This window comes from Nicotiana tabacum, chromosome 19 (genome assembly GCF_000715075.1).
Source record: "Nicotiana tabacum cultivar K326 chromosome 19, ASM71507v2, whole genome shotgun sequence".
NCBI lineage: Eukaryota > Viridiplantae > Streptophyta > Magnoliopsida > Solanales > Solanaceae > Nicotiana > Nicotiana tabacum.
The window spans coordinates 26,318,462-26,390,550 of NC_134098.1; the positions used below are offsets into that span (position 1 = coordinate 26,318,462).

General features: G+C 38.8%; 2 protein-coding genes across 2 annotated transcripts; both read right to left on the reverse strand.

Moving 5' to 3' along the window:
* Window positions 1-5,251: 5,251 nt before the first annotated feature.
* On the reverse strand, window positions 5,252-46,208 carry LOC107812463 (D-lactate dehydrogenase [cytochrome], mitochondrial). Its single transcript, XM_075239779.1, has 18 exons — window positions 45,661-46,208; window positions 44,947-45,046; window positions 44,357-44,457; window positions 43,453-43,501; window positions 41,785-41,877; window positions 40,652-40,766; window positions 38,110-38,170; window positions 28,110-28,146; window positions 27,980-28,041; window positions 26,225-26,321; window positions 15,352-15,426; window positions 14,709-14,817; window positions 12,891-13,000; window positions 8,797-8,859; window positions 7,526-7,605; window positions 7,291-7,421; window positions 6,122-6,165; window positions 5,252-5,579 (listed from the first exon to the last, which is right to left on the reverse strand). The coding sequence occupies exons 1-18, from the start codon at window positions 45,921-45,923 to the stop codon at window positions 5,460-5,462; spliced, it is 1,710 nt and encodes a 569-aa protein (XP_075095880.1). The 5' UTR covers window positions 45,924-46,208; the 3' UTR covers window positions 5,252-5,459.
* Window positions 20,612-23,691, reverse strand: LOC107787648 (uncharacterized). Its single transcript, XM_075239778.1, has 4 exons — window positions 22,562-23,691; window positions 21,777-22,481; window positions 21,571-21,689; window positions 20,612-21,485 (listed from the first exon to the last, which is right to left on the reverse strand). Exons 1-4 carry the CDS (start codon window positions 23,592-23,594, stop codon window positions 21,075-21,077), a joined length of 2,268 nt encoding a protein of 755 aa, XP_075095879.1. The 5' UTR covers window positions 23,595-23,691; the 3' UTR covers window positions 20,612-21,074.
* Window positions 46,209-72,089: the final 25,881 nt, after the last annotated feature.

Genomic DNA, 72,089 nt, shown 5'->3' on the forward strand with positions numbered 1-72,089 from the left:
CATGTTCTCACTGCTGGTTGCTGCTAATTTCTAGTGTTTCAAATCTCCTTCACAATTGCGAAGATTGGGTCGCGATCACATAGTGTTTTAGAGGAGTTGGTCTTTGCATCGCATTCGCTTCCTTATGTTTGCGTTCGCGTAGAGCAGAGATGAGAAACTGGGGATTGGGGAGAATGCCTTCGCGTTCGCAAAGTGGATGATGCGATCGCGTACGGTTGGAGTTGTTGTGAATCGCATTCGCGAGGGCTATGCCGCAAATGTGTAGAGTATTTTTGGTCGCAGATTATTTTGTTCATCACGAACGCGATGGATGTTCCGCGTTCGCGAAGGGGTCGCTTGGGCAGTGCTTATAAAGTCCTCTATTTCGGATGTTTCGGCCATTTTAGCATATTTGGAGCTATGGAGCGCGGATTGAGACGATATTTTAAGTGATTTCCACCATATGGATTGGGGTATGTGTTCTCTACTCGGTCTTGATTTTATTTCATGAATCTATCTTCGTTTTTGGCATTTGATTGAGGATTTCAAGAGAGAAATTGGGAGTTTTTGTCTAAAGTTGTATAAAGTGAATTTTTGAGTTTTGAACGTCGATTCGGAGTGGGATTTAAGTGAAACTAGTATGATTGGACTCGTAATTGAATGGGTTGTTGGATTTTGTGAGTTTTGTCAGGTTTCGAGGTGCAGGCCCGGGTTTGACCTTTTGGTTGACTTTGGCCTTTTGATTAAAGATTCAACCTTTTTCAATTGGGTTTGTTTCCTTTGGCATTATTTGATGTTCTTGAGTTGCTTTTGGCTAGTTTCGATTCGCTCAGAGGTTGATGCGTGCGAGATGGCATTTATAGAGTATTGTGTGTCTTGCTCGGTATTGGTTTGGCTTGTTCGAGGTAAGTAACACTTCTAATCTTGATGTTGAGGGTAAGAATCCCGGAATATACGTGTTATGTGTTTGGTGTTGAGCTGACGCACATGTTAGGTGATGGGCGTGTGGGTGTGCACCGTGTGAATTATGACTCGGTTTGAATTCTTTGATACATTGTAGTTACCTATTCTTATTTTATCCATTAAATCTCTACGTGCTAGAGTAATTGAGTTGTGATCCATGTTGGAAATCATGTTTAGGCTATATGCTTATTCTGTTGGGACCCATTGAGGTCATATCTGCTGTTGAGTTATTTGCTTAAATTGCAGTTACATACTCAGTCATACTCATTCATTTGCATATCATATCTCAGTCTCTGTTGTCATTTATTGATACATTATATCATTATTTTGGGCTGATTTTTATGACATTGTGAGCTTGAGAGACTGGAGAGATTGATGACTGAGTTGGGGCCTGAGGGCCGGATTGTGAGTGATATTGATGGGATCGGGCTGCAAGCCGCAGCAAGTGTTATTGATTCATGATGGAATCAGGCTGCACGCCGCATCAGGTATTATTGATTCATTATGGGATCGGGTTGCACGCCACAGCAGGCATTATTGATTCATGATGAGATCGGGATACACGCCGCAGCAGGATTTATTAGCGCTTGGGCTAATCTTCCCCTCCGGAGTCTGCACACCCACACTGAGCGCAGTTACTATTGATTCACGATGGGATCGGGTTGCGCGCCGTAGCAGAATTTATTAGCGTTTGGGCTTGATCTTCCCTCTACAGTGCTGAGTGACAGTGTGTTGAGTGATTGAGCGTGATGAGTGGGAGTGTGAGACTGTGAGATTGAGTACTCTGAGAGTGAGTACATGGGTTCTTCATTGTGATGCATTGCATTTGACATGCATACTTGACATACAAGCATAGAGATGCATTTTCTCATGCTATCGGTTTTTGTGACATTCATGATTTCACGTGCACATTGACATGTAGGCATAGAGAAGTACTTTCCTCATGCTATCTGATTATGAAACATCTTATTTATTATTGAAAGGTTTTGGGAAAAATCACAGTTTTTCTGACTTACTCATATTTTGGTAATTTCGGTGAAGGAATTGGGAACTGTTATTCTTGAAAAGCATGACTATTTTCCGTAACTGTGAACTAGTTGAGTATCACATCTCTAAGTTATTTCTTGTACCCATTTTATTATATTGTTATGAGCTATTATTGGCTATTGGTATTGGACTCCGACCTTTGTCCCAGCTCGTCAGTACTTTCAACCTAAAGTTAGGTTTGTTACTTATTGAGTACATAGGGTCGGTTGTACTCATACTACACTTCTGCACCTTGTGTGTAGATTTTTTGTGCTGATGTTGCTGTGTATGGCGGGAGCTGGCATTGAAGACGTACATACGTTCCGGTCATTCTTACCTTTTGTTCTTGGTAGCTTTAGAATTATTAATCTGTTCATGTATATTTCAAACAGATGATGTATTTATTTCATATCAGCTTTGTAAACTCTAAATCTTAGAAGCTCGTAATTTATACTACCAGTCCTTGGCAATTCTTTGTATAAAAGCACAATTGTATTATCATTACTTCTCTTAATGAATCTTATTGGAATTGGTTTATTGTTAATTGGCTTACCTAACGGGTTGGGGTTAGGTGTCATCACGACTAGTTGAATTTTGAGTCGTGACAATATAAAACATTTAACTTTTCTACTTTGAAATACTTAATATTTTCTTAAAAAGATTTGGGGCCTCACTAGAAGAGTTGTGGTGGGATAGATATGATTTATTTTCTTTAACCAGAGGTATTCGATTCGAGTATTTGGAATGAAAAAAAAAGGAGCGGTTCTACTTTAATGGACTTTACATGGTACAAATTCGAATTAATCAATGTCCCAAATTAAATACAAAATATCAAGTAGAAATTGAAAACAAAAAAATTGGAGCCCCAAAAGTCTGAGGCCTAAAGCCCCGCTTTGGTGGCTTCACCCTCTGGCCGCCTCTGCTAATTTCTAAAGGGGCATAAGCACTTCACTTGTTAGAGGACGGAAATCATACACTTTGCATCCGTGCTAACACTACAAAAAGCTTTATAGTTTGTTTGGTCCACCCGCAAAAATCAGCTTATTTTACAAGTGCTTTTTTTCAAAAGTACTTTTTGATGAGAAGCAGTTTATGTTTGACTAATTTACTTAAAAAGCACTTTTGAGTAACAATTAGTGTTTGGCCAAGCTTTTAAAAACTGCTTCTAAGTGTATTTTTCTCAAAAGTGTTTTTCAATAAAGTGTTTTTGGAGAGAAACTATTTATTTCTGCTTCTCCAAAACTGCTTCTACTTTTACTTAAAAGGCACTTTTTTTTCCTCTAAAAAATTAGCCAAACACTTCAACTTTGAAAAAAAATAAAATAAAAAAAGTACTTTTTAGCTTGGAGAAGCTTGGCCAGGCTATTAGTCTTGATCCCTACTGTTATTGTGCCGTCTTTCCGCAACAAAGAAGCCGATGCGTTAGGAGTCAAGTGATAGTTCGCTACTAGTTAGCTCCATGTACTCCTGTTAGTTGAATTAGTTAATTACTTACAGTTTAGTATTTTGAGAATCTGGAGTAAAAATAGCACGGGCTAGCCAGTTTTCGGACTGTTAATTGAAAAATAGTCAGCGTTTGTAAAATTATTGAAAAATAGCCACTATTTTGCTGCAACATGGACCGGTCCAGCATAATATACTGGAGATTGGTGCACCTGTGTATGAACTTACAGCATATTATGCTGGAACTCCAACACGCGAAAAGTTCCAGCATAATATATTGGAGATTGGAGCACCTGTGTATGAACTTCCAGCATATTATGCTGGACCGGTATATTATACTGAAACTCCAGTATATTATGCTAGAGTTGTAGTATAATATACTGGAACTTCAGTATATTATGCTGGAATATTTTCCGGATTTTGAACAGTGTTTTCGTTCAGATTTATCTTTACATGAAAAGTGACTAAATTTCGATTACTTTTAAAACTGTGGCTATTTGTCAATTCCCACTTGTAAATCTAGCTATTTTTGAATTTCTCCCAAATACAATGTAGATCAATTTCTCTTTCTACTCTACATCCTGCTCTTCTTTTGTACATAGTTTCTTTACAACTTGAGTTGAGTCTTTCGAACTCATCCTAGAGTTTCTATTAGTAATATTATGGCAAAAAAGGGACTGAGAAGCTCATTGTAGGTTGCAGCAAAACAATTATCATGTGATTCTTTAACTAGTTCAAGAAATTCTCTAAATCCTTTTACCTCCACCGTGAAAACATTACAAACAAAAGTAAAGAAAATCAATAAGGCTGATTAGCAACACCCGAGAAGTGACGAGATAAAAACTTCTCTCCACTATGCACCGAGCCAAGTTAATCGAAGTCGGGGAAAAAGCATTATTCACGAATCAAAGTGAGTTCGACCTTTTTGGCTTCTTTTGATCGTAAAGCTCCGTTATAAATAGTAATTATTTGTTCTATGTTTTCAAGTTAATCTTTTTACATTTTTAGAAGCGATATGTTAATCCAGAGTATAAAAATAAATGAATAAACATTTAGAATTTTTTGTTTTCTGTTATTTAATGTTGCGTGTAAAGTACAAATTGAAGTACAAAATTAACCTTTAAGGTCCACACTTAAATCATAAAAGTGCAAGAAAATAACACAGAGCATGCATTTATTAATGGGTACATAAGATACGAGTAAATCTTTTCCGAGTAACAAGTCATAGCTGCTGGATCAATGGTGGAAGGAGAGCATACGCCATTATACCAGAAGTCCTTATTTTCAAATAAAGTAGGTATAATGCTAACAATGGGGTGCGGGTACACCAAGCCGATGAAGGCAAGATATGCATTTTCCATACACACATTTGTCTCATTTTAATTTTTAACAGCTAAGGTTAAATTGCTTAGTTTAGCATTTACATAGAGTGCAGGAAAGACCATTAAATCTCAAAAGGTTGTCATGAGAAAGAGAAAAATGGTGGGCTGGTGTGACAGGTGGAGTCAGACAGAAGAAATGGTGGCTGAAGATCCCAGCCTGCATTTGGTGGTCAGTCTGGAACGAGAGGAACTCCAGATGTTTTGAGAATGTTAGCAACTCCATTCAGAAAATCAAAATGAACTGTTTAGTACTCTTTCTTTTTTGGCGTAAAGAATGCCCCGTAAATGATTGTGACTCCATACTTGATATCATAGAATCCTTGTAAGCTTTTTGTAGTGGGGGGATTAGGGATTATTTTACTTTTTTGGGATGTATTCTGTCACTTTTAGCAGCACAAACTTTGTGCTGTTTTATATTTATAAAATGTTATCATTCTCAAAAAAAGAGAGAAAAATGAACATAATCAAATGAACTGCTGCAATGTTTCCTGTGTAATTCAACTGCTTACAAAACTTATTTAATCTGCATATATTGTTAGCATCCTGCAGTAGCAACGTCTATGCTAGTACAGAGGAGACTCGAGCTGAAATAGGATACATTGTTACAACACATATTCAGGGAAAAGAAGGAAAAAATATATAAGTAGATCATTTCACACTGCTATCTTAGAAGCAAACATGAGGGGGAATAAGCTTCCCGGGATTCATGATATTGTTTGGATCTAAAGCACCCTTTATCTTTTTCATCGTCCTCAAGTTCTCGATCCCAAGTTCCTTTTCAAGATACTGAAAATATAATGCAATAGAAGTCAGTAAAATCCAGTTACTCACACGATTTAGAAAATTAGGACACTGGAAATTAGTTTGGGTTAACAGAAACAAGACGTAGAAAATTGAAAGCATCCTAATTTTTTAGTCAAGATGAAGTTGCATAAAACTTAAAATGTCCAATAGCAAAACCTTTTGTTCAACTAGTGAATGCTGAAAAAATATGAATTCTTCTAGTTTGCAAAAATGGTCTCCATTGCATAACATTATGGGTTCATATAAGCTTTCTCCCTTTTCCCCTTTTTGAGGTGCTGAGGTTTACAAAGACACGGTCATCAAATGTCAACAGAAATTGCTTATGTAATAAAACTCTTGCACACTGTTTCTCTGGTGTACCTTATGGACAGTGTAAGGTTATCCGATATTCATCACTAGGCAAGTGCTACAGTATTTTGTTACATTTCGGCTTATAGTAAAGTGATGATGTTAATGTGAACAATTGTGCCATCCTATTTGTAAGACATCAAAAAGCCAAAAGGACAAGTGTTTGAACATCATACCTTCATTTTCCCAGTACCGACACCATGTTCTCCAGTACAGGTGCCTGTTCAGCAAAAGAATGAAAGTGGTAAAACACCATCCACGTGCCTTTGATGAAATGGTACTTTTAAAAAACGTGGAAAGAGTCTATACTCAGTGAGCAACAGAAAGAGTTTCAGGTGAATCGCCAGAGCTGCAAAAGTTACTATAAACACAATGCAAGTTCAAAGTTCGCATACAAATTACATGCTTAAGATAATTCTGTTGAAAGGTTTTGAGACAAATTCAGGAAAACATATCAGAGGTTAAGACAAATCCAGGAATCAAATCCAGTTGACTGAATACAGGCAGAAGATTTTAATATTGAAAAGAGGGTGGAAAAAAGAGAGGTAGCTAAGCTTTCTTGCCCCATTGGAACAATGTCAGTCAAAAAACTTTTCTTGGCGATTCAGCTTATTGGACAAGCAGACCAAGTAAGAATAAAGATCAAGGGTCAGACTCTGCAGCTTCTGTATTAGCTATATCTTTTCAAACCCTGGTAGTGATGTACTGATCAGAGAATTAATCATGGCCCAAGGTAACTTTATCCTTATGATCTTGCTTTCACATGGATTGTAACTTCAAAGACTAAGAGGTCGTTTAGATGATAGTATTTGATAATTAATCTTAGCATAAAATCCCGCACAGAACAGTATATGGTTGGCCGCATTAAAATAAAATAATCGCTGCGTAACTAATGCATCGTTTGTTGGTGGGTATTAAATAATACTCGCATTAAGTTATGTGGGATCACCCGGACCCCACACATAGCGGGAGCTTAGTGCACCGGACTGTCCATTAGGTTGTGTGGGATCTTCGTATTATTTAATGCATGATAGAATGTGGAATAAGAATACATGTATTAGCAATACGGGGAATAAACTATTAAAGACAAAAATGCCCATCTAAAGTAATCATGTATTAGAATCTCTTCATTATTAATTACCACATAATATTCCCTTTATTATTAATCACCGTATAGCCAATCCTAACATTATAATCCCCGCACACCTAGTATGTGAACCAAAAGACCCTTATATGAAACTAGGCTTGTTGTTTCCTTTTCATATTTCCTTCTTCTTTGATGAGGTGTTGGATGGATATTGCAGAGGAAAGGAGAGGATCACTAAGCCCAAAATGCAACTTGTACCTTCCATTGATAAAGCGGTATGGACCATGAAGTGGTTTAGCCTCTCAGCTTCTCGTCGTTGTTCCTTTTTGGTAGGATCAAATAGAACTATTGTATGGAAATTTCCATCACCGGCATGAGCAATAACAGTGCTGTTAAAGAAAAACAATGAGCAATATAGATGGTAGAAACTTGCAACTTAATGTCCGTAAAGTTCAACATATCGAGTCCAATAATTTATACAAACAAGACATACCATATTAAAGGAGAAGCATCCAATTCCTGTTTTGATCTTGATATTAATTCAGCAAGGTGTGACAAGGGTACACAGACATCCTGCAACAAAAACGAGTGTGTATTTCAGATAATCACATTGAAAATAAAATAAAAATGTTAACAAGTTAATAAGAATGTCCTCACTTAAAATTAAAACATGTGCAGAAATGAGAAAATATCCAACATATCATCTCCTATTGGAATCACCTTATTAAAAGTGCTTCTGAGTTGGGATTTTAACTGATATAGAAAATAAGTATCTTTGCAGAAATGAGAAAATAATATATCATCTCCTATTGGAATTACCTATTATAGTGTCCCCAAGTTGGGGTTTAACTGAAAGACACAACAAAATCTGAAAGCTAGTCTTTATTTTTTATTTTTTAAATTATTTTTAATAACCGTGATGTCCAGGGTTAGCCTGCTGAAAGCTAGTCTTTATTATCTATTGCATAAATCAAATATCGATTGGCAACGCCCTAACGTGGTTCAAGGAGCTCATTTTTTAGTACAAATAAGTATGTGCATGAGCCAACTTCCATCACTACAATCCTGTATTTAGTTATGGGACCAGCACTCAAGGCGACAAAGATTTTCAATGCCACAAACATGGAGGCAGAATGACAAACAGACAATTTAGGTTCCAAGGGAATGGAGATTTAATTTTCCGCAGCAGAACGATAAATATACTTGAAAAGTAAGCTAAAGTCTAACCAACCCTCTGTGACACTATGAGCAGAATGCTTTCCGAATATTTATAGGCTCCAAGATGCTATCTAGTTCTATTAGGATTTTATTTTCAGTTCCGGGAACATCCATTTATAATATTTCATCTACATTTAGCGAAATTTACGACTTAAACAGTAAGTGTCAATTATGAATCTAAAGGTAGCATCACCATCAAGCTCCCAAATTACCATATATTCATCAATACTTGTCTTTTTTCCACTCATCTTTGGGTGGAGGTAGAGGGATGTGGCATGTGGGTGGGTTTTTTTTTTTTTTGGGTGTGTGTGTGTGTGTTTGGGGGGGGGGGGGGGACTAAAAAAGTTCAAATATATCCATATGAATCAGATAAACTTTGATAGATGAAAGTAAGAAGGAAAACGTGAACACAAAAGTAATGTGGTTGGAACATTTCAAATGAACCTGAGATCCAAATGAAAATTTCCAAACCTAAAACATTATAACTAAAAACATAGAGCATGTGTTTTCAACCCATTTCAGTGTAAATTAGCAGTAGAAACAAACCGTTATCATCGCCTCAGAATTAGGTTCCATTGCAAAGCAAGCCCAAAGTGCTTCCTTTCTTATCTACACGGAAGAAGCCATTCAACAATTAATAAACAACATTGTTAGACGGGCCAGTTACTAACTATTCAAAAGTTGGCTTGTATACAACATGGAATCACATTTTCGCTGAAGTCACTGAGTTACTATGATCCATCACATCCGCACCAAGCCAAGTGGAATTTGAAGAAAGAAAATTGTTCAACATAGACGAGATGAGGGTTGTATGGTTAAGAAGTTTTTTCTCACCTTTAGTGGTAAACATCTAATGGGAGTAAGATGTGGATCTCACTAAGCAACAGGATACCTTTTATAGTGGAATGGATAGTTCGAAAATTTATTTTGGTTCAGTTGTTTCAAAGCTTGATCATGTCTTGCGTCTACCTCCAGATGCACCGATCAATAGGTGTAAAACCATGGTGAGTGAAGGTGTTAAAAGGGGACGAGGTAGAGAAGGAAGTAGTCTTCAAAGACCTACAATTTCTTGGAACCTTAGCGAAAGATAGAGCACAATGGAAGAAAAAGATCTATATAGGAGATATCAATTAGTTGGGAATATGTTCAAGTCATGTTATGTTGCTCGGACTCTCCGAAAATGTATACTTATAAATAGGGCTCATTGTAACATAGTGAAGAATATCAATAATATATTTTTCTCCGGTGCTTTCTCACATGGTATCAGAGCATTAGTGAGAAACTTATCGCCGTGCATCATTTCAGCGACTTCGGAGAAGAAAGAACTCGTCGCCGTGCAATTTTCCGGCGACTTAAGAGGCTGTCCGAAACAAAATCACCTTCCATTGGTGTTGTGCAAAAACCAACACCACCACAAGACTCCTCAAGATCGGGTAACCAAACACCAGTCAACCCCACCGGAAAATATCTTCCCATGTGCCCTCACGCGCCGGAAGAAGAAGAAATTTTCCGACAAGATCTGACCCACGCGTCGGCGAGATCTGACCTCCAGCGGTGCCTTATGTGTGCTGATGTTACCTTCTTTGAAATTCGACCATACTTCATAGGCCTAGGTGGTCACTTAGACATTTCTGAGGTGCTACCAGTTCTATCTTTTGGAGATTCAGTCACTATTTCCCCTTCACCTTCTAGTGGCCTTGTATGTCGTTTGCGCCGGTCACTTTATGGTCTAAAGCAGTCTCCTCGAGCCTGGTTTGGTAAGTTCAATGCAGTTATCCAGGAGTTTAACATGACTCGTAGTGAAGCTGATTACTCTGCGTTTTATCGGCATTCTGCTTCAAATCTTCTGGTCGTTTATGTTGACGATATTGTTATTACCGGCAATGATCAGGATGGTGTTAGTAAGTTGAAGCAACATCTCTTTCAGCACTTTCATGACTAAGGATCTGGGCAGATTAAAGTATTTTCTGGGTATTGAGGTCGCTCAATCTAGCTCAGGTATTGTGATCTCACAACGTAAGTATGCCTTAGACATTCTTGAGGAGACAGGAATGACAGGTTGTAGACCTGTTGACTCCGATGGATCCGAATTCTAAACTTCTGCCAGAAAAGGGGGAGCCGTTCAGCGATCCCGCAAGATATAGGCGGTTGGTTGGTAAATTAAATTACCTCACAGTGACTAGACCTGACATTTTCTTTCTTGTGAGTGTTGTGAGTGCGTTTATGGATTCTCCCTATGATAGTCATTGGGATGCAGTTGTCCGCATTCTTCGGTATATAAAATCAGCTCCAGACAAAGGACTATTGTTTGAGGATCTAGGCCATGAGCAAATCGTTGGATACTCAGATACTGATTGGGCAAGATCACCTTCTGATACACGTTCTACGTCTGGATATTGTCTTAGTAGGAGGTAATTTGGTGTCTTGGAAGAGCAAGAAACAGAATGTGGTTGCTCGGTCTAGTGCAAAAGCAGAATATCGAGCAATGGCAATGGTCTAATTTGGATCAAACAATTGCTCAAGGAGTTAAAATTTGGTGAGATCAGCCAGATGGAACTTGTGTGTGATAATCAAGCTGCTATTCATATTACATCAAATCCAGTGTTCCATGAGAGAACTAAACACATTGAGATTGACTGTCACTTTGTAAGAGAAAAGATACTCTCGCGAGATATTGCTACAAAGTTTGTGAAGTCGAATAATCAGCTTGCAGACATTTTCACCAAGTCCCTCACTGGTCCTCGTATTAGTTACATATGTAACAAGCTCGGTACATATGATTTATATGCACCAGCTTGAGGGGGAGTGTTAGATAGCTATGTGAATATATATATATATATATAATTAGTCTTGGTCCCGTGTGTAATAGAAGTAGGTTATGTATTATGTATACTTATAAATAGGGCTCATTGTAACATAGTGAAGAATATCAACAATATATTTTTCTCCCGTGCTTTGTGACATAGCACAAATGGAAGAAAAAGATCTATATAGGAGTATCAATTAGTTAGGAATATGTTCAAGTCAATGTTGCTCGGACTCTCCGAAATGTAGATGGGCGCGTGTCGGATCCTCCAAAAGTAGTGCATTTTTGTAGGATCCGACACGGATGCGGCAGTTGTTTCGGAGAGTCCGCGCAACATATATGTTAGTACATTATAGGTCTTAATGTTTTCTAGGAAACTTTTAGCCCTATTAAAAAAATTTATGCGAATAGAAATTTAGAGAACTTCTACTACTTCGTTTTTGTTTTTATTTTGTATAACATTGGTCTGAGATTAACTTAAAAGAAAACAAATAGCCAATGAGGATTCATATAGCCAACCACAACTTGTTTGGGACTGACTACTGAGGCATAGTTGTTTTTGTTTCAAAGTTTCCAGTAACAACTTATGTTGGAATTGAAGACTCGATCATGCTGATGACAGCCAAATGAAGGAAGTAGTTAGGAGAGTAATACTAGGCTGAAAGAAGGTACTTCCTACAAATTTTCGAAAGATATGATCAAAATTTTCATAATTGTATCTATTAAGGATTGACAGAATTTGGAAGGCACCAGTCAAACCTTACTTTGAAGACTATGATGCAGTAAAAAATGTATAAATTGAAATTAAGCAATTGTCCCAATCACAGGTTTCAAAACCTCTTCCTTTGCAAAAAAACTTACATGACAATTTATTGCATAGAGAAGAACGTAAAACTACTACTCGAAGCACATCTTTTCAAAGTTTTGACAAAAGCATGCTCAAGCAAAAATATTGCTCCTCTATTTATTCTTTTTTTTTTTTTTTGGTTTAATCCTCTATTTATTCAAATTATCAAAGAGGTGAGATTACCATGTTACATGAAGCTATCATGGGGAACTCACAAAGACATAAATGGGCAGGACAGAGCAAAAGGGAGAATCACACAGACTCGACTTTTCACCTTCCAATCATAGTAAGAATGATGAGAACTAGAAAATTACAATTGTACAAAGAAACAAATTCAGGAATTCTATTTTTCCAAATTTACATCCATGGTTTTGTTCCCTTTTCATTTTTAGTAGGAAAGATATTTTTCTCAATTAATTGAATCTGTATTGAGTTGTCTGTATTTCTCCTCCTTTCGTGGTTCTTTTTGGTCAAAGGTAAGTTGGATCTAAAAAACATATAGGAATAAGATTACGAACTGCAATTATTGGGAGGTACTCAATACCTTGGGTGTTTAGCTACAAAACTTGCATGCTCCATAAGTCCATCCACGAGAAGCCTTATCATTTTTTTATTATGAGCAAATGATGCTAAAATCATTACTCTACAAATGTTAAAAGCTCTTATTGTGCTAGTCTATTTTCTTTTAAACAAGACAGCATAAGACCAGAAATCTGGAAAGGTTTTCATATTCTTTTCTTATTTTTTGAGACTATAGGAGGAGTAGGGCTTTCATAGAAGTTATCATTTGCTAGCTGTCATTTACTTGAAATATCATAAAACATATCCATGTTAATGCAAACACTAATATTAGCCCCTCATTTTCTAAGATCTAGTTTGACAGAACTAAAAACACAAGCATAGGTACTTTTATAATGAAAAATTGAATAGAAACAGAACGTAAAAAAATTATAATATTGAATAGACAGAACTAAGACAATGAAGTACCTTCCAGAGTTCCTTTTTCTCGTCAGGTTTTTCAGCGAAAACAAAATCAGAGCCATTGTGCTGAGAAGCTATCTTCTGAACAATCTGCGTTTGCTCACGCGAATACGCCTCTGATAGATCACAAAAATCAGTAGCTAGTTAAACAATAGGTAAGTGGCATCAGTATAGTTAGTATGTTCACTCACAACCCCACAATGAAAACAATAGTTAGGTTCAATCGCGAATATTCAGAGTGCATATCATAGTAATCTTCAGAGGCACCCTTGAAAAGGGCCAGCTGGAAGTTCAATGTGTTCTGCAACTGAGTTTTAATCCCTCTACCCCATCGAAAGACAAAAGAAAGGGTCAATCTTCCTAATCTACTGGAAGGAATAATTTGTTAAAACTCTGGTTAATCTATATTGTCTGCTGGAAACAGCCTCTCTATCTCCACAAGGTAGGGGTAAGGTCTGCATACACACAACCCTCCCCAGACCCCCCCCCTATGTGGGATTACACTGGGTATATTGTTGTTGTTATCTGGTTAATCTATATGCACTCCTATCACAGGTTATCTGTATTGACTCTTCTTGACTTACTATTCTCAGTAAGGTGCTTGAGTTAACACCTATACTGATCATCTATTGGAAAATTTGTGTCACGTTATAAAAGATTGAAAGCAACTTGTTTGGTCGGATTTATAAATCAACCACCTTCAAAGAATTCATAATTTAATTTCTAATAGCTTGTTTGGATAATGACTAGGGATCAGTAAGCATCTAGAAATAAACAAATCTGATTCCACCAAAATCAGATCTCTGTACTGTAAGGTTTCAATTAAAAATCTTTTTTCAAAAATACATGACAAAAGAAAAATAAAGACAGCGCAACAAGTTAAGGCTTTTTGTATCAACTATTAGTCTCATTAGCACATAAATCTGGCGTAAAGCAAACTCAAGATATACCAGACAGAAAGGGAAGTGGAATTTTGGAAGAGAGGGAGGAGGAAGAGCGGTGGAGGAGAGCGCGGAATGAAGATGAAAAAGAGAGTGCCAACAGGAAAGAGGGGATATACTGCTCGAGTTCAAGTGAACGAGATATCCTAAGGACTGCTGGAGAGAGAGAAAGGAGAGGAGTGGTTTGACAAGGAAGCTTCCATCATCTTGGCCGATAAGGGACTGAACAAGATAGGGCAACTAAATGGCGCCTCCTGGGACATCATTCCAGATGTGCTAAATACATAGCCATCATCAGTTGGACTTGGATTTGAAATAGAAAGTCAATGTTTTGGTTGTCCGGCCAAACAAGTAGGAAGACTTTGGGAAGGCCAAATCCTTCCACCCAAATGATACCTATTTTTATTATCAAAAATTGTCAATAGAATTATAGAAGCAGGCAAATTCTCATTTATGAACTATGAAGTATAAAAGGAAAATGAGATTGCCAGGAAGCCAACTGATGCAACTCTGAGGTTGTGGCATAATAGTCAATGAAATTGGAATGGACCATGAGAGACACTTGTTCAAATCCCAGCGGAGGCAAACAAGTTAGGTAATTTCTTTCCATCTATCTAAGTTTTGGTGGAAAAAGTTTCCTAATACATGTTCTAGTGGGAGATAGAACAGGTAACCGGTGGATTACTCAGGATACGTGAAAGCTGGCACGGACACATGTTGGTATGCTGTCTTCTACTACTGCTTATGAGATTAAAGATTATAACACAAGTTAAACTAGGCATTAAACAATTATATGGTGAGACGGAGATTAACAGAAGTTTTAGTATTCATACCATAAAAATAAAAAAGACAGGACTTTTTATATCAAACTTGCACACTTCACCTGTGCCTACAAATTCAAACATCAAAGTTGGAACCTCCGGAAATTTTTTGTCATTTGCGAGATTGATTGCTCTCACTTGAACTTCATCCAAGAGCTCCACTCTTGACACCTAATGTGCATTGGAACAAAGAATTACTTCTATCTCTAACAGAAAGTTATGGTTTCTATTTTGAATTGTCAAAAATGTAGAGTCAGAGGCCCTCATTTTCCCCATTGCTGAACTAAACAACAAAAATGAGCTCCCACACTAACTCTGCCGAGTACAATTACAGTGTTCAGCTTAAGCAAATGGAAGCATGAAAAGAAAATAAAGATTCAAAAACCGTTAACCTATTTGATATCCTCTGGAGATGTGACTGAATATAATTTCTTACACTAAGACAATAATTAGAGACGTTTAAGTCTATTAAACATTGGCTTAATCTTAAGTTAATCATAAACAAAAGGACTTTCTAAAATCTTTAATGGAAATGAGTCCCATATTTAATCAGGCATAATTTGATTTACATGAAACTAGTTGGAATCTGTCAATGCAGTTAGTGGAGCCATGCAGAGAACAGTACATTTATATTAGGAGACTGGTCCAACAAATTTCATTAGAATTTTATTATGATTATTCTAATGCATTTAGTTGAGTTCTGACCTGTATACCAGAATGCATAGTGGCTATAGCAACGTCTGCAGCATCTTTAATTGTTGGAAAGTTACACATTGCAACCTGTACCAATATCATGAAAAATGCAAGTTCAACATAAAGCTATTTACAGCACAATATGAGAAGACACAACTCTCTCTAAAGTGGGGGTACACAGACTGGCCTAATAGTAGGGACTAACATGAAAAGTATGATTAAGTTTCTAACTTAACTGAGATACAGGGTGTCCTAATACAGAACAAATTCATTGCATCAATCCTTAACGACATTTTATAGATCAAACCCAGCACATTCAAGAATTTATAATTGCACAGATAGCACCAATAAGGCCTAGTTTCACAGGTAAGCCTGAGGTCACAAGAACCTAAAGTTCTTTCAGGTCTCCATAACAACAGGGTAGTATGCATTTAGTATCAAGTTCTTTCAAGTCTCGACAGCATTAGGGAAGTATGTAATCTTACCTCAAAAATTTTCAAGTCTCCAAAAATTCCCAGTCATATTATGAAAAATCGATGTTATCATTTATTTATAGCATTATTTGAATATCTATTCCGATGGATTTATGACCTATGGAGATGTTAGAATCTCAAAGAAATTCTACTCCCTGTGTTTCAATTTATGTGAACTCATTTCTTTTTTAGTCCGTGCCAAAAAGAATGACTCATTTCCATATTTGGAAATAATTTACCTTTATGCAATGATTTATAGCCACACAAAATATATGTGCTTCATTTTATACCACAAGTCCAAAAGTCTTCTCTTTTTTCTTAAACTCCGTGCCCAGTAAAATAGATTCACATAAATTGAAATGGAGGGAGTAATATATTCTAGGACCTTGTAAATATAATGTAACTCAATTTACCCCTATAATTATGATTTTCTTTCCTTTCTTAGAATATGTATGCTTAGCTATTTAAACCCCAATGGCTTGACGGAATAATCAAGCTTCTCACAAGTATCAGAGCGTTTAATGAGAAAATAATCTTTGGGATGACTCGTAGTGAAGCTAATCACTCTATGTTTTATCGGCGTTTCTGCTTCAAATTTGTGTGTTTATTTAGTGGTGTATGTCGATCATATTGTTATTACCGGCAATGATCAGGATGGTATCACTAGTTTGAAGCAACATCTTTTTCAGCACTTCCAAACTAAGGATTTGGACAGATTGAAGTATTTTCTAGGTATTAAGGTCGCTCAGTCTAGCTCAGAAATTTTTTTTCACAGCAAAAGTATACCTTAGACATTCTTGAGGAGACAGGATTCATGAGTTGTAGATCCATTGACACTCCTATTGCCAAACTTCTACCAAGACAAGGGGAGCCTCTTAGCGATCCCGCAAGATATAGGCAGTTGGTTGGCAAGTTGAATTATCTCACAGTGACTAGACATGATATTGTCTTTCCTGTGAGCATTGTAAGTCAGTTTATGGACTCTCCTTGTAATAGTCATTGGGATGTAGTTGTCCGAAGTCTTCAATATATAAAATCAGCTCTAGGCAAAAGATTGTTGTTCGAGGATCGAGGCCATGAGCAGATCATTGGATACATAGACGTTGATTGGGCAGGATCACCTTCTGATAGACGTTTTACGTCTGGATATTGTGTTTTAGTATGAGGTAACTTGGTGTCTTGGAAGAGCAAGAAGCAAAATGCAGTTGTTCGGTCTAGTGCAGAAGCAGAATATCGAGCAATGGCCACGGCAACATGTGAGCTAGTTTGGATCAAACAACTGCTCAAGGAATTGAAATTTGGAGAAATCGGTCAGATGGAACTGGTGTGTGATAATCAAGCTACTCTTCATATTGCGTTAAATCTGGTGTTCCATGAGAAAACTAAACACATTGAGATTGACTATCACTTCGTCAGAGAAAAGACACTCTCAGGAGATATCATTACAAAGTTTGTGAAGTCGAAGTTTCACCAAGTCCCTCACTGGTTCTCGTACTAGCTATATTTGTAACAAGCTCGGTAAATATGATTTATATGCACCAGCTTGAGGGGGAGTGTTAGATAGTTATGTATTGTATATAAGTAGTCTAGTCCCACATTTGAATAGGAGTAATATGTACTATGTAGAGCATAGCTATAAATAGGGCTTCCTGTTGTATATTGAAAAGTGATATACAACAACAACAACCCAGTAAAATCCCAATATTGAAAAGTAATATCAATAATATAATATTCCCGTGATCAGCTTCACTACGAGTCATGCCAAACTCCTAAATAAGTGTACTAAATTTACCAAACCAGGCACAAGGAGACTGTTTTAGACCATAGAGTGACCGGCGCAATCGACAAACAAGGCCACTAGACTCCTCTTGAGCAACAAAACCAGGTGGTTGCTCCATATAAACCTCATACTCAAAATTACCGTGAAGAAAAGCATTCTTAATATCCAACTGATAGAGAGGCCAATGGCAAACAGCAGCCATGGATAAAAAGAGACGGATTGATGCTATTTTAGCCACAGCGAGAGAAAGTATCATTGTAATCAAGCCCAAATATCTTAGTATACCATTTGGCAACAAGGCGAGCCTTAAGCCGATCAAGCTGGCCATCCGGACCAACTTTAACTGCATAAATCCAACGGCAACCAACAGTAGATTTGCCTGAAGGAAGAGGAACAAGTTCCCAAGTACCACTTGCATATAAAGCATACATCTCGTCAATCATAACATGTCGCCGTCCTGGATGAGAGTAGGGATGGAAATAAAGGACAAAAAAGATACAAAAGCGTAATTGGGTGATAACAGACGATGATAACTCAACCGACATAATGTGGATTAGGATTAAGTGTGGACCATATACCTTTCCGAAGTGCAAACGCGCTTAAAGCGCGCCTTTGACAACACTGAGTAGGAGCAGGGTCAGGTGTAGGACGTGAATCAGCTGGGCCTGATGCTGGGTGCAGACGACGATGATATGTCAAGAGTGGTGTTCTTGTGGCAGGGAGTGTATGAGGAGCCACACTAGACTCCCCAACGGTAGGAATGGGTAAGACTTCTGTGGCGGAAGGTAAAAGAGGAGCTATAGTAAACTCCTCAATAGTCGGTATAGATCAGGCCTTAGATATATCAAGGTGGTCAGAAGAGGTAAAGTAAGGCCTAGACTCAAAAAATGTGACATCAGCCGACATAAGGTACCTACGAAGCCCTTTTGAACTCGAGAATACGCAAGAAAGACACACTTGAGAGCATGAGGAGCTAACTTATCCTTCCCGAGAGCGAAGTTATGAACGAAACATATACTCCCAAAAACACGAGGGGGAAGAGAGTATAAAGGCAACTGAGGAAACAATATTGAACGTGAAATCTGATTATGGATGGAAGATGAAGGCATCCGATTAATCAAATAACAAGCCATGAGAACTGCATCGCCCCAAAAATGCAGCAAAACATGAGACTCGATGAGAAGTGTGCAAGCAGTCTTAATAAGGTGCCTATTCTTTCTCTTTGCTACCCCATTCTGCTGAGGGGTATATGGACTAGACGTCTGATGAATAATTCTATGAGAAGTCATAAATTGCTGAAGCTGAGAGGATAAGTATTCTAAGGCATTATCACTGCAAAAGATGCGAGTGGAAACACCAAACTGATTTTTTATTTCAGCAAAAAAACTCTGGAATATAGAAAACAACTCAGAATAATCTGTCATTAGGAAAATCCAAGTACATCTTGAGTAATCATCAATGACACTAAAAAAATAACGATATCCTAAGGTTGAACTGACTCTACTAGGACCCCATATATCAGAATGAACTAAATAAAAAACAGACTCTCAACACTACTTCTCACGAGTTCAATCCTAGATTCGTAGATAGTATTCAATTGGTGATCAAACAATCAAATAATTAAGCATGTGATTGAATTAATAAACCAATATGATAAATTAATAAGAACAATTTAAGCTTCAACCTACAGCGTTCATGCAGCACCCCACAACTCTAGAACTAATAAACTATGAGATTAAAGGAAGAGAAGAGAAGAAAAACTAGTTCGTTCGACCAATTGATATGTTTCCACAAATAATTAAAATTCAATTTCTTGATTTGTATCTTCAATTTTTGTCAACATATAATCTTGTACCATCGTATTTGGCTAGTCGTATAGCTTTCGGAAAATCAAGAAGCAACTCCCCTATTTTTACTACATCCCAAAGACCACTAAGGGTCATCAACAGCCCAATAACAACAATATAATCTAATATGAGCTTCTCCGATTATCTTAACAATCACATTCGAAGCCTCCTCCAAGCGTGGTCTGCGTTCCCTCCCGTGAATTCTCCTTCAAAGTATGTTAGATATCCTCCAAATTAGGTTTAGAAGGCCTTCTATACAAGTTGGGACCGTGTAGAGACAAAATAACCCTGTCCCGAACGAAATAGGAAAAATCCCGCAACGCAAGGTCCAGGACAGTGCACCATGTAGGGCCAAAATAACCTTGTCCCAAGCGAAATAGGAAAAATCCCGCAACGCAAGGTCGCGTTGGCCAAGCGCCGGAACCAGAACGTTATTGCCTCCTCTTTCAATTCTTGCTGCCTAACTTTCAATTGGCGTATACTTTATTAACCAACCAATCATGTAATGATTACTCACCAAGTAATCATTATGTGATGATTGGTAATTCATTTTTTTTTTCTCCAAAATTCCATATTCACTCTCCAATCTACCTACATTATCAAGTAACACTCAAATAAGTATAAAGCTCAATACTCAACTAAATTGGGCATATACCAATATAAAATACAATCAAAAAGCGGTAAAAATGCAGAGTAAATAATATCAACATATCTGAAATTATGCTCAACATCAGGTAGGCTCGGAATAACCTCGTGAACCAACTGTCCAGAAGAAAGTTTTGTCAAAAAATGGCTGGAGAGCACCTCACGCGTCGGCGCGTGAGTTGGAATCTCGCCAGAGAAAATTCTGCGGCGGCGCGTGAGGGAGCGTTTGAGGGTTTCTGCCGGAGAAGGTTGGTCGCCGGAGACTGATCTACCTCGTGGTGGTGTTGGTTTTTGCACAACACTGACGAAAAAGGACTTTTAACCAAACAGACATGCGATCACCGAAAAATTTTCCGGTTAACCAATTTTTTCTCTTCCCGGAGTCGCTGGTATTTTTGCACAGCAATGAATCTCTCAAGGTTGCTCTGATACCATGTGAGAAAGAACTGAAAAATTATATTATTGATATCACTTTTTCAATTTACTACAAGAAGCCCTATTTATAGCTATGCTCTACATAGTACATATAACTCCTATTCCAATGTGGGACTAGACTACTTATATACATAATCTAACAATTGCAGAAGAGACAATCCATTGCCGAGCGATTTTCCGGCAACTAGATCACTGTTCCAAGGGTTCATCACTATTCCAGGAGTACTGCGCATATACCAGTACCACCAACAGATCCGGAACCCTTATGCGACCAAACTCCAAAAAACCCCACCCAGTGTTTTGGATAGCGTGCGGCGACAAATAGCGACGAGGGCCCGCTTCACTGAGGCGAGAGGCGCGCAGCGAAGCGCTCGCCTTTTTGATGTGAAGCGACAATTTATACAAAAACATAAAATATTATATACATATAACTAAAAACTCAATAACAATAATATATTAATAAATATATCATTCAAAAATTAAAGACTCAATAGATAGTCATAGACTCATAGTAGATTCATAAACTAAAGTCTAATAGTCTAAAACAAGCAACATCTATTCTTCTTCAAGATTTTCAAATTCTACAACTTCATGAATGTTAGCATTATATTGGCTATCATCTTCTTCATCCTCGGAGTTTTCATCAATTAGGGACCGGCTTGAACTTGCTACTCCCTTTCCCTTGTAACTTGAAAAACTCCCTCTAAGACCATAGATATTCTCCTCAACTCCAACCGCCATAGAAACAGTACCCCAATCAAGATCATCTCCTTCATACACTTGTTCATCTTCATGATTTTGGGGGGCTCCAGTTAACCATTCATTTGCCTCGTCAATGTTGTCCAACAAAATTGGATCAATGGTATCGCGAGCTTCATAACGTCGCCTCAATGTTCTATTGTATTTAATATACACTAGATCATTGAGACGCGATAGCTCAAGCCTATTCCTTTTCTTGGAGTGAATCTGCGCATAAGTTGTTTAGATTAATTAATCGATACTAATAATAATACAATATAAAATATATTAATATAATAAATCTACTTCTTACATGCTCAAATACGCTCCAATTTCTCTCGCATCCAGATGCACTACAAGTTAGGCTTAGTACTTTGATGGCAAACTTTTGCAAGTTTGGAGTTTGATGTCCAAATTGCTTCCACCATTCAACTATAGAAAAATATTTTAAAAGTTAATAAGTATAAATCAAATAAATTAATTTAAAGTTATAAGGATATCTATATTAAAGTTAGTTACCTGGCGACCTTATGTCTCTGGCTCTAATGGCCGCTTGTAAACCAAATAGGCCCTCTGCTTGTGAGTACCTACCAAACTCCTCCCCTATTTGATCTATCGTCGTTGAATTAGGGACCAACTTCTCAAGACATGCATGGTATCCAATCCACACCTCTGAAGCCAAAGTTTCATCTCTAGTGTTCTTGTAAAATAATCCCGGGTTCAGAAGATGGCCTGCTGCATGCAAAGGTCGATGGAGTTGATTCTCCCACCTGATATCAATTATCTCAAAAACTTTCTCATATTTTCTAACATCTCCCTCAAATGACGCTGCAATAGTCTCTTTGGCTCTATCCATAGCCTCATAAAGATAGCCCATTGGTGGTTTTCTCTCCCCATCCACCATACGAAGTACCTTAATCAAAGGACCACCAACTTTAAGAGCCCGAACGACGTCATTCCAGAATGATGGAGAAATAAGAACTTTGGCAGTTTCTTTTCCAGCAACTTCCTTTGCATATCTATTATCTTTCCATTCATTTGAAAGAACTAGCTTTCTCAATTTTTTCTTTTGCAAGTAAAAACTATGCAAAGTTAAGAAAGCCGTTGCAAATCTAGTCTTGGCCGGTCTCACCAAATTTCTTTCATTTGTGAATTTCCTCATCAAATTCAACAACAACGGCCTCTGACTGATGTAAGAATATACCCTGACGGCCTTAGTGAAAACTGTAAAAGTAACAATAACAATTTTATAGTTAATACTTAATAGGATAGGACATAAGTATAAATAACTATATTAAAGTTACCTGAAGCATATGGGTTTTCCTTGAATATGTCACCAAACATCAAGTTGATACAATGGGCAGCACATGGAGTCCAATAAATGTGTGGATACATAGCTTCCATCATCCTACCCGCACTAACATTCTCACTAGCATTATCTGTAACAATTTGTACAACATTTTCCTTTCCAATTTTATCAATAGTCTTTCTAAACAAGCTGTACATTTTGCTTCCATCCGTAGAAGAGTTGCTAGCATCGTGAGATTCAAGAAAAACACTCCCTCTTGGAGAGTTCACCAACACATTTATGATCATTTTTCCATTCCGTGCTGTCCATTTATCCATCATAATGGAACATCCAAACTTGTTCCATTCCACTTTATGCTCCTCAATAATTTGGTCTATCTTCTTCACCTCTTTTTTAAGATGAGTTACTCTAACTTCATGATAGCTAGGAGGCTTCATTCCTGGGCCATATTGTCCTACAGCTTTAATGAATTTATCAAAAGTTTTGTAGTTAACACAGTTGAAAGGAAGCCCTGCATCATACATCCATGCTGCAAAGGCACTTACGGCGCAGTCTCTCAAAATCTTCTTGGCTTCTAAACCTAGACCTTCTTCACCTTTTCCCTTTTCTTGTTGTTTTGCCGAGAAATAAAGATTGAGAGGACCTTTTGTCACTGTACGTGCCGTCGTGGATGACCCACTAGAACTATTTGAAGATATCTTATGAGTTTTTGGGGGGGGAGGTCTCATTTCACCATCTTCATCCATTTCATCATCTTCATCAATTAGATTCACCGATGCTTCAAAATTCATTTGAGTTCTTGTCACATTTTTCTTATCAACAAACGCTTTTACTTCCTCCCTAACCTCGGGCGGACAAAGGGGACATTGTACTACATTTTTAAATCCACCAATCAAATGTTGCTTGTGACGAGTTATCCCACTATTATATGTTTTTTCACAAAACACACATTTAATTGCGGATCTTGATGAGCCTTGTATAGCATAATTCCAAGCTATATCATTTCGTTTATTACTATCGGATGACATTTCAACGTTGTTTTATTGAAAAAAAAATTATCAAGTCAATATGCAATTAATTCTACTCTATAAGAGACTATAAGTCAATAATTGAAAAAAAAAAAAAAGGGGCCTGAAAGAAACAGAAAAGAAACAGAAAGTTTGTTAAGAAAGCAACCTCTGTTATTTTGCAAAAACAGGGTTTCGAAACAACCTCTGTAATTTTGCAAAAACAGAGCTTCAAAACCTCTGTTATTTTGCCAAAACAGAACCAAAAAAATAGAGCACAAAAACAGACCTCTCTTTCTGTTAAGAGAAGAAGAAACCTCTGTATTTTGCTCGAAAAATAGAGCAGAAAACAGAACTCTGTTTCTGTTCTTTTCGACAAAAAACAGAGGAAAAAAAATAGAAAGAAGAAGAAGAAGAAGAAGGAGAAAGGAGAAAGAAGAAAGCTTTCTGTTAAGAGAAGAAGAAACCTCTGTATTTTGCTCGAAAAATAGAGCAGAAAATAGACCTCTGTTTCTGTTCTTTTCGACAAAAAACAGAGGAAAAAAAATAGAAAGAAGAAGAAGAAGAAGAAGAAAGAAGAAAGAAAAAAGAAGAAAGAAGAAAGGAGAAGAAGCATACCTGGACTTTCAATGGCTGGAACCTCAAGCTTCTAAAAGAAGAAGACGATGGCTCGCGAGTTCAGAACGTCAAAGTCTCAAAGAAGCTCTGTTGTTTTGTTCAAGTTGAAGAAGATATGTTGTCAAGCCCTAATCACGACCCTTTTTGTTGAGTCTTTGCTTTTTTTCTTTTTTTTTTTTAAAAAAACAAAAGGCGACGCTATGGTCGCTTCTCGCGACACTGTCGCCTCTCGCCACGCAGGCAGAGGCGAGCGCTATTTCGAAACGCAACGCAACAGAGGCTCTGTGGCGACACTGTCTCGCCTCGCCTCGCCTCACGCTATTAGCGCTGAGGCGAGCGCTATTTATAACACTGCCCCCACCCGTCGAAGCTTCCACTCGCCCTCACGCGCCAGGAAGTCCTCTGATTTTTCCGGCAAGCTCGCCTCACACGCTGGCGCGTGAGAGACATTCCGACCGCTTTCCGACAAGATTCTTTCTTCAGTGAGACTCGTCTCTTCATTCTGAGACTACCCATAATCTTTTCAGAATTTGTTGACAACCAGAACTAGGATTCCGGCATACCAGTCAGATTCCGGCAAGGTTTTGCCCCAGTTTCAGGATATATTGTCACAAGATTTGTAGAGTCTAATGATAAGCTTGTAGACACGTTTACCAAGTCTCTCCCAGGCCTCTAGTTAGTTATATATGTAACAAGCTATCCACGTATAATGTATATGCACCGGCTTGAAGTGGAGTGTTAGATATTAAATAAACTATTATAGTATTGTAAAGTGTCGCACATTGGACAAGTGTAAATATCCTCATCGTGAACTCTGTATATAAATAGATAGAAGCATGACATATTAAGGTCACTCTTTGACAAGGTGGGTTGCTCTGATGGTAAGCACCCTCCACTTCCAACCAAGAGGTTGTGAGTTCGAGTCACCCCAAGAGCAAGGTGGGGAGTTCTTGGAGGGAAGGATGCCGAGGGTCATTTGGAAACAGCCTCTCTACCCTAGGGTAGGGGTAAGGTCTGCGTACACACTACCCTCCCCAGACCCCACTAGTGGGATTATACTGGGTTGTTGTTGTTGTTGTTGTTTCCCATCAACTCTTTCTCCCAAGTTATATTTCTAACAAAAACAACAATTGCTAGAAGAAAAAAAAATTGAAAACACCCATCAGGTGTTGACTGGATTTGGTGGCACCAGTGTTCATGTCAGATTGACACCACTATGCCTCGGTGAAGTCATAAAACCATATGACACAGTATATATCACCTCTTCCCATATAAAATTCGAAAAAAATAATCAAGATAATGAATATGACAAGCTAGGATTGAATTGAATCCCAAATAGCATTCAATTTTTAACAATCTGAGGTCAAATACAAAATGGATAAACATAACTATAATCAACTTCAACCGAATTACACAATAGAATTAGATCAGATACAATCTCCTTTTATTTTTTTAGGTCAGATACAATCTTGATCTCAAAGTTGCTAGACCGTTTACATATTTTTCTCCAACGACGTTCAGTGAAACCTAATCCATGACCCCTACCCATTTCAAGTTGCATAATTCACTAATTCAGAGTGGGGTAAAATTAAGCTTAACGTTGTGACAGGAGACAGAATTGATAATTGACCTATTTCTTTTCCTTCCCACCCAATTTGAGGATTGATCTACAGACTCTGCATCGACAAATAGAAAAATATTTTTTCAGAAAGTGGTTTTCGTAAATAGCTGTGGAAGTCTTTCTATCCGTTGCACTAGACATAGCCATGCGATAATATGAACAAGTGTCAAATATCACTCTTTCTTGATCAGTAAAGATATTTAATTATCATGAATGAGAAGATTCAAGTTTCACATTTACCATTTGTTCAGAAGACCATATATTGATTATGAGTTCTCCAACAGTAGAATGTCTGAATGTAATTAGATATTCCCCTAGTACGTTGAAAACATTTACAGAGCTAAATGTTGCGAAAAACAGGACTCGTACTTAAGAATATCTACATCAAGGAAAAGTAAAAACAGTAAAATACCACTGAAGACTGTGGAAGCTTCTGCAAGCGCAAGGTTATTTCAGTTATAACGCCTAAAGTGCCTTCACTTCCAATCATCAGACGTGTCAAATCGTACCTGCAACAAGCAGTTTCACCACTTTTAATGAATGCTAGCTGGACAGTTTCTTAATGTAAACAGTACAATCAGAAACTGATACCAAAATTAAAACAAAGAATCATATTTTAACTGAGAAAGCAAAAGATACTACAGATTTTTAACACAAGAAACACTCAATGATCATTCAGAAAAGTCTATGCATATCAATAGTCATCACATTTCTTCAGAATGATAGAACAGAGAAGTCTATATGAACAACTAATAGAAGTGTTATAACGGAAAAGCCTATTGTATCCTACATAAGACGATGCAGTACTAGCTACTCATCCACATCTGCATCATCTCTCAGTCAGTCTAGCAGAATGTTTGATATTAGCGATGTTTTCAAAGGATCATTGCATCAGTATATGCATTAGCTGCAGTTTACTGGTCATGTCACCGTTTCATTGCAATCTAGTGCATTGATTGTGGACTACAATTTGGAAACTCTTTGAAATGGAAAGGGTGATGCTGGAAACAGCCAAAAGCTTAGCCCCTAGTTGAGCGTTTATGAGAAAAAGGAGAAGATCTGGAGTTGGGAAGTAGTCCATTTGGCACTTATGTGCAATATTGAGAGAGAGAAACTGACAAGCTTTCAAAGGCATAGAGAATAGCTCTGCACAGATGAGAGGAATACTTACGGCTTTCTATAAACCTTTGGAGCACGTAGGAAATCCCAAATAGTGCAGATAATTGAATGCTCTTTGTAAAGAGTCATACTTTTATCTAAAACTATTACTTTTGTACACTTCTTAAATATGGGTGTCTCTTTCTCCCGACCATACATCAATAAAATCTTAACATTATCAAATAAATTGGTCGTATTATGGGAATTTATATTTAAATATTCATCAGGATATGACCCATATAAACTATCCAGAAACATGTTCAAGATTCACCGGTTGGGTACATACTTGAAAAATGTTTAAACATGAATGCTACTTTCAAAATTCATAATCTTAAGACAAAGGAAAGACTCTGGAGTTTGAAATCCATGTCTATCTAAGTTGATCTGAGGCTAAGAGGCTGACTCCTAGAATCTCACCTTCCTCGTTGACATTAATGGAATTTCGTATTTACTAAATTATCAAGAGAAATAATGGTAAATAATGAGAGCTAACAGCATTATCATTACAGCTATTATATGATTGAAAATCACATCACCTACTTTCATTCTTCATTAAGGATATTAAAACAAGATCAAGTTGTTCGGAGAGCAGTGTTGTCAACAGCGAAAAGCTCTAAAAAACGCTCCAGGTCTATTGGGGCTTTAAGCGCAAAGCGCAATTAAAATGTCGGCTTTATTAAAAAAAGGCGCAATGAAGGAAAGAAACAATTATATATGTAATTCAAGAAAAAAGAGTAACAAATTCACTCGTGATGTTTTACTTAACAACTAATACACCTATTTGTCGATTATTATTGTTGTTTAGTACTGCCCGATTCAAGATAGAACTCGGAAATAAGGCACACGCCTTAGTGCCTTGCTTACAGTGAAGCGCAGCCTAAGCAACGCGAAGCGCGCTCTTTTCTGAGCTTCAAGGCTTAAGCGCGCCTTAAATGAGCCTTTGACAACACTGTCAAAGAGAAAAGGAGATCAAGTTAGAAAACATCGAGACTGATGTAAGAAAACGCACCCAGCAGCACTTTTTCTGGCACGAGATGCCGTCCTCATAACTTCTCCATCAGCTAGAACAACCTGCAAGAGAACTATATCTAAAATTTGGCTCTGCCATCAATACAAGCCTTTGATATCAACTTACTAACCTTAAGATTGATGACGTTATCCCGCATTGTACCATACCTACATGCTAAGAGAGAAAACTCTTAGTTGGAAACAAGCCAAAGAATAGCGAATTTAAGATCAACAGAACCAAGATAGTAGTAAATCCAATATTTGTGGGGCTACAGTTAGAGAACTTTTTATCCAAATTGCGATATAATATATTTCAAAACTATCAACAGGCGTAGCCAACTTCCTCCTCTTGCATTTTTTGTGGGGCTACTTTAGATGAATCCTCAAGAACTACTAGGTAAATGTAAAGGTCAAGGACGAAGAAGCTTAACGACATAATGAAGAATATATGGAATAGATCATGAAGAGGAGCATATTTTTTTATGCAATCAAATCAGTTTTCCAAATTGTTATTCAACTGCTTATTTTCAGTTTCAGCACTTCTATCCAAAAGTGTAACTGCTTCTTTATAAAATAAAATCAGCTCCAGCACTTGGTGCTTAAAAGCTACTTTTTAAAGCTAAGCCAAATGGGCTCTAAGTCCACCACATGTAGAAACTTAACACAACACATAACAAGTAGATAGCCCAAAGCTAGTAGTTCTATTTCCAAGGTCTCTAACTTAATGTTTCATGGTTTAAATTTAAAATCTGTGATTACGAATCATGCAATATCTATTAATTTGGAAATAAAGGTGCTTGGAGGTCAGGAAATTATCAGAGTCACACACCTCTTATTTGCAAATGACGTCTTTGTTTCTTGCAATGAGAAAAATAGTGCTGACAATTGGCACAATTCATATCCGTATTTTACCAACCCGCTTGCATTTAAACGGGTTGGTGAGTGACATTAAAATATGGGTCAAATGTGGATTGAGAATTTTGAGCCCCTTTTTAACCATAGAAAAGTGGATTAAAAATGGGTAAAATATGTGTTTAACATATTTCAGGCTGAATTTGGGAAAATCATGTCTTCTCTCTCTTAAACAAGGTTGTTTCTAACCTTGCATTGACAGACAATTATCCTTTTTAAAGCTTACCAATCACCTGAAATGCCATATTTTTTTTATAAGGTAAATAATTTTATTAACATTGAAAAAATCTCCCATGTACAAGAGGTATACCAAAGTGGAGAATCTACAACAAAATATTATTCGCTACACTCAGTCATCTATACAAATAGGAATCTCATGGGTTCACCAAAAAGCAATCAAAAACAAAAGACAATTCCTCAAGTGTACAAAATCATTTTCAATCCCCTCGAACGCTCTCATATTTTCCTCCATGCGACCCACATAAGAGCTAGCTAGCAACCGCCGATGTCCTTTATCTTCTTCTCCTACTTCTACCGGCCCAATCGTGCAACACATCTTTGTTAGTGCCTAGCATCACTCAGCTATTTACCAAACAAATTCAAGATTACCCTCCACAGAACCAACGCCACCCTAATGCACCAAAAGATGATCAACTTCTTCACCCGAACATTTGCACATATAGTACCAGCTAACATAGGTAATATTTCTTTTGCTTAGATTCTCAACTATCATAATCGCTCCCCTTGCTACCAAATATGCAAAAAAATAAAAAGCACTTTCCTGGGCGCCCTTGGAATACAAACCAATAAGTGAGGAAAACATGTCTCCTCTCTCACCACCAACTTCTCATAGAAAGATTTGGCTATGAATAATAGACTATATGGACAAGCTTCTAAAATCAGCTTATTTTGAGAAATATTTTTCTCAAAAGTGTTTTTCAAAAAAGTACTTTTGGTGAGAAGCAATTTGGTGTTTGGCTACTTAATTTGAAAAGTACTTCTGAGCAGTTCTGAGCAGCAATTAAGTGTTTGGCCAAGCTTTTAGGAAGTGTTTCTAAGTGTATTTTTCTCAAAAGTGTTTTTTAAAAAAGTGCTTTTGGAGAGAAACTATTTTTTTCTGCTTCTACTCAAAAGCACTTTTTTCCTTCAAAAAGCTTGACACCACACACCTTAACTTTGGAAAAAAAAGTACTTTAGGCCAAAAAAAATACTTTTGGCTCAAGAGAAGCTTGGCCAAACAGCTATAAACCCTCACTCCTCAATGCCCATCTCCATAAATCCTTATTAGATGGATATATGATATGCTTTTATAGTACCTTCAGCAACCTTTGGAACTCCCCAGCTCCCAGTTTTGTAGATTTCTCCTAACCTTAGATCCCAAAGTACTTCCCCATTATGCACCCTTTGAATCTATTGGACTGACAAATCACTCTGGTTCGAAACTCTAAACACACTAGGGAATGAAACCCTCAATTTGTCCTCCCATACCACTTACGGTTCCAAAAGCTAATTATTCTCCGATCCCTAACCCTTAAAGTAATATGACCACAGAAGTCTTCCCACCCCTCCATGATACTCCTCCATATACTACACCCAAAACAAATGATACTCCTCCATATACTACACCCAAAACAGGTTTGAAATAGATTTAGCCCCCCCCCCCCAACACACACACACCTCACCACATAGTACCATACTTCTCTACTACTACCTCCTTCCATAAAGCATGCTCCTCCACCCGAAATCTCCATAACTATTTCCATAGCAGAGCTTTCTTGTACACCCAAACCATTCCCCTCGCAGAAATACCACGTTTATTGGAGATTTAATGATTGGATCAGAAAATGTAACAACAGTACTATTTTCCCTGGCATCCATGTCGCCAAAGAAAGAAACCCAACGAGAGGAACTGACTAGTGGGCTAGGAAAGGAAGAGCTGAACGTTGTCAAAGTTATCCATTTTGTGCTGGCACTGGACGGGAGTTTTTGCAAGGAAGCATCTCAGACCTGGCGGGCATCTTCTGCATCGATATTACCACTAGCGAAATGGTTGGATGAACAAGATGGGGTGGGTGGGGAATGGATAGTAACAAAGAGGCGTGAGATAGCAAAGGTGACGGGTCGGGATAGAGGTTGAGGATGTCACTGTGTGATGATGCCGAGAAGATATGGATGTAAGGCAGGGGTGGTGGAGGCATTGAATATTGGCCACTTATTTCATTTGGCGCGTGAGTTATTTATAGACGATTACAACTAAGAGACATAAGAGCCACAAGTGGGAATTCAATTATTCCAGGTTATAATGATGACAGTGAGGAGCCAAACTAGGTACTGGTATTTAATTCTTGTACAGAATATGAGTTACCCAAACGACCTGTTAACCAATTCTAGACCCATTTTAAATATGGACAGGTTGGGTGTTTGAGCAATTTTTACTCAACCAGTTTTTAACCCGCCCAAAACCAATCCGACCCACCCATTTGCCAGCACTAGCCGAAGGTAACCAGCTGGAAGCCTTGACACATGTGCTTATGTGGTTTCAGACTGTGATGGACTCAAGATCAACCTCAAAAAATGTGTGATAATCCAAGTGGATGAAACGGATAAATTGATATTCTGGCAGGCGTGCTTAGTTGCAGGTTCGGAGCCCTCCCAACCACTTATCTTGGTATGCTTTTGTGTTCATCAATGAAACTACACTTGATCAAGAAAATAATAGGAAAAAAAAATTTGGAAATCACATGATGTGTTAGTGATGATTTTCAAGAAAAAGGAAGAGCTTCTTGTATTTCTGTATGTTAATTTACATCAAGAGTACTGACATTTTATATAATGAATCCTATGGCTAAACTAGGAAATGAAATCACAATCAAGCTACAGAATAAAATCTACCTATAATTAGGCTAGAGAATAAAATCTAATCTAATCATATCTTTCTACTAATTACACTAATCAACACTCCCTCTCAAGTTGGTGCAAAGATGTCGCACATGCCCAACTTGCAAACCAAAGTGTGAAAAGTCTTTTTGCTGAGACCTTTTATGAGCACATCCGCTAGCTGCTTTTCTGACGATACATGAAGCAAACTCAAGGTACCACCAACAATCTTTTCTTTGATGAAATGTCGATCAATTTCAACATATTTTGTTCTATCATGTTGAACAGGATTATGAGCTATACTGATCGCAGCCTTGTTGTCGCAATATAACAAAAGCTTCCCTGTTTCAGATAACCTCAATTCCTTCATTAACTTTTGTAGCCAAATAAGTTCACAAACACCCTGGGCCATTGCTCTATATTCTGCTTCTGCACTGGATCTGGCAACTACATTTTGTTTCTTGCTTCTCCAAGTAACTACATTCCCTCCCACGAGTAAGGGTGTCAATGGTTCGGTTCGGACGGTTATTTTATAAAATTTGTACCATACCAATTTTTCGGTTATTCTATTATGTATAATCAAAATTGGACTTTTCGAAACCGTCCCAATCTATGCCGGTTTCTCTTCGGTATCGGTACGGTTCGGTTAATTTTCGGTATTTTTTTTAAATATCATGTAAAATTCACCAGTAGAAGTAAAATGCAATAACATATGTTCTTTTATAGGACTTAGCAAAACTCTCTCGACATTTTTACTGTTTAAAGATTGATGAATTAAAAAAATGAAAGATGGCTACAGTATAGATCTATCAACTATTCTACAACAACGTAAAAGAAACCAAGCAAAGGCAAAAAAAATATAAATCACACGAGTGAAAAGATATTAACCAAGCTGGGACTCAAGAATAAAGTCTATAGAAGATTAAATATTCAAAAAGATAAATCTAAATTATATGAAAGGAAACATATTCAATACATTGTAGTTTGCTACTCATAATCACTAAAATACTTTGTGTCTTGCTAATGAAGATACTTGAAATAACTTAGTTTAAGTAGAAGTAGCATAATAGGTTTTAGGAATTAGTATTTTGAGTTTAATTACTTGTTGGCTTGTAACAATTTTCATAATTCCAAGGCCCAAAGAAAACTTTAATGCATTATTATTTTTAAACTTACTACATAAATATATTTTTCACATGTAAAATTTATTCGGTACGGTTCGGTATTTTCGATTTATTTTCATAAAATAAAAAACATACCCTAATTATCGGTGCGGTTATAGATTTATATAAAAACCTACGGTTTTCTTTAAAAGAAACCTAAAAATCGGTTCGGTCGGTTTAGTCGGTTTTCGAATATCCATTGACACCCCTACCCACAAGTGTACAATAACCAGATGTAGATCTTCTGCCATCTAGAGATCCAGCCCAATCCGCATCTGTAAAGGCTTCTATCTGGAGGTGACCATGTTTGGAGAAAAGTAACCCTTTCCTGGTGCAGACTTCAGATACCGCAAAATGTGAAAGACAGCTTGCATATGAGGATCTCGTGGATCGTGCATGAACTGACTCACCAAGCTAACTGAATAGGCTATGTCTGGCCTAGTGAGAGAAATGAGTTTCCCAACCAACCTCTGATATCTCTCCTTATCAATTGACTTTCCAACCCTAGTTTTTTTTTTTTGATTTGCACCGGGTGTCCAAGTCTCTTTGAGTCCCGACTAATCTCGGGGGTGCACAGGCCCTCGGCAAGGAGTTTCCCGCAAGTGCACCACGGTTAATTCAGGTTTTACCCAGTCCGATGGCCCTCAGAAATTGTTTGCACCCAGTGGGTTTCGAACTTGAGACCTTGAAAGGGAGCAAACCCCAAGGCTCAAGTCAATTGCCACCAGGCCAACCCCTGAGGGTTTGTAACTTGTGATTGTTTTCAATGGGAGATTTTGCTAGTTTGCAACCTATCATACCAGTTTCTTTCAAGAGATCTAGGATATATTTCCTTTGAGAAATAAAGATTCCTCTTTTTGATCTAGGAACCTCAATTCCCAAGAAGTATTGCAACTTCCCTAGATCTTTGATCTCAAATTCTTGGGCTAACAGCTTTTTCAATCGGGCCCTCTCTTCATTGTCATTCCCTGTCATTACTATATGTCATCAACATAAACTATGAGAAGAGTGAGTTTACCCTTTTGGTGTTTTATGAAGAGGGTATGATCGGCATTACTTTGTTGGTAACCGAAGAAGATCATCGCTTTGGAGAATCTGTCAAACCAAGCTCTTAGAGATTGCTTCAATCCGTACAAGGCTTTCTTCAGTCTGCACACTTTTCCTTGACTTTGTTCAGTATCAAATCCAGGAGAAATCTCCATATACACCTCTTCTTCCAAGTCGCCATGAAGAAATGCATTCTTCACATCAAACTGTTGTAAGTCCCAATCAAGATTAACTGCACAAGACAAAAGAATTCTAATAGTGTTCATTTTTGCAACAGGGACAAATGTCTCCTGATAGTCCACTCCATAAGTTTGATTGAATCTCTTAGCCACCAGTCTTGCTTTGAATCTTTCTATCGAACCATCAGCTTTGTGCTTCACAGTAAAGACCCATTTGCAGCCAACCAATTTCTTATTTAGTGGTGAAGTGACAAGATCCCAATTCTCATTCTTTGACAAGGCCTTCATTTCTTCAATCATAGCTTGTTCCATTTAGGATCTGCAAAAGCTTCCCTCCAATTCTGGGGAATGGACACAGAAGAAATAGACAAGGCAAAAGCTCTATAGGAAGGAGATAAGGAATTATAGGAGACAAAGTTAGATAAGGGATGTTTGGTGCAAGATCTGACTCCTTTTCTGTGAGCAATAGGCACATCTAACTCACTAGGAAATGTAGATAACTCACCAGTAGAAGAGGTTTCAATAGCAGAAGAGGGTTCAGCTTCAGCAAATTGCATCATGACTTCTTCAGCTCTCTTTTTCCCTGAATAAGTTATCAAATCAGGTTTATCCAAACGCCCAATAGTCTCCCCCTGAATTCTTTCTTCAATTTCACTTTCTCCGGTCTTAGTGGCTTCAACAGTGAGAATCATCTCTTCATCCTTATAGCTCTCCCCCTGAAGAGGTGATGGTGTTTTATTGTAATAGGGCTCAGATTCTCGAAAGGCAACATCCATGATGACGAAGGATCTCCTAGAAGGAGGATGATAGCATTTATACCCTTTATGCGTTGGAGAACACCCAATAAAGACATATTTAATAGCTCTAGGATCAAGTTTTCCCGAAATCCTAGTGTGAACAAAGCAAACACAACCAAACACCTTCGGAGGAACAATATAATCATTCTTACCCTTCAAAGCTTCCAAAGGACTCTGAAAATTGAGACTTTTAAGTGGCATTCTATTGATAAGGTAGGCAGCTACTAGAATGACATCCCCAGTAAGGTTTTGGTAGATTCATAGTAAACATTAGAGATCGTGCCACTTCTAGCAAATAACTATTTTTCCTTTCAACAACCCCATTTTGTGCACTAGTATAAGGACAACTAGTTTGATGGATTATTCCAAAAGACTCCAAATAAGCACCAAAATCTTTACCCATATATTCTGTGCCATTGTCAGTTCGCAAGATTTTTATCTTGACCTCAAATTGGATACAAATCATCTTATGAAACGACTGAAAACAGGAGAAGACTTCATTTTTTGCCTTTAACAAATACACCCAAGTCATCCTAGTGCAACAATCAATAAAAGTAACAAACCATCGATTACCAGACAAGAAAACTGTTTGAGTGGGACCCCATACATCAGAGTGAATAGTCGAAAAAGGGATGGTACTTTTATTATCACTTAAAGGATAAGAGTTTCTAGTGTGCTTGGCATATTCACAAGCACCACAAAACAAAGATTCAAACTCAGTTCTAGAAAACAAACTAGGATATAATTTCTTTAGAACAAAAAAGGATGGGTGCCCCAACCGTCTATGCCACTATATTATTTCTTGGTTGACGTTCTTATTTCCTCCAAAAAAAGCCTTGACCAAAGTCTCGAGTTCCATCAATCCAATATAAGTCATCATGCAATCTACCACTGCCAATCCTCTTCCTTGTTTGAAGATACTGAAAAACACAATAATCAGGGAAGAACTCGATACTACAGTTTAGATTTTTGGTGATGACGCTAACTGATAACAAGTTAACGGGAAACTCAAGTACATGAAGAACGGTTGACAATGTAATATCAGGTGTACAGATAACAGAACCTGTTCCAGAGACAGGAGTTAGGGAGTCATTGGCTATTCTGACACAATCCCCTTTGGGACCAGAAGAGTAGTTTTGAAAGATTTTAGAGGAGCCTGTCATGTGTCTATTCGCACCAGAATCAATAATCCAAGAATTAAGATGGGCACTAAAGGCAATACCTGACTGCACATAATTGGAAGTCCAACATTAGAAGTGTCAAGTTTGTTCAAGAGACGACGAAGGTGTTGAACTTCCTCCGAAGACAAAGTTTCTCCTGAAGCAGTTTCTCTAATGTTTTCACATTTTCTGTAATATTAGCTTGACCCCTTCATAGACCGACACGCTTGCCTCCACGACCTCTAGTTGGTCTACCATGCAGTTTCCAGTATGTCTCTTTTGTATGTCTTAGACTTTCCACAGTAATCACAGTGCAAGTGATCTTTATCAGAAGTGAATGACTTTGTTTGCTCATGAGACACAGTTAACCCAGACTTCTCGGTTGGTGCTGAATAAAGCATGACTCCTCGTCAGCTCTCTTCTTGTTGAACATAAGAGTATGCATCCTCAAGAGAAGGAAAAGAAACTTTACCAAGAACTTGAACCCTGATCTGATCGTACTTTGGGTTCAAACCGGCTAGAAAATCATATATCCTTTCTTTTTCAACCAATTTCTGAAAGAGAACTACATCATCGGTACACTTCGCTTGGAGAACCTGATAGTAGTCAATTTCCTGCCATAACCCAGTTAACTCGGAAGAGTAGTCAGGGATAGTCAACTCACCTTGCTTAGTGGCATGAATCTTATTTCGAATTTCAAAGACCTGAGCGTCATTTCCCTTACGAGAGTAAGTGCACTTAGTAGAATTTCAGATCTTTTCGGCAGTATCAAGCAATAAATATTGTTTAGAAATTCGAGGGTGCATAGTATTTAAAAGCCATGTCATAACTAGGGAAATATCTGAATCACATTGACTATAGCTAGCATCAGTCACAGCATGTGCTTTCTTGTCTCCCGTAATATAACTAAGCAACTTTCTAGACTTAATAAAAAGCAAACAAGATCTTGACCAAGCAAGATATGTACTAGCCCCATTCAATTTAACTGCGCTAACTTGTGAAACAGAATTAACCATTTGTGAAAGAGAATTATTTGTTGATTTGGTGTCCCCATTATTTCACAAGTAGCAGTCCAGAAGCCAAAAAAAGGAATCACAATCTAAAATAATCAAACCTAGAGAAAGAAATTGCTCTTTTCTACCAAAGTATCGAACCTGAACTCCAAGGATGAGAGAAAAAACATCAAACTTCGCTGGAGAACAAGATCTTAGAAGCTGAAACCCTACCTCCGGTGAGTGAAAAAAAAATTGGAACTGGGGTAGGCTCAGAATTTGATGGCGATCTGAAAGGAGCAAAACAATTCCAGAAAAAGTCGCCGGAAGGTTGTCTACTCGTCGGCGCGTGAGATATACGCGTCGCCGGAGTCAGAGCTGTTGACAGCGCGTGGCAGCGCGTGGAGAGGTCCTTCTCGGAGCTGCTTACTGGGGTTTTGTCGCCGTCGCCTGAGGGAGCTTGTAGTGGTGTTAGTTTTTCCACACTACTGGTATATAATTGTTTCGATGCGTACAGCCACCGTGAGCCACCGTGAGGGAGGAAAAATTCGACCTCTTACTGGAACCCTATAGTGCTGCTGAGGGAGAAAACTCACCTCAAAATGGCAGCAGAGGCTCTGATACCATGATGATTTTCAAGAAGAAGGAAGAGCTACTTGTATTTCTGTATGTTAATTTACATCAAGAGTACTGACATTTTATACAATGAATCCTATGGCTAAACTAGGAAATGAAATCAGTAATTGCTACAATCAAGCTACAGAATAAAATCTACCTATAATTAGGATAGAGAATAAAATTTAATCTAATCATATCTTTCTACTAATTACACTAATCAACAGTTAGTTATTCAAAGTGCTTTAAAGTTTCCGATAACACTTTACGGGGGGGAAAAAAAAAGGAATTAAAGTATGAAAGCACACGAAATATGATTAGAGAACATTTTCCAGCAACAAACATGAAAGATGAGAATATCTCTAAGGGAGCAGTCTCAGAGCAACTACCTCACAGCTAAAGAACCAGAGCACCGTGTAGCACACATTCCCCCGATGGTTGCCCCAGGTCCTGAAACATGGCATGTTCACACATCTCAAAAGTCAAGTACATACAGAGGAAATATCATCTGTGTTAAGTAGAGACTTCATATATAAGAGTTACAAAATTTCAAATCGGCAATGGAGCATAAGAAAAGAAAGGGATTACAGCAAAGGCAGGTAACACAATTTGGACCTACAAGCTAATAGCAAGAGGATTTAGAGTCATGTCCATTAAAAAGAATACTAAGCATGAAGAGAGCTAAACCAAAATCACTGCTGATCAATAAAGATAGGCATACAACTACAATTATCTGTAACCCGGACCAGTTTTGGAGAAAAAGATCAAGATGAATATTCGGATGCATTTTAATTCATTCATGTAATGTGATGCAGCCAATTGAACTGTAATTCTGGATATATGGAGTAAGGAAATTGACTTGAAGTTTTCTTTTTTTTCCACTACAAATTTGGCTGACTTTGGATGTATTTTTTATAATAGATAAATGTAAAAGGTTGACTTTCGGATATAGTTACTGGAACAATGAAATAAAGCACAGTGCGAGGAACTTTTGGACTTGATACCAAATTAGCCGAGAATTTGAGATCATCTCTAAAATTTAACTTTTTCTGGTTTTACTCTATCTTTTCCGGAAATTACAGGTCAATCAGAACTAATAAACAAAAGTTGCAGCAACTGGAATTGTTGAATTATATAGCATCCTGTATCGGGCATAAAAAAGCCATCCAACAGGGTTTCTAGTGCCTTAGGCTATTCCATCCATTACCTCAAAGTTTAAGGTTGGATGTTCAGATTCTTTTACATGCTATCAGAGCCAATCTTTTCCCAATCTCGCACTCAAATATGTATTGAAGTCCTTGCGTGAACACAAGAATTGAGTTACACATACAGGATAGTGTATATTTATATAGTGTTCTCATCGGGTATAAAAATAGCATTCTGAGAGATCTATAATGGTTTTAGCCTTTAAAGCCACTTCACTAAATACCTTAAAGTTTTAGGTTGGATGCTCAGATCCTTTCACATGAATTTTAGTACAAAAATTAACTGTAAGAAAGGAATGAAAGTGAGTCAAAATATAGATTTGGGATCTGATTCATGCCTATTCAACTATTTTTCGTCATCTCCCACCTTACTTGAATGATACTGAAGAAAGGACAAAAAAATTGTTGTTCATAAGATTAAGCCAAATGTCAAGATACTACAATATATTCTCCGCACAACGCGCGGGTATAAATACTAGTAAAAGATAAAAGGTGAGATTTGATCTAAACTTCTGCAACAAAGTGAACAACGTATTCAACAATGACAACTTTAAAAGAATAAGAGGCAATATCTGGGAAAAGGAAAAAGAACTATACCTATATATGTTTCTAAAAATACTTTTCTGTAAGCAAAAAAGAAAAGTTCAGTCAACTGGAAAACAAAGTTTCTTTAGCCAGGTCAAAGTTCCGAAGCTTCTTGTAGGTCACTAAACTGAAATACAACTTCTATGATAACGAAGGCACAACTTTGACAATGCAATGATTTAGCTGGGTTTAAATTCAAAGAAAAACAAAGAGATGAAAAGATATAATTTCTGCTCAGCATACTATCTTAACCCATGTTGCATCTTAGTTGCACCAATTTAAACTGAAAAAGGATTAAATAGATCACTTCAGAGAGAGGTTCTTTATTGTATTATTTTTGATAAGTAACTTTGGAAAGAGTTTTGTAATACCAAACTAGTTTAAACCTTTTCTTCTACATTTTACAGTTGGAAATCAATACCATGTTCTTGGTTCCTTTTCTGGGAATAGTACAGAAACACCTTTCGCCATATTTCTTAAACAGCAACAAGGAAAGCTTCACGTTACCAACCAATCATGAAAGTGGTTTTTTCAATTATTTGAAGCAATTACCACCAGATTCAATTACACATAGTCTGAACCCAAAATTCACTGATACATATTTGAGAAAAGTCCCGAGTTCGTTTCTCGGAACACCCCCCATTTACCAGACCCCACTTGTGGGATTATACTGGGTATGTTGTTGTTTTGTATATTTGAGAAAAGTATTGTCATAGTATGGCAACTAAGAAGATCATATAGCAATCGAGTGGATAATATGTCATTCCCTACATCACTCCAAATACCGCAAACCTGTGCATAGAATATGTTGTTTGTGAAAAATTATGTCTCTTATGTTTCCGCTTTACTTTCAGAGTGTTTTCACCATCTCTTACTTTTCTAACAGTTAAGATCTTCGTAAATGCTTAAATCACATATATGAAAAACATCAACATTGAGTTTGTGTATATATTAAGAACACATTAGTACCATTGTGTTTATACAATGTTTAGGGTTACTACTTAGCAGTACTTATAAAAAAATAAATCGTAAATTTGAAAATCATCTCAAAGCACAACAAAGGATTTTATTCAAAGATAAAGAGAGTAAGGGTAGGGAAAACTATGAACACTTTTAACCAAAGGAAGATAATAGGACTAACCAGGATCAAGGGGAAAAAAGAGACCATAGGGCTTCAAGTATTCATTGAGCTCCATCCATCCAATGCCTGGTTCAACCACCACATCCATGTCCTCAACGTGCAAAGCTTTAACACGCTACATTTTGAGTAGTTCACAGTGAAAGTAAGAAATGGGGACAAGGAATCAGGAACTATAATGCAAAAAGGCCATAGCAAAGGCGATTTTTTCATAACTGCAATTGCAAAGACAGCCTTCATTTTTAACTGACATTGCAGCATCAAACTTAATAAAGATGAACGAAATCAATATATTCATAACATAAAAGTTAGATTTTTTTTCTTTTACGACCACATTATAGGTTAAATTCCCAGCAAAAAGGAAAAACAGCTAAAACCAGGGTGGTATAGGTTAAATTCCCAGCAAAAAGGAAAAATAGCTAAAACCAGGGTGGTATAGAGAGACGGCGGTGAAGGGCCAAAGCACTTCAGAAAACACTGAGAGTATCTGGCAAAAGTTGATCTTGATAATCCACTTTGCCCTTCTGTTATATACAAAATTTTCCCCGTGGACTATCGTAAGAGCAAATTCCTCAGTATACACTAGTTATGTTACGTTAGAGCGGGGCAATTCCATAGTAAATCAATAACTAATTGGGGTATTTTATTATCTGCAATACATGGATCTTGGTTTACGAAGAAACTTCTATTGATCATTGATGCACTAAATCTCAACTGGTTAATGATGGACCCTAACAAGTATAATCAAACCAAAAAACATACAGACATTAAATATGAGTTTCCAACGATCCTGGATATCAAGCCTAGGTGAGATGCCAGATGGAATCATCAGTTTATTACAAAAATCTTTTTTAGAAAAAAAAACACCAAAAATAAGGACCAATACCTTTATCATCAGTATAATCTGCTCTAAGAATACACAATTCCAAAGCAAACTCAACTGCATAGATTTAATGTCAAGATGGTTGACAAGATACTATCAAGAAGCATATAACAACCAAATGTGGTTTATTATCCTTGTGATCCATAAAGAGGTATAATTATGTGACTTAATCGAATTAAATAGGACGGTGTGTAAATGAAATTTCAAAAGCCTTCCTTTAAAAAATAAATGAAATTTCAAAAGTAAGACTTACATTCATCAATGTCATATCAATGCAAACACCGCCGTTGGGGGATAAGGTGTGTCCCTCAATAGAGGTAGCTCCTCCGTAGGGCACAATAGGGACCTGCAACAACAATTTCCTGAATCGAACTGGATGATGTGCATAAATGAAACAAGTATAAAATCATATGAATTGTGTAGTCAAGGTTTCTGACAAGAATTCACTAAGGAACATATGGTTTATTGACAAGTTATGCACAGATTATAATATAACTATTGCAATACTGATGAATAACAATCACAGGACTATTTGTATTGGTTATCGGGTGCTTGGCTAACCGCATAACATCTTAGTGTCTAATCTAAAACTTGTGTTTGGTTAGAAATTGGATAGAGATTTGCTTCCAATACTACCCTTGGCCTGACAACATTATTCTATCCAATAATACTTTGACTATAATGATTAGCAGCATTATCAAAAAAAAAATAATAATAATAATTATTATTAATTTTTATCGTATCAAATAAAGAACAATTGTAAGAGGATATATAAAATAAGGTATACTACAATATGAAATAGATGGAGAAACAAATATTGCATTCCCCTACTAACATGAAAAATATTTTAAACACATTCCTATAACTTTAAAATCAATACAAAAAAAAAATACTCAAGGCAAATGAAACATATCAAGTAAGAAATGACTAACTAAACAAGTGAGAATATATAGAACATCTTTTCAATTTACAACAACAACATACCCAGTATTATCTCACACCGTGGGATCTCGGGGAGGGTAGTGTGTGCGCAGACCTTACCCCTACCTTGTGAGGATAGAGAGGTTGTTTCCAATAGACCCTCGGCTCAAGAAAGTATAAGAACCACATTAATGAAAATATAGACCAGAAGGGACAGTACCAAAAAGCCATATAATAACAGAATAAAAACAACAAGCCAGTAAGGTGATCAACAATGAAAGAAAACAACGGTTAGGCATAAAAACCTACTACCAACAGAAAGCGAGACTGCGTGCCAATACTATTGTTATGAACACTCTAGACTACCTACTCTACTACCCTAATCCTCGACCTCCATACCTTCCTATCAAGGGTCATGTCCTCGGTCAGCTGAAGTTGTGTCATGTCTTGCCTAATCACTTCTCCCCACCTCTTTATTGGCCTACCTCTACCTCTCCGTAGGCCCTCCAATGTCAACCTCTCACACCTCCTCACCGGGGCGTCTGTGCTCCTCCTCCTCACATGACCAAACCACCTAAGCCGCGCTTCCCGCAACACGCAAAGAAATGGTTAACTAAACACGCAACAATATAAAGGACACCTTTATCATTTACGTATTCTAGTGCAGGTATTGTTAATACGCCTTCTGTTATTCCACATGGAAAAAATGCAACCAGACACCCAACTGTTAATCTAGAATTTTGTAACGGGAGTATTTCCATAATGTAAGTGACCAAACAGCCCCTAATGCTAAGGGTATTTAATTGTACTTACTGCATAGTATCTATGTCATTTAAGCATAAGAAACTCAAGTTACTTTTCAGCACATAAAAGACATAGGAGATCGCCACTTCCATCAACAAACTAATGATTGAGAAAGCTCAAGTGCTAATTCATTGCCTTCTGTACAAAAGTTAATGCAAAATAATAGAGACAAAATAGTTCGAAGTGCAATACAGACCTTGTGTTTGTTGCAAGACCTAACTATCTTAGACACCTCCTCCTCAGATCTGCATTTGGGAGAGAATGATAGTCATTATGTTTTTCAATTAGATAAAAGCAATCACCATGAATAATAAAATAGCTATAGCTTCACCTTGCTTAAAAAGCTAGGTTTTTGTAGTGATTTATTGATCTTGAAGGCATAATGATGTGCAAGCCGATAACTAGTTCTTCGTCTTCAATTGATTTTGTTTTCCTTACATTGTAAACAGGCTCTTTCAAGTGGCAATAATATCATCTTCAAGAAAGAGAAACCGTACTAATTTCTAATACTATGGAATTTGTCAGCATTAAGTTTAGAAGTATCATACAATGCACATTGATTACTTGAAATTGCAATTAATCAGGTTTGTATAGGAGGGTGAAAAATCTAATTTTTATTTACTTGGAGATACAAAGGTGGAAACATGTAACTATTAATATGCTACTCAAGAAGATAACAGTAAGCAAAAGCACTGTCATCTGCGGAAAACCAAAGATTATCTTAGAATGAGGGAAAAAACAACCATGTTCTCTTTGAGACTAGGGAGTCCAGAAGTCAAACCCTCCTTAACTTTCAAGGCAAACTTAGCCTGCTGAAATTCATTTTGTTTCTCTGTTCTATCTATTTATGATTTGGGGAGAGGGGACGCCTGACGTAAAACACATGTTAACCTGCCCTACAATACCTAGGCCGGATAAAACATGAAGCAAATTACTTAGTGGCTCAGAGGCCAGCAAGGTAGTAAGAATACATCCCACATCGGACAAAAACTTATATAGATTGCAAATCCTGGTCTACAAAGGAATAGAAATAGAACAAAGAATTAAGAAGGAAGGAAAGCAATAAGAATAGAAACCTTGGTCCAAAGAATGAATCTGACCTTGGATAAACTACGACATCAGGGATGTTTACTGCTTTATGGAAGCTGTTCTGTGGCTTCCCATGAACGTATCTCTCATCTTCATCCAATGTCATGTTATCCTAAATAATAAAGTTATAACGACCTCAAACCAACTAAAATCTATATAAAAAACTCCACTATATACTGAAAATTATCATAGCTTCTAACGATGGTAGAACCAGGAATTTATACAATGGATTCAAAGAAATACTAGAATGTCACACCTAGAGCAATTTTTGAACCCCCTTTACCGTTTTACTAGAACTTTTCCTTATGTTAAGGGAACAGTTTAAATATAAAAAATAAAAATAAAAAGTCGTGTTTGCCCTATTTGTGCAGTGTAAGCTTTCAACGAGGGGGATTTAATTGAACCCCTTTCTTCAACTTAGCTCCGTCTGTGCTGCTATAGATTTATAAGGCTTGGCTAGCCGTGAAGAAAATTCTAAATTAGTTAAAGAATGAGGAAGCATGATAAATCCTTATATATAAGAAGCAAATCAAGAACCAAATCGTTATATCCAGATACACCAATTACATTAAGCAAAGACACAATATTAAGAATACAATACCTGGCAAATTCCCTTCAACTCTTCTATAAGCTGTGGAGGAATTTCCCTATGATAACCTTTTACCGCATAATCTGTGCTATCTTTGCCACCAATTTTCACACTTCCCAAAGACGAAATAATAAAATCAATGTCCACATTTCTAAATCATCCAAAAGATCAATGAAACAATTTATAGTTCGCCTGATAAATTTTACTATTCAATCAATCAATTATGCCTCAATCTCAGAATCGTCTCTATCGATTTCACTATATTCAAGTCCATTTCATTCCATACATTCTAATAATGAAATGCAGCATCTTCTACGTCAAAGCATATAACTTTCTGATTGTCCAACATGATTATGTTTCAGATACATGCTCATTTTGACAAAGAAAGAAATTGCAATTCTTTCCGTTGATCATCATTATTTTAAATTACCTATTGGCCAACATGAATTATTCATATATAAGCTCTAAGAAAAATCAAATTTCCAAATTGTTAAACCAAAAGAAGTATCATTTTTTCAAATAGTTAAAACCATCATTATTCTAATTTCTCTTATATCCCACATAAATATTCAGAAGAAAAAAAAGGTCATTTTCAAGAATACCCAAAAGAAAATGTCTATTTTTTCCAATTGTTAAAACACACCACAAAAGGGTAGAACTGTGAGGTAATAATTCTACTTCAGGGAAATACTTAAGGCATTACTAATTTATGAATAAAGTGAATACTTTTTTGGGTCAAAAAGTGAAGCATCACTGAGACAGAGTGAGTGTGAGTGGAGAGCAAGAGAACCAGCAGAGACAGCAAAGGCTAAAGGGATTAAAGAAGCAATCCATGAATTATTTGAAGGTGTCTTTCTTGAGCAAATTACAGACTCTGTAAGGCTAGAAGATCGAATTTGGGGCCTCTGGAAAATTGAAGTTCGCTGTAGATTATTGCAAATGGGCTTTGAGCAAGAACGTAAACGGGTAAACAATGAAGAGAAAGACATGGCCAAAAGCTAATTACAGAAAACAGTATACAAGTGATTCACGCGTTGGTGGACTAATTACGGTCTGAATCTTAGAATTGGATACACCAAAATTTGGATGTTAGTATAATAATAGGCGCAAAGTTTGTTGTGGAGTTTTGGAATTATGATGTTGATTATTACAAGTGTAAAACAAAAGCGTGCGGATTAAAGACAGAACAATAGTACGCATCGGATAAGAACCCTTTATCCTTATTGATGTGTAGGAATTTATTTAAGGGTGAAGCTAACAAACAAATCTTGAATGAGAGAAAAGAGATATATATCTATATATATTATAAAGTTAATGTGCCGATCTAGAATTATTTTTCAATTATAGTTATTGTTTGATCCAAAAACTGGTTTTTGAGATTAAACAATTAAATTTATATTTTTTTCAAGGGCCACTAGCAATTTGTTTGATTTGATACAGCACTAGATAATGAATAAAGATAAATGAAAGATAGCAAAATAGATTTAAAAAGATTAATGCGACGGGAAATCTCTTCTTTATTTTCAATCTCGAGCAATCTCTGCTCACGAATATGACTGAATTACAAAGCTTAGTCAGAGAAAGGCTAGCACAAGATGGTATTTTTATTACAGAGAAAGTTTTTATGTGTGTATTCGATGATCCTCCTTTTGAGTGTTGGAGCACCTTTTATAGTAGTGAGAAGAGAATTGTCCTTCCGAGTTTCGAGACAGCACGCCAGTAGATTAGTAGTGGTAGCGGGATCCTCGATATTGGCTTTTATTTTTGTGCAACATAGATATCCACGATCTATGGATAAGGTTGATTGAGTCTCCGAACTTATTTGACTACCTCTCGAATGCTTGACCCTTCGATGACCATAACCTCAAAATCATTCGAGTTCGGCAACGGTCCTGTCACTTGATTTCTAGGCCTTAATTTCCACGTGGGACTTTTCGGTCAAGCCACATAGAGAGGGTAATTTTTACCCATATAGTCACCCCCCCCCCCCACACACACACACACATACATACACACACTTGTCGGGCGATTCAATGACGAATGCTCGATAAGTGGTAGTCTTCTTTTCTTGGTAAGAGTCTATTTTGCAGAGAATTCTTTCTTTGCAGGAAAGAGTTTCATCGAAATTCAATCTTTAGGATTGATGCGACTCATTTGCGGTATGCAATTAATACTCAAGAACACGTGGTCATTTTTTCTTGGACTCCTCACCTGTTACAGTTTCCAGGCAATGATGACTACATATGATAGGGAACCTTTCCGGATTTTGGCGGTTTTAGAAGGAGAATTTTCCCGCCTATATATATTGGGTTGTGGGCCTTCCCATTAACTCAAAGTCCCTTTGCGGATCTCATTCTCTACCTTTCTTGTTTCCCTTATTTTCCAATCAATTATTCCTTCTTCTATCCCCCTATAACTCACATAAATGGCCAGGGCTTCAGCTTCTTTTCAATGGACGACCAGCCTTCTACGCCTTTAGCCAGTGGTGCTTCTTCACCTCCGCCACGAATCGTCTCCTTTTCTGCATTTATCACTTATGTGTGGGCTTCACTTGCTAGTCCTTCTGATAAAAAGCTCCCAAATTTCACAAAAGCAGAAAAGGGAAGCAGACCTCTAAGCCTACAGTCTGGGAGGCTCTTCCCAAAAGTTAGGATTACCGAGGAGTGATTGAAGCGTGGAGCAAGGTGGTAGGACAATGCGGGGATTCACATGTTGATAACATAGATTCCCTTGTCTGTGAGAAACATGTTCTCCAGATCCTTCGTGATTGTTAATGGGGTGATCGTGTCTTCATTCATGTTCCTCGGGCGGCCGAAAGGATTTCAGTCACAGACTGGGTTCCTCCTTCGTATATTCTTATTTGTTCACCCTTGGGTTTGAACTCTCGATATATCCTGTGATTTTTTTACTTTTGTCGCTACTTCAACGTATGCTTAGGCCAAGTTGGCCGAATGTTTGGAGGCTTGTGACATGCTTCCATTTCTTAGTAAGTGTAGCCGACATTCCGTTCTCTCTCTCTATCTCTATCTCTCTCTCTCACTTTCTACATCTGTTTGCTCCCAAGCCGCTCAGGGGAAGCATTATTTCTATGGCTAGTCGAGGTACTCGAACCCTCGTGGACACTGAGGATGACCGTGATAGGGGTGGTTTGATCGTTTTGTTGTAGTCCCCACTCATGAGTTGGTCAAGCCCAAGGATGGGCTTATTTCGGAGAGGTGGAATGAAAGACATAAGCATAGTTGGTTTATCAAGGATTCCTTATTTTCCCCTCCCCCTTTCCTTATCTTATATTGCTCTGGTCTTCCTCCTTCTTTACCGGCAGCCATGTTGATAGCACTGGAAAGGTGTCTCGAACATTGAAGAGTGGGTAGAAAAGATTTTGGCATCCTCTCCAATAATGGAGAGGTCCTGGAGATTCATATCCGAGGCCTCGGAGTGGCGAGCCAAGAATCATGGTAAGCATTCGTTCCAACTGCATTTCAATCATTCGAGCTTCTTATTCTAACATCTCTCTCTCTCTCTCCTTAGTTTTTTATATATATCCCTTTTATTCTTTGAGGAAGGTCGCTCCACAAGTGTTGATAATGCTCCCCACCTCCGTTGATTCGGCTCGAGAAAGGGTCACGCAACTTTTCACCTTGAAAAGAAGAGTGGACCCTCTAGTTTCCATTTCGGTGGGTCTTCCTAAAAAAAGAACAAGGTCGAATATTCTGATAGGTCGTGGAGGTGTTCAGAGTTTTCCTCGATCTACCCCCCCCCCCCCCCGCCCGATGAGCATCCTCAAGATACCACTCCTATTGAGTTGGAGGATTAGGGATCGGAGTCCCCCGACTCTGAATCAGCGGAAGAGGTTTCTGGGAACCAAATTTTGGATTCCCTTACTTTGGAGTCAGCGAGAGGTGAACCCTCTTCCTTGGATTGGGAAAAGGGGGTAGCTATGGCCGAGCCCTCCGAGAGACCTTCCCGTCTTCATCCACTACATCCTTCTATTCCGCTCCTCCCCCTTACCAGCTCTTCAACGAGCGCCGACGTTCTCCCGGTTCTGATTAATGTTCATGTAGGGTTAACCTTCTGAAATGTTCGGGAAAGGGAAGGCATGGTTGGAAGGATTGATATTCCCCTTGGAGAGCGGGGAGTTGTCTGCCCAATCCGAAATCATGCAGGATGATGATATACTTCACTATACCCTCCGGGTAATGCCTTTGATTTCCATTTGCTTGATCTTTCTTCTTTCTGCGCTTACAAGGTTAAGTTGTTTCTATGCAGGTGAATTTGATCTCGACCCGGATCAAAGAAAGGTTCTTTTTCTATGAAAGAAACATAAAGGGATTGAGGCAGCATGCGAAAGACTGAGAAGCTCATTGTGAAGTGGCACTTTTGGATAATTAAGACCTATGAGATGTTGGCCCGCCTGTACAAGGACGAGCTAGAGGAGTTGAGGAAGGGTTGAGAAGTTGGAGCATCATTGGCCAAGAAGGAGGCGCAAACAAACCGGTTGACCAAAGAGAATGCCACTTTGTCATATGGCTTGGTTTAGGCCAAGTTGGGTGCGTCGTATCTCGAGGAGAGCCTTGGTTCGTGGAAGGATTCCACCGACGCCAAATAGAGTGAGGTGGCATCTATAAGGAGGTAGGGACGACGTGGCCCGAGAACTTGATCAGTTGAAGCTGCAATTGCAGCAGGCACAAAACGTTATTTTTCTTAAGTCCAAGTTATCCACATTGGAGGATGTTCGTGCAGGGATTCCTGATCTGGAAGACTAGATAAAGAAGACAAGACAGGTCGTGGAGGAGGCTAAATTTGATCTAAATACGGCAGCTTTCGGAGGGGCATTCCTGGGGGATGATGGATTTGCTGGCCCTTCAGAAGGAGACAGCAAAGGACCTTCGAGTTCACGCCCTGGCCCTTCGACCCCTTAGGACAGTTCCCGTGGCCCGCAGTCCCCAAGTGGTCGAGGATGTGGTTCTAATGTGTAAGAGTCTTAAGGCGTCGCCCAGTTGGCCAAGTTATTCCCCCCCCCCCCCTTGTTTTTTGCTTGTTCCATTTGAGGTTATACCTCAGCCTTGTAATAAACCATGCTTTAATGAAGAGTACTTTTGCCTTTAATCTTTTCATGACAAATTGCTATTCCGAATTACATTTAACCATGCCTTTCCGAGCTTTGAAGAGTCTTATCATAGTCCCTGAGAAAGCACACGCTTTGGGTAACACACAATGCTCATACGATGTCGACTTTGCATAGCTACAGGGATATGTGTTCGGTGTTTGCAGCTCAGGTTTGTCATTTCTCAGGAAAGATAACTTGAAAAGGTGTGTCATTCTGTCAGGCGTCCTTTCAAGTACTTGACGTTTGACGTCGCACATATTTAATGCAACCGACACATGGTCGTACCCAACCGTAATCATTATTTGGGGATGTATAAAAGGAGGAAGGTGGATCATTGCTTGTTCTTTATGATAGGCTAAAATTCTGTATTTTAGTCGCTTATTGCACTCTAATTCACTGCACTTTACTTGTGTTTGAGCGTTAATTGGTAGTGTTTTGCACTGATTGTGTATTTTATGCCATGTAGGACTGATTCCGAGTTATGTAGATGTTGTAGAGCTAATTTTAGCTATTTGGAGCTTTGAAGCATGAGTAAAATCCCGAGGGATTAAACCGGGATCGTGTTTGGGGGTCAAGGACCAAGTATGGACATTAAAAATTAAGATTTAATCCATACTCTGAAGAAATTGCACTACCACGGCGCGTGGTGCGTCGTGGTAGTACATTTCCGCTGCCTGACAATTTTGCTTGCTCTATGATAATCCCTACTAGCACACCGCGTGGCGCGTCGCCCCTACTAGCACATTGGTTGTGCATTTTTCCGAGAGCTATTTTCCTATTTCGGCTAGAAAAGGGTGATTTCGTGCGGGCCCAACCTTACTTAGTATAAATACATGGAAAAATATTATTTTCGGGACTTTTGACATACTTTCGGTCTAAGGAAGCTAAGGAGGAGTTGGAAGAACACGAGCACAAGGATTTCATCATTCCTTCCTCACTCAAGACCCGAGTTTGGATCGAATCTATATTTTTCTATACTTTAATTATATTTGTGATGAATTTCTCCATGTCTATGGAGTAGTTCCCTTTAGGGTTTGATGGATTTGGTGTATTAGCGATTGTTTGTGGATTATAACTCTAATTTTATGTATTGAATCATTTTGGAAGATTTAATCGTTACATCTATATTCACTGGTTCATGTAATCGAGAGAGGCATAACTTGTGATATCTTTACATTATATTGTTGGTTGAGTTCATAGATTCTTCTAAGTGATCGAATGAGGCTAGTTGAATCATTGATTAAACCTAGTTAGGAGAATAATCGAAAGAGGTTTTCTTAAAGACCAATCCACTACGTATTCTTACATACCTTCACAGTGCTTAATTTGGTTCATCTCGTGAAGTTAAGACTTAATCGAGAGAGGAGTTTCTGCTGAACGTTTGAACTAATAATTGAGTGAATTCGAAAGACTCACTTGAACATTAGAAGTGAATTATCTAGATTTAGATCTCGAACAATTATTTTGCACATATCCTATCAAAACCCTATCTTCTCCCATTGATAACTTTATTTGCTTATTCCTTGTCTCGATAGTCACTAGTCAATAGCTTTAGATTCTTAGTTAATTTTAATTATTAATCATATAAATCTCAACTGTTGATCCGTCTAGATAGCAATCAAGCTAGAAACTATGAGAATACTGTTTAAATCCAATCCCTGTGGATACGATATTATACTATACTATCTTTGATTAGCGAGCATAATTTAAGTGTATGGTTTGCGCTCATCACATTTTGGCACCGTTGCCGGGGATTGACAATCAATAGTGTTCAGATTAGTTTTGGTTCTAATTCAGGAATTTATTTTATTTTATTTTATTTTTCTTTTTTATTCTTCACGGGTTTCCTCTTTCATATACAGGCAACAGATTGACTTCTCTGGTGTATGACTCGATCTTCTTCAAAGGAATTGATTCCATACAATCCAGAGGTAGAAAAGAGTCTGCCACAGTTGAGGAAAGAGAAAGAACTCACTTGAAAGTTTTTGGGGCAACCTTCAACCCAAGAACACATGGCTAATAACGGTGAAGATGAGGTAAACTTAGCTGCAAGAGAAGCAACACAACATAGAGAAGAAGCTACAAGGATAGTAGCTGAGGCAGCCCGTAGAGCTGTTGATGAGACTGTCAACGATGATGAGGGTCGAAGATTCAATCTGAATCGACCCTTAATTGAAGATCAGTTTGAGAATGCGGTACCCCGGGCCTGGTAGAGCATTGGGTGATTATGCCAGACCAGTCTACAATTAGGGACTGTCCAGTGTCAGACCTCCACCAGTAGCAGCGAATAATTTTAAGTTGAAGAAAGGCTTGCTTCAAACTATCCAAAACAACTGTGTCTTCAGAGTAAAGGTGAATGAAGATCCTATCACTCACTTGATGGATTTTGAGGAAATCATGAACACCTTCCAGTACAACGGAGTGTCAAAAGATGCAGTATACTTAAGGGCATTCCCTTTTTCACTGAAGGATGATGGGAAACACTGGCTTCGTAGCTTACCAACAGGGTCGATCAGGACATGGGAATATATGACGAGAAAGTTTCTTAACAAATACTTCTCAGCTGCAAAAATAGTGAAGTTCAGAAGGGACATTCACAACTTTTGCCAGACGGACACCGAAATAGTTTTCGAGGCTTGGGAAAGATTCAAGGAGATAATGAGGAAGTATCAGCATAATGGGATTGAATTGTGGATGCAACTCCAAGAATTTTTGGATGGACTGACACCTCCCTCACGACGAACTCTGAACACTCCAGTTGGAGGTCCTTTAATGAAGAAGACTCCTGAGGAGATTGTGGCAATACTTGATGAGCTCTCTGAATATTCTAACCAGTAGCCTTCTGAGAGAAATAATAGAAGAAAATCAGTCGGGGTTCATCAAGTAGATTCCAATACAGCGGTGCAAGCCAAACTAGACACCATGGCCAAAGAGATAAGAAAGCTGACCTTAGCCAAGGTCCATAGCCAACCATCACCAGTTTGTGATTTTCTGTGGAATGGGTCATCCAACGCATGAGTGTCAGGCCGTATCTACAGATGAAATGGTAAATGTTGTGGGAAGCTTTGATAGAGGCAACTACCAGAGCGGTAATAATTTCAATCCGATGGGACAGATGCACCCAGGCTTTTCGTGGAACTCACCAAATTGTAGCTTGAACCCAGACAACAAAGTAACTCTAGACCCCAAGGACAAGGAACTCCAGGTTTTCACAATCAGTAGAGGCAACAATATCAGCCTCCACAGTCTAATCAGTCTAGCATGAAAGATCTAATGAAGGCTTCACAGATGAGAGGCTTGACGCCCATGGTGCAGCTATCAAAGAATTGGGCACATCTTTTCGGAACCTGGGAAAGACAGGTTGGGCAACTAGCTACTCTAATGTCAGAGAGGGTTGCAGGAACGCTCCCTGCTGATACTGAAAGAAATCCAAAAGAGACAATCAATGCAGTGTCTTTGAGGAGTGGGCACGAGTTGGAGAATCCCATAGCAAAGAAAAAGGAAGAATCGATCGAGAGACAGGGGGAGATTGTGGACTTGCCGAAAAATAACAACATTTAAGAAGGAGAAATGATGGTAAATGAGGATTTGAAGAAGAAGGGGAATATTAGAGATCAGAAAAAGAAGAAAAATGACAATTCAACAATTAATGAGACTGAAGAGAGCAAATACATACCAGCTATACCTTTCCCCCAAAAGCTAAGTAGAGAAAAGCTAGACAAACAATTCGAGAGATTTCGGGGTGTGCTGAAACAAGTTCATGTAAACTTACCATTCACAGAAGTGCTCTCACAGATGCCTGCTTATGCTTAATTCTTGAAAGAGATCCTTACGAAGAAGAGGAAAATAGGGGAGACCTCAGTGGTCAAGCTCACAGAGCATTGCAGTGCGATATTGCAAAATAAACTCCCACAAAAGTGTGGAGATCCAGGAAGTTTTACTATACCTTGCTCTTTAGGAACTATTAATTTTGATAAATCCTTATATGATTCTGGTGCTTCAATTAATTTAATGCCTCTATCTACCTACAGGAAACTAGAGAAGAAGATTGGAGAGATAAGGTATGCACCCATATCTTTGCAGCTGGCAGACCAAACGACTATAACACCTGAAGAGATAGTGGAAGATGTGTTAGTTCGGGTGGATAAGTTCGTATTCCCTGTGGATTTTATAGTGATAAATGTGGAGGAAAACAAGGAGGTCTCTTTTTAACCCTAGGAAGATCATTCTTAGCGACGGGTAGAGCTATATTATATTTACATGAGAGAAAACTCATGCTTAGAGTGGGTGATGAGACTGTGACCTTTAAGATGGATGTAGCAAATGGGGCACAAAAGGACAAACCAGCTGCAAGTGTTGAGTGAAAAGTAAAGGGCTCGAAAGAGAAGGTTGCGGTGAGCGAGAAAGATAAGTGTGAGGTGTACCCAAAGAAGGCCGAGAAGAAGCTGTCCGCATGGATGTGTGCATTAGTTCGGGCGTGAGAGATGGAGCCCGACTTCGACTCAGACCCCGACTAGATGTTCAGGGAAGTTTCCCTTTCCTTATGCTTTTTAATTGTGTGCCATGGGGACATGCCACGACTTAAAGTGTGGGGTGGGGGATATTTGTATGTATGTATGTATGTATATTAGTTTTCTTTTTGTTAGTTGTAAGAGTTAGAGATAGAAAAAAAAATTAATTTTTTTTAAAGTTTTCGATTTTTCCCGACGATGTATATCATCAACAGGTTTCTTAAGGGATTAAAGTCGAATAAAAAAATATTTTATTTTTTCTTAGGTAGTGTAACAATTCCCCCTTGATTTTTTTTATGTCACGGTTCTTTTTTAAGGGTTTTTATTTGAATCGGGTGTAGTTAGTTTTTTATTTTTTTAGGAGTAGGAAACCTTGTGCGATGATTTGAAATGAAAGCAATATCTCTTGACTTTATTATGTCTTGATAATAGTAAGTGCTTTAGTTGTGACGCTTAAGCTCAGTTTTTGACTCTTGTATAAGTACCTTAAATTGTATGATCTTAACTTTGCTTAACTGCTTTGACTAGAGTTTCTTGATGAGTCCGATCTTGAGTGAGTTATGTGCCAGGTGTGTGTGAGATTTGTGTTATTACATGCATTGCATTTGATGTCTAGAACTTGCCCCCGTGTGTTTGCAAAGTGAAATAGTAGTTTTATTCGGTCTTGGAAGTGATATAGGCGTTTCTTTGTTGAGCTAGTTATATGCTTTTGCCCACCTAATTGTTATGTATCTTAGTTAACCCATTGAGCTTGTAATCTTAATTTCATTGGTAACCACATTACAAGCCTTACCCATTTGTTTGGATTGACCATCTATTTGAACCGTTTACCTCTCGTGAGCACTTGAATTTGTTATGAACTTTGTAAAAGTAAAGTGTGGGGTGTTGGTTTGGATTTTGAGTGGAACTATTGAAATAGGAGAAAGGTGCATTGTTTTGAAAAAAGAAAGAGCCACTTGAATTGAAAAAGAAAAGAAAAAAAAATAGTTGTATTATTGTAAAAAATATTTCTTGATAGTGGAAACTCTTGATATTTTTGTGCTTAAAGAAGTTGGGAGTTGACATATATTGACGTGAAGGTGGAGTTATGGTTTGACATAAGTATGGGGTTTGAATTGCTAATGTATATGTATTAAAGTACTTAGGGAGGTATAGTCACTAGATCCAAATGTATCCTACCCATCCCGCAGCCTACATTACAACCAAATAAAGTCCTACCTGATCCTTGACTGAATGAGCTCAATTAGTAGAGTGTTACACTACGGGCAAGCCTATGGTACATCTTTTGTGGCACATGAATGTTATTTCTTAGAGTGAGCGAATTCTTTCTATCTTGAGTTCTTAATTGTTCTTACATTTTATTGTGTGTGAAACTACGCTCTATTGTTGCGTGAGGGCACTTGATTCAAGAAGGAAAGGTAATGTTGTTGACATCTGTGTTAAAGTAAGTGAGCAGGTTGTGAAAAATGTGTGGTGCTTTTAAATCAAATCTTGAGGCAAGGATGTTACGTTAGAGTGCTTAGTCTGTCCTAAATATTCTTGGTATGATGGGTTAGGAGAGTTTTTTAAAAAGGTAGTGTCTACGTGAAGTGTAGTTTGATTGCTCGAGAACGAGCAATGGTTTAAGTGTAGGGTGTTGATGGTAGGATATCATCCCGTATATTAGTCACTTATTGCACTCTAATTCACTTCACTTTACTTGTGTTTGAGCGTTAATTGGCAGTATTTTGCATTGATTCGCTATTTTATACCTTGTAGGAGTGATTCTGAGTTATGTAGATATTATGGAGATAATTTGAGCTATTTGGAGCTTTGAAGCCTGAGTAAAAGCCCAAGGGATTAAGCCGGGATCGTGTTCGGGGGTCGAGGACCAAGTCTGGACATTAAAAATCAAGATTTAAGCTGTAATCTAAAGAAATTGCACTACCGCGGCGCGTGGTGCGCCGTGGACCGTGGTAGTACATTTCCGCTGCCTGACAATTTTGCTTGCTCTATGATAATCCCTACTAGCACACCGCGTGGCGCGCCACCTGGGGCGGCGCGCCTGTGCATTTTTCCCAAAGCTATTTTCCTATTTCAGCTAGGAAAGGGTGGTTTTGTCTGGGCTCGACCTTACCTGGTATAAATACATGGAAAAATATTATTTTCGGGACTTTTGACATACTTTCGACATAAGGAAGCTAAGGAGGAGTTGGAAGAACACGAGCACAAGGATTTCATCATTCCTTCCTCACTCAAGGCTCGAGTTTGGATCGAATCTATATTTTCTTATACTTTAATTATATTTGTGATGAATTTCTCCATGTCTATGGAGTAGTTCCCTTTAGGGTTTGATGGATTTGGTGTATTGACGATTTTTTGTGGATTATAACTCTAGTTTTATCTATTGAATAGTTTTGAAAGATTTAATTGTCGCATCTATATTCACTAGTTTATGTAATCGAGAGAGGCATAACTTATGATATCTTTTCATTATATTGTTGGTTGAGTTCATAGATTCTTCTAAGTAATCGAAAGAGGCTAGTTGAATCATTGATTAAACCTAGTTAGGAGAATAATCGAAAGAGGTTTTTCTAAAGACCAATCCACTACGCATTCTTGCATTCCTTCACAGTGCTTAATTTGGTTAATCTCGTGAGGTTAAAACTTAATCGAGAGAGGAGTTTCTGCTGAACGTTTGAACTAATAATTGAGTGAATTCGAGAGACTCACTTGAATATTAGAAGTGAATTATCTAGAGTTAGATCCCGAACAATTATTTTGCACCTATCCTGTCAAAACCCTATCTTCTCCCATTGATAACCTTATTTGCTTATTCCCTATCTCGATAGTCATTAGTAAATAGCTTTAGATTCTGAGTTAATTTTAATAATTAATCATATAAATCTCAACAGTTGATCCACATGGATAGCAATTAAGCTAGAAACTACGAGAATACTATTTAAATCTAATCCATGTGGATACGATATTATTCTATACTATCTTTGATTAGCGAGCATAATTTAAGTGTATGTTTTGCGCTCGCCAGTCCTCTCATCCCTTCTAGCCTTCAGTTTTGAAATTTCTTATGAATCCCAAATATCTTTTCCCTAACAACTCAAATACTTTTTCCATAAAATCAAGTCTCATTTTTGCCTAATGGATTCTCACAATAAGTGCTTCTTAGACCAGTCACCTTCTATCTCTCCTACGATGCACGGGAGGAAGATTCGCACCACGCCGACATAAAAAAAGACGATAGTGTGCACTGCCCCTTCACCACGGAAAAAGAGGAGGACCACCAAAAAGGTGAATTTAGCTTTTCAGCCAGAGAGGACGGTCCATGACATCGTACCCAGGGAGCGGAAGAAGGACAATGGCTTGAACGTTAAGGAAAAGTTGACGGGGGATCGGAATGCTTCGGTTTTTCACTATCCCACTCTTATCACCAATGAAATCATTTTCCATGTTCGAAAGGATAGCAGGTAGGAGGATCGAACAGAACTTATCCTTGTTCTTCCCTGCGGTGGCGAAAGGTTAACCAGCCATCGTCCCGGATACTCATTTATAATTACCACGTACCCTTTTTCCATAGGATTTTCCCTTCCTATCGATGACGTCGTTGCCAAAATATGTATTCAGTATAAATTGTGCTTGGCACAAATTCGCTCTTAGATCTGAATGCTCATTATATGTCTCCACCACCTGGACAAGGGTTCAACTGTTGATTATGTTGAAGAGTGCTTGTTTGACCAAGCTTCTAAAAAAAGTATTTTTTTTTTAAAGTTGAAGTGTTTGGCCAAGCATTTAGAAGAAAAAAATGCTTTTGTGTTGAAGCGGAAGCAGTTTTGGAGAAGCAAAAAAAATAGCTTCTCCCCAAAAATACTTTTAAAAAAAATACACTTAGAAACACTTTTTAAAAACTTGGTTAAATATTAATTGCTGCTCAGAAGTGCATTTTAAATTAATTAGTCAAACACAAACTGCTTCTCACCAAAAGTACTTTTGAGAAAAAGCATTTCTCAAAATAAGCTGATTTTTGAAGCTTGGCCAAACATGCTATAAATTCGTTCCGCCTTCCAGGTCTGACACTAAATGTGCTAGTTGTCCATACTTAAACGTGATCTATTTGCATGCCTGAAATGGAATGCTCCTTTATAGGTTAAGTTTTCTCAAATAGAACAGTCTTACATTAATGGCATCTTCTATCTTGTAGTTACACAGTTTTTCGTTCAACTACTTTGTTTAAGAATGCCAAGATTCAAAAATTCCTGAGCATTAGCCTCCTTTAGATGTTTAGTATGCATATTATTTGTTCTGTTTATAAGAAGAAGGTCGAAAACTGCATGCCATAGTGGTAAATACTTTGGTGTCATTCGCCGCTTAACTAGATTTTCGTGGATCTAGCTAGATTTTTAGGTGACAGTGTATGTGCGAGTTTGTTTACCCGAAAAACGGATAAAGTTAAATTTATACGTATTTCTAAGGATACGTGGTATAACTTGGCACAAATTGAAAAGTGAGTAGAAATATATTGAGTATTAACTGTATAAATAATGAAATAAAAACCAAATTGAATAGAGAGCTATTTTATGAATAAGCAAGATGAATCAATCTATCAGCTCGTAATAGGATGTTTCCTATATATGTATCGATATGTTTTTCTCTATCAATAATATGAGAGTGTATCAATGCCTTGATCATGGATCCTTTACAGAAATAGTAGCTATCCTTCTTATAGTGGAGGGATCCTATTTTGGATATAATTAAAAAAATACATAGTGGGGAACCTATGGTAGAATAGTTTTTCACTAATTCCCGCCGAGATTCTCTCTCCTTAGTGCAGCTGTAACGGCTTTTGTCCCTTGGCTCGAACTCGATCGGACTTGGTATTGGTTGGTTTCCAGATTTAGAGCCCGATATTGACTCGAGCCCGATATTGACTCAGGGCCCGATATTTACTTGGGCTCGGTTTTGGACGGTCTCTGATTCTCAAGCTCGATAACGCCGCTTCGCATCATAGCTCGATTTGGATTCGAGCTCGGTAATGACTTCGAGTTTGGTATTTGATCGGTCCCAGAAATTTAAGCTCGGTAACCTGGCTTCGGATCTCATACCTGATATTATGAAGATGACCTTCGATTCATTACGTCCCAATCTTGACTAATCATACGAAGGTCAAAATCGGTTTTGACCGTATACAGATAATCCCCTCATTTCTCGGGAAGAATGTGGCAAGAAACAACATAATTTTCAAGCGGTATGATTCGACATACACTGACGTTTGCATCGAGCCCGACCATGAAGTACGTGATAAATGTCCCATCGGTTCAGTAACCAAGGCATTAAATGCATGTTAGATGATGGTCAGCCATTGCTGATATTGAACCGTCATTGCCAACCCTATAAATAGCTCCTATTTTTATCATTATTTACTTTTACATCTTCAATTTCCAAATCTTCTAAGTTCTTTCTTGCGTCTTCTGAGTTCTTCATCTGTAAATATGTGATTCTTACTGCAAAATCTCTTTTTAAAACACCAAATCTTTGTCATCTTCTTCTATTTTCAATCTTTAAAACCAAATGGCGAAAACGTCAAAAACCATTCCCCAAAAAGAAAGTGCTTCTTCTTCGCGTCCCGCCGGCGACAAAAAACACCGGTGGAGCAACAACCGGAGGAGTGCGTTCCCGGGGGGTATGTTCTTACTTCTGATTTTAAGATCGATAAAACCTCGTCGGTTCCTGGTCGAAGTGAACCAGTATCGAGGTACATGTGCTCGATAACTGAAGGACACCTTGAGCGGTTAAGGAAAGATTGTGACTAGGAGAACAAATAAGTGATAATCCCGGCTCCCGAAGAGGATATTACTACCCATGTGAAAGGGTTTTTGAGTGTGTACACTTACCCTTTCACATTGGGCCCCCTCGACCCTGTTGTCATCAATTTTTGCCGCCAATACCAAGTAACTCTAGGTCAAATCCACTATTCTTTTTGGCGGATCGTTATCCTTATCCGCTTCATGAACAAAGTCGAGGGGATGCCTTTCACCCTCGACCACCTCATTAGATTGTACAGCCCCCGCCTCTATTGAGGTGGGTTAATAAAACTCCAGCACCGGGCCACCAAAGTGTTGTTCTAGAGCATAGACGAGGACAAGGACCGAGGCTGGATGGGCCGGTTCGTTCGAGTAAAGACTTCCGACCTAATCTCGGCCGAGAAGATGCCATTTCCCGAGGAATGGAATATGAAGCATAAGTACAATCCTACTGTTAGCTCCCATTGTTTTGCTCCTTCATTTCTTTCTCACCGATATCCCTTATTGTGATGTAGCGGTTTCTTGGATGCCTAGTGCAGTTCCTAATCTTAAGAGTTGGGTATGGGACCTGGCTTCAACCTCCACATACGCCGAGCGCTCGTGGCGCGACTTATCAAAGGGCCGATGAGAGGCTAAAAATCATGGTAAGCCTCTTTCTCATGTCTTCGTTCATTCGAACAAAATGTCTTTCCTATATTTAACCAATTTCCTTGTGTGTAGGCCTGGGAAAAGATGCGGTCATGAGGCCCCCGTCTGGCGAGGAAAGTACTTTGGCCCCGTTCCAAAACCGGTGAAGGACAACAAAAGTAAAAGGTCCTCTACCTCCGAGGATCCAAAACTTAAGATAAAGATGGATCGTAATCTGAGGAAGAACAACATCCCTTTGACCGAAGAATCAGCTCGGCGTCTAAGGGATAAAGACGAAGAGGAATAAGAAAACGATGGGTCCATATTGGTGGCCCGAGTGAAAAATATCATCGATGCCTCAAAGGCAGCTGGGTCGATGGTGTTTGACGAGGCTCCATCTCGAACTGAGGGGATGTCAGAGAAGGACTCGGGCAAAGTCCCCAAGTCATTAGAGATCGAGGATGCCTCCCACCGAAGCCAATAAACGGTGGGTATATCTGAAGGGGTCTGCCCTGAAGCTCTTCAAATTGAGGAGAACGCCCCAAGCGATTCGCTTGGGGCAATAGTAATTGGAGACTCACCTACTCTCCCTGCTTTTTTCGAAGGGGCAATTCGGGAAGCCCGAGCTTTGGGGACCCTCGAGGTAGACGGGGCCCATGAGAGAGAGGACCCCTTTCATGATTTATTTACCGGTATTGAGGATGCTGGCGGCCCGAGTGACGCATCGGGTCTTTTCTTCGAGGTTCAACAAACCCTGAATCGGGTAAGTCTCGATTCCCTTTATTGATGTCATATTTTTCCATTTTCTGCCTAACCTTTTCTCTTTTTCATATAGGCTTTAGCTCTTCATCAAGAGGAGTTTTCCAAGTCTCGGACGGAGCTGAGCCGACGTGAGACCGACTTCAGAGGGCTTTCGGAGGAGAGAAATGTCCTCAAACTTCTTAATGGGCAGAAAGAGGAAGAGATCAAAGATCTTTGAGCCGAGTTGGCCAAGACATATCAAGATCAGACCTGCCTGACCGAGCAGGTAATGATAATCTTAAAAACTCATGGGCTCGATTCAGGAACAGTGGCTAATATTTCGATCTCACAGTTGCAGCAGAAGCTTGAGGTGATCGAGCTACTTTGTGAGGAGGTCGATACGATTAGGACGAAGGCCTTGGGGTGGAAAGAAGGCATGGACCCCTTAGCTGCAGAAAAAGAGACTGCTCGAGCCCAATTATCATTGGCCGAAAGTCAACTTCAAGACATGAAGGAGAAGAGCTCGGTTCAAGCAAGAAAGATAGAGGAGCTCGAGGCTCGGTTGGCTTCCGAACTTGCCAAGACCAAATCTGAAACCGAAAAAGCAAAGGCAGAGGCGGATGCATTTGTGGCCGTCTATCAGGCCGATGCTGAAGCCGCTCAAGTACAAGCGAAAAAGGCAGCCGAGACCGCTCAAACTCGAGCATATTGGGTTGCTGAACTCTCCAAATGCCAATCTCGGAGGGAAACCCTCGAGGAGATCCATGCTCGAGGTTTCGATCTTACCGAAGAGATAAAAAAGGCTAAAGAGCTTGAAGCCGACACCGGAGCCTTGGCTTCCGATGATGATGATGGGAGCAAGAGTGGGTCTGAGAGCGGGGAGGAGCCCGATGGAGAAGAGACTGCCCCCGAAGATAATCAGGAAACTTAGATTTTTTTCCATTTTGATTTTTTGTGTAGGGTCCTGATCGGACGTTGTAAATATACTTATATATATATATATATAAAGATCTTTTCCTTTCCCAACTTGTCTTTATTTTATTCTCTGCCTTGCGAAGATTTTGTTTCATTCAAGCCTTTTGAAAGTTTTCATAATTTAGAGGCTTTAGGCAACTTGATCGAAGTTGGACCTTGTAGTCTTTATAACCGAGTGAGCGTTTGCTCGAACTTGAATTAAAAAGTAGCCCTTAGGCTTTAATAGTCGAGTGTATTTGGTTTCTCGAATTCGAAGTAGTGTAGCCCGTAGGCTTTATGGTCGAGTGAGTGATTGCTCGAACTCGAAGTAATGTAGCCCGTAGGCTTAGTGGTCGAGTGAGTGCTTGCTCGAACTCAAAGTAATGTAGCTTGTGGGCTTTATGGTCGAGTGAGTGATTGCTCGAACTCGAAATAGGATTAGCCCTTAGGCTTAATGTAGCCTGTAGGCTTTATGGTCGAGTGAGTGATTGCTCAAACTCGAAATAAGATTAGCCCTTAGCCTTAATGTAGCCCGTAGGCTTAGTAGTCGAGTGAGTGATTGCTCAAACTCAAAGTAATGTAGCCCCTAGACTTTATGGTCGAGCGAGTGATTTCTCGAACTCAAAATAAGATTAGCCCTTAGGCTTAATGTAGCTGGTAGGCTTTATGGTCGAGCGAGTGATTGCTCGAACTCGAAATAGGATTAGCCCTTAGGCTTAATGTAGCCCATAGGCTTTATGGTCGAGTGAGTGATTGCTCGAACTCAAAATAAGATTAGCCCTTAGGCTTAATGTAGCCCATAGGCTTTATGGTCGAGTGAGTGATTGCTCGAACTCGAAGTAATGTAGCCCGTAGGTTTTATGGTTGAGTGAGTGATTGATCGAACTCAAAATAGGATTAACCCTTAGGCTTAATGTAGCCCGTAGGCTTTATGGTCGAGTGAGTGATTGCTCAAACTCGAAATAAGATTATCCCTTAGGCTTAATGTAGCCCGTAGGCTTTATGGTCGAGTGAATGATTGCTCGAACTCGAAATAAGATTAGTCCGTAGGCTTAATGTAGCCCGTAGGCTTAGTAGTCGAGTGGGTGATTGCTCGAACTCGAAGTAATGTAGCCCATAGGCTTTATGGTCAAGTGAGTGATTGCTCGAACTCAAAATAGGATTAGCCCTTAGGCTTAATGTAGCCCGTATGCTTTATAGTCGAGTGAGTGATTGCTCGAACTCGAAATAGGATTAGCCCGTAGGCTTTATGGTTGAGTGAGTGATTTCTCAAACTCATAATAAGATTAGCCCTTAGGCTTAATGTAGCTCGTAGGCTTTATGGTCGAGTGAGTGAATAAGATTAGCCCTTAGGCTTAATGTAGCTCGTAGGCTTTATGGTCGAGTGAGTGATTACTCGAACTCGAAAAATGATTATCCCTTAGGCTTAATGTAGCCCGTAGGCTTAGTAGTCGAGTGAGTGATTCTCGAACTCGAAGTAATGTAGCCCGTGGGCTTTATGGTCGAGTGAGTGATTGGTCAAACTCGAAATAGGATTAGCCCTTAGGCTTAATGTAGCCCGTAGGCTTTATGGTCGAGTGAGTGATTGCTCGAACTCGAAATAAGATTATCCCTTAGTCTTAATGTAGCTCGTAGGCTTTATGGTCGAGTGAGTGATTATTCGAACTCGAAATAATATTAGCCCTGAGGCTTAATGTAGCTCGTAGGTTTAGTAGTCGAGTGAGTGATTGCTCGAACTCGAAGTAATGTAGCCCATAGGCTTTATAAGGGGATCGATCTAGTTGATTTTTCGGTTGGCAGTCCCTGATTTATGAGGTAATGGTCGGCCCTTAAGCCTGTTTGCATAATAGATCGCAAAATAAAGGATAGATTCTAAGATATAAGATATCGGTAAAGGAGAAATTTCTCTTTATGTCATTATACATGTGTTCATGTTTTGTACCAGGGATCGAGCAAACTACACGAGCATGGTTCGTTTCGACCATTTGGCTCTTATAATTCTTCTTATCGAAACCCTATTGTCATGAAGTAACCTCCTTGCATCGAACTTAATATATTCGATGGTAATGCCCCCCAGTATTCGAGGTTGATTGTAAAGAGGCATTGGATACTGTTGAATTGTTCTAAGTTAGCATGATCATTGGTTGCCTCATTAAAAACCTTGCCGAAAAATCCATTTGGGATAAAACCGGTCTAAGGGAAAAAGAGTGGAACGCGTGCTTTTAGGCCTAAAGACTTCGAGTTGAATATTCCATCCTTGTTTCTGATCGATCACTTGCAAAGGTTAATTTCGAAATATAAATGAGCATGGGGGGGGGGGATCGTACCTTAATAGTAGTATTGTTTTAGGTACGACACGTTCCAATTGCTTGGTAGATATTTGTCGTTTATTACACCGAGCTTATAGGATCTTTTTCCGATGATTTTGAGAACCTGATACGGTCCTTCCCAGTTCGGACCCATTTTTCCTTCATTTGAATTTCGGGTGTTGAGGGTGACTTTCTTTAGCACCAAGTCCCCGATTTTAAAATATCGAAGATTGGTTCTTCAATTATAATACCTTTAGACCCGCTGTTTTTGGGCGGCTAATCGGACGAGAGTCGCTTCTCTTTTTTCATCCAATACTGCTAGGCTCGTGTTCATCGTCTCATTATTTGACTCATCTGTTGCATATCGAAACCTGATGCTAGGTTCTCCGACCTCAACCGGGATAAGTGCTTCGGCGCCATAAACCAAAGAGAATGGTGTTGCTCTGGTACTCAATTTTGAGGTTGTGCGATATGCCCATAGGACTTCGGGTAGTATTTCTCTCTATTTTCCTTTAGCGTTGGTTAATCTTTTCTTAAGATTTTGGATGATACTTTTGTTGGTCGATTCGGCCTGTCCGTTTCCGCTAGGATGATAAGGTGTTGATAGGATCCTTTTGATTTTGTGGTCTTCAAGAAATTTAGTTACCTTACTTCCGATGAATTGCTTTCCATTATCATATACAATCTCGGATGGCATCCCGAACCGACATATGATGTGGTCCCAAATGAAGTCTATCACCTCATTTTCTCTAACTTTCTCGAAAGCCTGTGCTTCAACCCATTTAGAGAAATAATAAGTCATAAACAAACTAAACTGAGCCTTACTTGGGGCCGATGGGAGTGGGCCGACGATGTCCATTCCCCATTTCATGAAAGGCCAAGGAGATAGGACCGAGTGGAGAAGTTCCCCAGGTTGATGAATCATGGGCGCATGCCTTTGACATTTGTCACATTTTCGAACGAATTCCCTTGCATCTTTGCCCATATCGGTCCAATAATATCCTGCTCTGATTATTTTATGGACTAATGAATCGGCACCGGAATGATTCCCACAAGTGCCCTCGTGAATCTCACGTAGGATGTAGTCGGTATCTCTCGGTCCCAAACGTATTGCCAGTGGACCATCAAACGTCCTTCTAAACAACGTTCCATCATTGGACAAGGTGAACCGGGCCGCTTTTGTGTTTAGAGCTCTCGATTCCTTAGGATCCGATGGAATTTTCCCGTTCTTGAAGTACTCTATATATTTGTTTCTCCAATCCCAGGTTAGACTTGTGTAGTTTATCTCGGCATGACCTTCTTCGATTACTGATTTCATGAGGTGTACGACAGTCCCCGAGTTGAGTTCGTCATCCTCGACCGACAACCCTAAGTTTGCAAGAGCATCGGTTTCGCTGTTCTGCTCTCGAAGTATATGTTGCAAAGTCCATTCCTTGAATCGATGCAGAGTCATTTTCAATTTATCCAAGTACCTCTGCATTCGATCTTCCTGGACTTCAAAAATCCCATTGACTTGATTTACTACGAAGAGGGAATCACATTTAGCCTCCACGACCTCGGCTCCCAAACTTCTAGCTAGTTCGAGACCTGCAATCACGGCCTCATACTCAGCCTTATTGTTAGTCAATTTTGTAGTTTTAATAGATTGCCTAACTATATTTAATACGATGCCCAGTCCGGACCCTTTTGCGTTCGAGGCACCGTTCGCAAAGAGGGTCCAGATTCCCTAAGAGATACCCGATTTTATCAGTAATTCCTTTTCGATATCGGGTACGAAGGTCAGCATAAAGTCAGACACGAAGTCCGCTAAGATTTAAGATTTGATAGCGGTTCGAGGTCGATACTCAATGTCGTACCCGCCGATCTCTATGGCCCATTTGTCCAATCGACCTGAAAGCTCAGGTTTGTGTACAATATTTCGCAGAGGATAAGTTGTTACAACATGTATTGGATGACACTGGAAATATGGTTTTAATTTCCTAGAGGTACTTATTAAAGCAAGTGCTATTTTTTCTAAGTGTGGATATCTAGTTTCGGCCTCGCCTAGAGTTAGAGTGACATAATAAATAGGGAATTGCGTACCTTGTTCTTCTCGAATTAGGACTCCACTTACTGCTACCTCCGAGACAGCTAGATACAGGTAAAGTTGTTTGTCTACCTTCGGGGTATGAAGCAGCGGAGGGCTCGATAGATATCGTTTTAGTTCTTCCAAAGCTTGCTGACATTCCGGAGTCCATGTAAAATTGCTTTTCTTTTTAAGTAGAGAGAAAAATCGGTGGCTCCTATCCGAGGATCTCGAAATGAATCGTCCCAGGGCAGCTATCCGTCCCGTTAGCCTTTGCACGGCCTTTACATTAACTACTACTGTGATGTCCTCGATCGCTTTAATTTTATCGGGGTTGATCTCGATCCCTCGATTGGACACCATAAAACCGAGAAACTTGCCCGAGCCAACCCCGAAAGCACATTTTTTGGGATTGAGCTTCATATTGTACTCCCTTAGTATGTTGAAAGTTTCCTGCAAATGCTTTAAATGGTCTACTCGCAGGGATTTAACTAACATGTCATCAATATAAACTTCCATTTATTTTCCTATTTGCTTTTCGAACATTCTGTTTACTAAGTATTGATAAGTTGCACCGGCATTTTTTAGGCCAAATGGCAGTACATTATAACAGTAGGTCCCGTACTTGGTGATAAATGAGGTCTTTTCCTGATCCTCTGGGTTCATCTGTATTTGGTTGTACCCGGAATAGGCATCGAGAAAGTTGAGAGTCTCGTGGCCAGCCGTGGCGTCGATCATACAATCGATATTAGGCAAAGGAAAAGAGTCCTTAGGGCATGCTTTATTCATGTCTTTATAATCTATACACATTCAAAGTTTATTCCCCTTTTTAGGGACTACCACCACATTTGCTATACATTTGGGGTACTTTACTTCCCGAACGGACCCTATTTTAAGAAGTTTGGTTATCTCGTCTTTGATGAAGACATGTTTGACCTCAGACTGGGGCCTTCTTTTTTGTTTCACCAGGTGGAATTTTGGGTCCAAGCTTAGCTTATGAGTGGTGATTACTGGTGGGATCCCTGCCATGTCAAGATGGGACCAAGCGAAACAATCTATGTTAGCTATAAGAAATTGAATAAGCTTTCTCCTGAGCTCGGGATCTAACCCCGTGCCCAAGTATACCTTTCGTCCGGGCAAATATTCGATTAGTATGACTTGATCCAGTTCTTCGATTGTTGATTGGGTGGCGTCGGAGTCATCAGGAACCACGAAAGATTGAGGGATCCTATGCTCATCATCTTCGTTAGTCTTCTCATTCTCTAGTTGGGTCGAAGCTGACGTTTGTGATTGTTATTTGGTATTTCGTTCCTCCTTCGAATCCGATCCTTTTGCTGATGATAATGATGATATCAGAATTACTTCATCGATGGAAAATATTTATTTTGTGGCCGGTTGTTCCCCGTAGAATGTTTTGATTCCCTCCGATGTTAGGAACTTCAAAACCTGGTGGAGGTTCGAGGGTACAACCCTCATTTTGTGGATCCACGACCTTCCGAATAGGGCGTTGTATCTCATATCACCTTTGATCACGTGGAACTTCGTTTCCTGGATGGTTCTGGCCACGTTAACTGGTAAGATTATTTCGCCCTTAGTAGTTTCACATGCCATATTAAACCCGTTTAGTACCAAGGTTGCGGGCACGACCTTGTAGACCGAGTTGCTCTACGACCCTCGATCGAATGATGTTGGCCGAACTACCTGGATCAATTAACACACGTTTAACTTGAGTTTTATTCATAAGTACAGATATTACCAGTGCGTCATTATGTGGTTGCATGATTCCTTCCGCGTCTTCGTTATTAAAGGACACGGTTCCTTCAGGGGTGTAATCTTGAGTCCGAGATCGCTTTTCTCTTACAATCAACATCTTAGTGCGTTTAAGCACCGGCCCCTAGGGGTATCGATTCCACCCATGATCATGTGGATGATGTGTTATGGCTCTTCTTGTTCGTTTTGTCTACTGAAATCCCTATTTTTGAAATGGTTTTTGGCCCTGTCACTTAAAAATTCTCGAAGATGCCCTTTATTGAATAACCGAGCTATCTACTCTCTTAGTTGCCTGCAATCTTCCGTTCCGTGGCCATGAGTGCCATGATATTCGCACATTTGACTGGGATTCCTCTGGGCAGAATCGGTCTGTATAGGTCGAGGCCATTTAGTATCTTTGATGCGTCCGATAGCCGACACGATAGAGGATGCATTGATGCTGAAGTTATACTCCGACAACTGAGGTGCTTCCTTGGGTCCGGTATGCCTGTCAAACCCATTTTTGTTCATCAGCCCACGAGGTTGCATGAAGGTTCGCTACCCCTACGATCTCCATTATACGGCCGATATCGATCCTTGTTTGCCCTTGTTTCTCGGTCGATATCCCTTTTAATATCGGACCCAGAACCCAACTGGTCGTCTTCGACTCTTATTTTGGATTGATATCGATTGTGCACATCGGCCCAAGTAATAGCTGGGTACTCGATCAAGTTATTCTTCAGCCACCGTGAAGCCATCGAGCTTCGTTCGTTTAGACCTTGAGTGAAAGCTTGAACAACCCAATCGTCTGTGACTGGTGGTAGATCCATTCGTTCCATTTGGAAACAAGACACGAATTCTCTTAGCCCTTTGTCTTACCTTGAATAGGTCCGACTTCCTGGTCTCGACTTTTATGGCCCCAACATATGCTTTTACGAAAGAATCTGCAAGCATGGCAAAAAAATTGATAGAGTTAGACGGTAAATTATGATACCATATCATTGCTCCCTTTGACAGGGTTTCCCCGAATATTTTCAATAATACAGATTCGATCTCATCGTCCTCTAGATTGTTCCCTTTGATGGCACATATGTAAGAGGTGACATGTTCGTTGGGGTTGGTCGTTCCGTTATATTTAGGAATTTCAGGCATGCAAAACTTTTTTGGGATCAGTTTAGGAGCCGCGCTTGGGGGAAAAAGGCTTTTGTATGAATTTTTTGGAATCTAAGTCCTTCAATATCGGTGGTGCCCCCGGAATCTTATCAACCCTGGAGTTATATGTTTCTACTTTTTTGTCGTTTTCCTCGATCCTCCTTTCTCCTGACTCTACTCGTTTTGTCAGCTCTTCGAGCATCTTAACAATTTCGGGATTAGTCCCCGATTTTTGTTCATTTGATCTTACTATTGCTAGCCCCGTTTTGTGGGTGACTTCTTGGGGTGGACTGAGCTCGAGTCTGGTTGGTGCCTGGGTTTGACTCTGCAACTTGGCTATTGCTACTTGTTGAACTTGCAACATCTCAAAGATCACACGCAAACTGATTTCGTTTTCCTCGGCGTTTTGGGTATTTCGAGCTGCGGACCGGGTTCCACCATAAATGCTATTTTTAGGGTCGGAACGTTGGTTCGCCTCGATGGCCGCATGTGAATTGACGTCTATTGGCTCTTCGACCCGAGTTCCAACAGGATCGACGAGTGGCCTTTCACCCCTAGGGGTTAAGTTGTTGTTCTCATCTTGAAGGCCGGCTTCGTTGTCGATAAGTAGGGCCATTAATTGAGAATTTATCATTTTTAACCTGGAATTAAAGTTACTTCCAGGAGCAAGTGTAAAATGGTGTGTTTTGTAGAGATTCGTACCAAACAACCACTGTTATCCTTGGACCCATGGTGGGCGCCAAACTGTTTACCCGAAAAATGAATATAGTTGAATTTATATGTAGTTCTAAGGATACGTGGTATAACTTGGCACAAATCGGAAAGTGAGTAGAAATATATTGAATATTGACTGTATAAATAATGAAATAAAAACCAAATTGAATAGAGAGTTATTTTATGAATAAGCAAGATGAATCAATCTATCAGCTCGCAAGAGGATGTTTCCTATATATTTATCAGTATGTTTTTCTCTATCAATAATATGAGAGTGTATCAATGCCTTGATCATGGGTCCTTTACAGAAATAGTAGTTATCCCTCTTATAGTGGAGGAATCCTACTTTGGATATAATTAAAAAATATATAGTGGGGAACTTGTGGTAGAATAGCTTTTCCCTAATTTTCGCCGAGATTCTCTCTCCTTAGTGCGACTGTAACGGCTTTTGTCTCTTGGCTCGACCTCGATCGGACTTGGTATTGGTTGGTTTCCAGATTTAGAGCCCGATATTGATTCGGGCTCGATATTGACTCAGGCTCGATATTGACTCGGGCTCTATATTGACTCGGGGCCCGGTATTGACTTGGGCTCGGTTTTGGACGGTCTCTAATTCTCAAACTCGATAACGCCGCTTCGCGTCATAGCTCGATTTGTATTCGAACTCGGTAATGACTTCAAGTTCGGTATTTGATCGGTCCCAAAAATTTAATCTCGGTAACCTGGCTTCGGATCTCATACCCGATATTATGAAGATGACCTTAGATCCATTATGTCCCAATCTTGACTAATCATACGAAGGTCGAAATCGGTTTTGACCGTATACCGAGTTATATTTGCTTTGAATGTAAACGTCACTATTTTATTTTGGTGCTCCTTAAACAAGCATGTTAAGGATCTTAGTGCAGAAAAATTTGAATAAGTATAATTCATAAGTTAAAGGGTTATTTGGTTCACAAATGACTTATACTAGGATTATAATACAGGATTTATCATGCAATAAATGGTTTGGGTCTATTAATGGCGGATAATAATGTGGAAATTGTTATATGGTTAATAACAATTCAGGATTTGTTATGTATAGATTGTCTACTTTAGGGGTATTATTATGTTTATAGGCCTTTTTTAGGTGTGGTAATACACATATCCTTATTTTGCATTCTATCCTACGTAAAATAATACACTGATTCCAGCATAGGTTATACTGATATTAGTAACACAATTAAACGCTACATTAGTTGTACAGGGTTTTATATCGGAAACTAGTTATTGCATTACTTATGCAGAATTTTAAGTTGCATACTAAACGTTGTAATGATATGCAGAATTTCATGCCACAATTAATTTTCCTTGTGTGACCAACCAAAGTGATTCCTAAGAGAATCATCTCGGTATGGCCATATAACATTTCATATGTTCAGGAATTTGTTA

What these genes read in the sequence shown, in the direction of transcription:
- LOC107812463 (XM_075239779.1), bottom strand. Translation starts at nt 45,923, where the DNA reads ATGTCTTTCTCTTCATTGTTTACCCGTTTACGTTCTTGCTCAAAGCCC. An exon ending in TCACTTTTTGACCCAAAAAA is followed by an intron (nt 45,047 to 45,660) that starts GTATTCACTTTA and finishes GTCTTTGGGAAG; the next exon opens with TGTGAAAATTGGTGGCAAAG. An exon ending in GTTTGAATTTGTAGGCACAG is followed by an intron (nt 13,001 to 14,708) that starts GTGAAGTGTGCA and finishes GTGATCTATCAG; the next exon opens with AGGCGTATTCGCGTGAGCAA.
- LOC107787648 (XM_075239778.1), bottom strand. Translation starts at nt 23,594, where the DNA reads ATGTCATCCGATAGTAATAAACGAAATGATATAGCTTGGAATTATGCT. An exon ending in GGAAAACCCATATGCTTCAG is followed by an intron (nt 22,482 to 22,561) that starts GTAACTTTAATA and finishes TTACTTTTACAG; the next exon opens with TTTTCACTAAGGCCGTCAGG. An exon ending in CAGAGACATAAGGTCGCCAG is followed by an intron (nt 21,690 to 21,776) that starts GTAACTAACTTT and finishes ATTTTTCTATAG; the next exon opens with TTGAATGGTGGAAGCAATTT.